This window comes from Oncorhynchus keta, chromosome 30 (genome assembly GCF_023373465.1).
Source record: "Oncorhynchus keta strain PuntledgeMale-10-30-2019 chromosome 30, Oket_V2, whole genome shotgun sequence".
Lineage (NCBI taxonomy): Eukaryota > Metazoa > Chordata > Actinopteri > Salmoniformes > Salmonidae > Oncorhynchus > Oncorhynchus keta.
The window spans coordinates 37,310,927-37,382,433 of NC_068450.1; the positions used below are offsets into that span (position 1 = coordinate 37,310,927).

A 71,507-nucleotide genomic window follows, 5' to 3' on the forward strand; every position below is an offset into this window, starting at 1 on the left:
GCAAACGTGAAATTCAATCAGACATTTTCCCTTCAAACCGAAAGACTGTAAGCGTCTCATCCAAACTCCAATGGAAGCACAGACAACCTATTTCCCCACCATCCCGTAGTAGACAGTTAAAGGGAATGAAGAACCAAGTGAACAGGAGAGAGCAGGGTCAGTGGGGAGTGTGTGTGTGCGTGTCAGTACAGGCCTGTTTGAGTGAATTAAAGAATGAGGGTGTGTGAGAGACTTACTTCAGTACCTTAAACCAGACTCTAGGTGCTGCTGTCATTGCCACTCGTTAACTACAGCAGGTACATTTATTCATGGTGATAGGTTTTCAGAGAAATGTGCACCTCCAGTCAATGATTCACTCACACTGAATGTGGGATAGTTTGACTGTAACCCATCATTCAGATGTGCCAAGTCTGTCAACTCAGTATTGCACAACGCAGCATGAACCACAACACCAGCAGTCTTAACCAAAATGTATTTTTAAAACATTTTATTCCATCATTAAAATCTCTGGCATCCACCATAATACTACAGTGAAGTTATATTACATTTAAAACGGTCTTGAAATATCCAGACCCTCAGGGATGACCTCAATTACATACTCCACGTGTCCTCCCTCCCTCCTCAAAACCCATTGGATGAGAAAGCCAGAAGTCCCTTCCCACGGACCTTCTCCTCCAATTGGTTTTGAGAAGGAGAGGGGACACGAGTACGTAACTGAGATCTTGTCTCAATTAAAGCCTTGCCATTGGCCACCGTGTCTGAGGTATGGAAATTAATTTAAAATTGGACAGACAGCAAAAAAAAAAAAAAAAAAAAAAAAAAGAGGCTTAGGCGCAAATCAGATGTTAGACTCATATCTCACCCAAATGCTTAGAGGTTAGGTGTGCTTTAGGAGTTTTAAAAACACTATTCAAGCGGCATCAAACATGCACATTGCTCAACATAGATTGAAGTGAAATTCACTGGTTTCCATCCTCAGTACAGATCATGTGATATGGTGAGGTCAACGTTCCTCTGTGGGCTGGAGGAGGCTGTGGCTGGCTGGCTACCTTTCAGCTTGGAGGGTCATCATGGCAAGACAATAAGGCACGGGTGGTGGCAGGGATACATTAAGTCAATGTTTTTTTTTGTAATGAGAGAGACGTGTCATGGATTCCCTTCAGTGTGGATCAAGATCAATCACATTACTGGATACATAGAAAGCAGTTCAGAGAATGTCATTGAAGTGTTGCATGGTGTCCATTTAGTTGTGTGAGGGTAAGGATATACATTACTTAAGATTCCCTTTTTATTGGCATTATCAGAGGTTCATAAACAGTCTCAGTTTTGGTCCTTTTGTTTCTCTCCCAGCTGATGCTCATCCTCTCAGCCACCTCAGGGAAGACACCAGCCAGTCCCATCAGCTGGGCCTTTTTCTATTGGTCAGACATACAGTAAGAGAGAGGGAGGATCCCAGGGCAATGGAAGTGATCGGTTGAGTCTACATCCCCCTCTTTGCTGTTACAGCTGGAGGTGGGCAAAATGGAGTGATTATGAAGATGGTTGGGTGGGGGGGCTGTGGTCCCTCTATTACCCTACTGTCTGTGATAGGATGATGGCGAGGATGAGGACAGCAAGCACAGTACAGACCACTGCTATAATGATTGTCTTCTACAGAGGGGGAGAAAAAACAAACATGGGAGAACAAATACATCAGTACTTACGGTAATAAATGTGGCGGTGATACACAGACAGAATTACCAAAGGCAATGAAGCTCTGAACATGGAAGGGAATATCATGCACTGTCAATCATCAGGCAATTCTGATCAACCGGGGGCTCTTTGATGCAGAGGTTCTATTGGCTGATACGAGTCAGCGATTGACAGCAAGTGACATTCCCGCCTATCATAACACAGTGAGTCATCACTTACAGTCAAACAGGCCACACTACAAATCCCAAAGACCCCAATGAGAAACATAGACCCACATATACTACCCCACACATTCACACAGAGCCCAAAGACACCATTGGGAGACTGACACACACAGTGCCAACCAGTGACACAGCCATAGAGATACATAATGCTATTTCTATGGACCATAACCCTTACCAAACGCAACAAGTGCACTTGTGAAATGCTTCGAAGGAAGTTAAGATAAGACATGCAGTACACCCAGAGATAGCGCCAATACACCTCATAAATAGGCCAAGGAGCATGAACGCCTAAACATTTAAATACCTTCACACCACGCACCCAGAGACAGTCGAAGGAAAATGGAAACAGCCAAAGTTCCAGATCCACCCGCACCCCATTGTGACACCCCAGAGTCCCCCCCCCCCTGCTTTACTCACCCTTTACACAACTCTTATTCAGACACCTTCCATCAATTCTTCTTACTCAATCCCACCGACAACCCAATAATCAGAGCCACTATGGCGAGCACGATAATCAGAATCACCAATATGATCACCCTTTTCTGTGGGAAACAATTAAGTGTCTGTTTTAACCACTTTTACAAAATGTTCTCGGTTGAGAAAAATCAGTGTTCACTATCGTGACCACTCCCGAACAGCAGTAACCAGTATTAACACATTTTTTTCCCCTGTAGGGTGGAAAAGATGATTATCAAGCCCTGACTACAATCAACACTTTATGTAGAGAAAGGGTCATGTCTACTTTTCACCACGTATTCCTGGACAAAGCGACAACATCTCTTTTCAAACAGCCTAAAAACACATGCATGACTCAAGAGCTAAATGTTGCATAAAGTGATCATAAATAACTGGACGAAATACATAAAACTGTAGTTACTGTTGAAAGAAGGAGATTATATACAGCTAGAAAGGAAGTGGAAAATACAAAAGAGCGAGATGGAGAACGACCAGAGAAGTGTACAGTGTATATATATATATATATATATATATCCATCTCCTCTTTCCTATTGGTCCAGATCTGGAGGAGGATGATTCAAGGTTTAGGATAGGGATCGTTGGGACCCAGGATGTCAGGCCAATAGAGGCTGGTCAACGGAGCAGGGGCCAGGGGGCGGGACAAGGGCGTTTCTATAGCCACTCACACGACGGGCATCCTGCTGAAACTTGGCGGCTTTCTTAGGGTCAGCTACCGCCCGCTCTACGAAGCCCACCGATTGGTCCATGTTGCTCTCAATTCTGTCAATTATTCCACCCTGGCAGAGGGCAGGACATTGCAGGAAAGAGACGTGCAGAGGAATGGAAAGAAGAGGGAGAGAGAGACAGACAGAAGACAGAGGGACTACCTGTCCTAATTAGCTATCTGGCATGCTCTGAAAACCTGTAACGGAGGAAGACTGCAAAAATACCGTTGGCTGCAACTGTGTTAAAGCAGGTTAAAACAGTAGTGTATATTTTGCATTGGTGAAATTATTTTTGGTGTGATATGAAAGTAAAGGGGTGTATGATTCTAGAACTGTGGCGCAATTAAGAAACGATACCTCTTTAGATGGAGTATTTGGCTGTTTTGGCTGCCAGAGCCAGTCTACCCTGGCAAATAACCTGTAAGGTACTTGGACCACAAGGAATAACGGTAGAGCACAGCTCAGGCTAACCGCATAGAAGCTTCTTAGAAACAGGCACACTAGCACAGTTGGTTAGGTTCAGGCAGATAGCGGTTCTAGCTGATGGACGGGGTGCAGTACCTTGCGTGCTTTGCTCTGGTACTGGATGGCTTTCTTGGTCTCAGTCTTAGCCACTACTATGTGGTCCACAGCTTTAGACACTTGCACCTCTATATTGTTCACTATGTCACCCTGAAACAAACACACACACACACACACACAGTGAGTATACAGATATAGAACAAATAAAAAACTTTGCACGCTAACTGAATACATCAGAGACAAAAACGTCACAAAGAGGATTATATTAGAAAGATGACGCTTACCTCGCACACGGCTTTCCCTCGGAAAGCATAGGACAACCAATGAGATACAGGTGTTACAGAGATTATATGTAGTTGTGTGGTGACTACCATATGGGGTTGGGTGGATTCCAACGTGGCTTTAGTGATTCACAGACCACTGTAGCCTACTAAGATGTTGAATCAAATGTGACTCTTACTGAGAATGTAGACTCCTACTGAAGATGAATGAGTGATGGGAGGGAGACAGATGGATGGATAGATAGACACACACACAAACAGGGAACTTCTGTCCCAAAGCATGGAGAGAGGGAAAAAAAGCACTGCGGAAGGAGAAAGGGAAGAGGGTACTGGAAAAGAGTAAGGAAAAACAGATGACAGACAGGGAACGAGGACGCAAACGAGACAGAAACAAAGACAGTAGGACAGTAGGGTTTAAAAATGCAGATATGAAACAGTGGATGGAGGAATCAATTAATGACTGAATAGACGGATCGGAGGACGAGACGTGTACCTGGCTCTCCACCAGCATGGCGATGTCTACGAACATGTCATGCAGCTCTTTGATGCTGCTTTCCAGACGCACAATGTCTTTGTGTCGCGCCTCGATCTCACTGAGAGCCTGCTTCGAGATCCCAGAGTCCATGATCTAAAGAGAGGAGGTGGTTAGTTCGTGCGTACTCACACACACACACACACTAAAACACTTTCTTACCCCTGAAGTGAAGACCGCAGCGTTTCCCCCCTCTAACATCTCTTCCAGCTCCTCATCTGTCGTGGCTTTTCCAGCTGAGAAACACAAGGATCATTTCACTATTATAACACACATAGGGTTTTGGTCCATTTGTGTGTATATAAAACTAAGACTGTAACTCACTGATCTCTAGCTGTCTCCGGATGCGTCCTTTACTCCTCTCTCTGAAGTCCACCTGGGCCTCATTGTACTTGGTCATAACTTCCACAAACTTCCTGGACAGCACTGCATGCTGGGAGGACAGGACAGGGTCACAAGCCGTAACAATCTAATGGTTCGATATTCATTTCTATGGTCACATTGATGGTTCGGCACACGGTCAGGTAAAGGGTTCGATGAGAACTTTCGGAGGCTGACCTGTGATTTGCGTATCCGCATGTCGGCTGAAATCCTCTCCTCTTCCTCAGACGCCAGATCCCTCTCGATGGCTGAGAACCAATCAACATCAGTACTCACCCATACCCGTATTAACCAATCAGCATTTAGTCTGTTTGTGCCGTATCATGTGTGAGGGACTCACTTTTGAGTTTGTTCCGGGCGTTGTTAGCCATCTTCTTGATGTTGTTGGTGACAGCCTCCAAGTCATCCTGTGTTTCTGAAGTAAAAAACGCAAATAATACAATTTTTCAAAAACACACACTGACAGTAACAGGCAACAAAGACAGAGGGAAGGGAGGGAGCCGAGGCAGTATGTTTTACTCTGGTCTGATGTGGGGGCAGACAGGATGACCGAGTAGAGCTTCTTGATTTCAGACACATTCTCATCAATCTTATCAATGCTGATCCTGATGTCGTCAATCTGAAACAGAGAGAAAAACAGTCACACACAGTCACAAACACACACAGTCACACACTTGGGAAAAATGAACTCACCTGAGAGAAAAAGTCATCCATAAAAGCTGCATTGTCAATAGCAATTTCCACTTCCTCATCGTCATTGTCACATGTCTAAGAGGAGAAGCAGAAGGCAATATCAGTACTGTATTCAAAACAGTGGATCCACAGTATATGCACACTACACACTGACGTCATGAGTACAGAGACCACAAGGCTTGGAGATATTGACACTGTGAAGGGCGAGGACAGCGCTGAGGAGTGAACAGAACCAGTTCTTAGCTGACCTCTCCTGCTTAAATAAACACGTAAACAGACTTACTACAAGGCTATATCATCAGCTGGGCCCAGAACAGGGTTAAAGCCCCCATCTTTTATTTTTAAATGCAATCAATTTAACTCCAAATCCATATATTTGATCATTTCTTTCTTGAGCTTCCTTTTGCCATTGATCTGCTCATTCTGATTGTGTGGGCGCATTGATACAAATGTAAAAATATTTACATACACAGCCCTGAATGGCAGATAGGATAGTCTAGACCAGGAATGGCCAATTTTGATTTACACTGGTCATGAGGCCTTAAGGTCAACGGCATCATGAACTACCACGTACCATGACATTATAGCCAAAAACCTGGTTGCCTCTGCCAGGAGGCTGACACTTGGCCTTCCAGCAAGACAATAACCCTAAGTACTAATAAAAAAAGAAAATGGTTAGTGGACCACAAAAAAAAAAAAATCTACATTTTGCAATGTCCATCTCAGTCTCTGGACTTGAACCTCATTGAAAAAAACATGGTTTGAATTGAAGGCAGCAGTCCATAAGCTCAGACAAAATGATATCAAAAGACCTGGAAATATTCTGTATGGAGGAATGGTCTAAGAAAGTATTTCCCAACCCTGGTCCTCGAGTACCTCCAACAGTACACATTTTTGTTGAAGCCCTGGACAAACACACTTCATTCAACTCATTGAGGGCTTTATGATTACTTGACAAGTTTAAACAGGTGTGCTTGTCCAGGGTTACAATTTAAAAAATGATGTACTGTTGGAGGTACTGAAGGACCAGGATTGGGAAACACTGGTCTAAGATCCTGCCGAAAGTGGTCTCCAATCTCAGAAAACATTTTATTAAAAGGCTCAGTGTCGCAAGGGGAGTGTTCCAAGTACTAAAAACCTGGCTCTTAGGAACAGTTGAAGTCAGAAGTTTACAAACACCTTAGCAAAATACATTTAAACTCAAGTTTCACAATTCCTGACATTTAATTAAAGTAAAAAAAATCACTGTCTTAAATCAATTAGGATCACCACTTTATTTTAAGAATGTAAAATGTCAGAATAATAGTAGAGAGAATAATTAATTTCAGCTTTTATACATTCCCAGTGGGTCAGAAGTTTACATACACTCAATTGTATTTGGTAGCATTGCCTTTAAATTGTTTAACTTGGGTCAAACGCTTCAGGTAGCCTTCCACAAGCGTCCCACAATAAGTTGAGTGAATTTTGGCCCATTTCCCCTGACAGAGCTGGTGTAACCGAGTCAGGTTTGTAAGGCCTCCTTGCTCGCACACACCTTTTCAGTTCTGCCCACAAATTTTCTATAGAATGGAGGTCAGGGCTTTGTAATGGCCACTCCAATACCTTGACTTTGTTGTCCTCAAGCCATTTTGCCACAACTTTGGAAGTATGCTTGGGGTCATTGTCCATTTGGAAGACCCATTTGCGACCAAGCTTTAACTTCCTGACTGATGTCTTGAGATGTTGCTTCAATATATCCACAATTTTCTTGCCTCATGATGCCATCTATTTTGTGGAGTGCACCAGTCCCTCCTGCAGCAAAGCACCCCCACAACATGATGACCCCAGTGCTTCACGGTTGGGATGTTGTTCTTCGGCTTGCAATCCTCCCTGTTTTTCCTCCAAACAATATGATGGTCATTATGGCCAAACAGTTCGATTGTTGCTTCATCAGACCAGAGGCATTTCTCCAAAAAGTACAATCTTTGTCCCCATGTGCAGTTGCAAACCATAGTCTGGCTTTTTTATGGCGGTTTTGGAACAGTGGCTTCTTCCTTGCTGAGCGGCCTTTCAGGTCGTCAATATAGGACTTGTTTAATAGACGCTTTTGTACCTGTTTCCTCCAGCATCTCCACAAGGTCCTTTGCTGTTGTTCTGGGATTGATTTGCACTTTTCAAACCAAAGTACGTTCATCTCTAGGAGACAGAACGCGTCTCCTTCCTGAGTGGTATGACGGCTGCGTGGACCCATGGTGTTTATACTTGCGTACTATTGTTTGTACAGATGAACGTGGTACCTTCAGGCGGTTGGAAATTGCTCCCAAGGATGAACCAGACTTAGAGGTTTGAGGTCTTGGCTGATTTCTTTGGATTTTCCCATGATGTCAAGCCTAAGGAGGTACTGAGTTTGAAGGTAGGCCTTGAAATACATCCACAGGTACACCTCCAATTGACACAAATCAATTAGCCTCAGAAGCTTCTAAAGCAGTGACATCATTTTCTGGAATTTTTCAAGCTGTTTAAAGTCAACTTAGTGCCTGTAAACTTCTGACCCAATGGAATTGTGATACAGTGAATTATAAGTGAAATAATATGTAAACAATTGTTGGAAACAAAGTATGTCCTAACAGATTTGAAAAACTATAATTTGTGGAGTGGTTGAAAAACTAGTTTTAATGACTCCAACCTAACTGTATGTAAACTTGCGACTTCAACTGTATGTATACAATGTCGTTCTCTGAGCAACTGTGTTAGTATAATATAATTTCCCCAAAAAATTAAGCATACAATAATAGCTCAGTTTTTCTATTATTTATTTTATACAGTCTTTCTTGCTCATATTTATCAAGGGTGTCAATAATTATGGACCCCAGGGTGGGTGGGTAGGTAAGTGGATAGACGAATAGAGATAGATGGCGAGTGGGAGATGGGGAGGAAAAGAGTGAGAGCAAGCACTCTAAAATAGTTGGGGCATTATATAACTGGGTTTTGGGAGAATAAAATAAGAACAAATGCTTCCCCATCCTTTTACAGGAAAGGAGAGCGCGAGCAGAGATTCACCCCCCTCTTCCTTCCTCTCCGTGGGGGCCGATCCGAAGGCCAAAGACGACAACCCAGATGTCATTTCTCTGCTTACAATTATAACATGCGTAAGCGCTCCAACAACTTAAGTTCGGAAGTATAGACCGAACACAGAGTTATAGGCCTCAGGAACTCGTGACAATCCAACCTTGAACTTTCTTAACTGCTGAATGTCAATCTCTGTACTATAAAAAACATTTGAATTCAGTGGCAGTGTTGGTCAAGATTTTTTTTATGAGCATGGATTTATTTCTATTACAGCATATTGGATGACTGTCATTCACATTCCATTCACCCAGTTCAATGTAACATCGATAGTTTTAGGCTCATCACTTTGCTGGTTGTATAATTCCATCTTGCATCTACAAGCTCTCCTCCTCTCACCTTTTGTATTTGCTTGTGGACTTGAATGCACAACACAACAGCTGTCTGTGACCAGGTGCAAACACCTCTCCAAGCCAAAGCTTCACACCATAACCTTCACAGCTGACATAGTTGTCACCATATTAAACGCATTAGTCAACAAATTAGAATTAACGCGTTAGTAAACCCACAAACCAAACCATTTGTACAATAACGTAGTACAGTATGCAGTTTAGCAGTTATACCGGCAGGCCATGGTGGCAATAAATTAATAAAACTGAAAGCTTCCCTAGACTTGGACGAGCTGCAGCAAAGATTTCCATAACTAAACAAAGATATAGACCACAGCACATCAATTCAAATTGGAAATAATGAGTCCTAGTGGGTAGAACAGGCAAGGTGGCGGGCAAAGCCACGAACGAGCTAGCGAGATCCTATTGGCGCATTCTAGTAAATATTTGCATATTTCCGTTATATTTCCCTAATATTTAGATATTTCGTAATTCCATTATTTAAATACTACTGCACTGTTGGAGCTAGGAACACAAGCATTTCACTACACCCGCAATAACATCTGCTAAATATGTGAATGTGGCCAAAAAGAAAATTGATCTGTGCTTGCGGTGTTGGATAGCCATAGCCAGCTAGCTAGCATTCCTCTCTGGTTGTTTAGTATACAAAATTAGCTGCATTAGTTAAGTAAGCGAAAGGTAAACTAAAAAAAGCCCCCCCTTCCTACCCCTCTGCTGCTTCTCCATTTTTTTTAAATTAACAAATTAGTTCAAAACTTTTCAACTATTTTCTCTGTCTCTCTTTGAGTCAACTACTTACCACACTTTATGCACTGCTGTGCTAACTGGCTGTAACGTATGCTTTCAGTACTAGATCACTTCTCTAATCCTTTGATTGGATGGGCAAGATATTAGATTGGAGGATGTCCTCCGGAAGTCGTCATAATTACTGTGTAAATCTATGGAAGGGCGGTAAGAACCATGAGCCTCAAAGCTTTTGTATTTAAGTCAATGTACCCAGAGGACAGAAAGTAACTGTCCTCCGGCTACACCAAAGTGATACACCAGAGGGTGCTGTTGAGGTTACTGTAGACCATTGCAAAACAATGTGTTTTAATCAGTTATTTGGTGTCATGTGAATATATTGAGTATAGAGTTTAGAGGTCGACCGATTATGATTTTTCAACACCGATACCGACACTCAAAAAAATCCGATACCGATTAATCGGACGATTTTTAAAATGTATTTGTAATAATGACAATTACAACAATACTGAATGGAAAAAAAGCCTGAAATTCACTGAGTAGGATGTTCTTCCCCTTCCTCCTATGAGGAGCCTCCACTTTTTGACATCATCCTTTTTGATTTAAACAAAAAACATTCCATACATGTTTGCCAATGAAGTGGTCAAGAAGTTACATTTTTTGACCCAAATGCCAAAACATTCAGGACACAACAGTGCTCAAAGTTGACCCATTTTGCATACTCCCACCATGTCCTTCTGTAGCTCAGTTGGTAGAGCATGGCGCTTGTAACGCCAGGGTAGTGGGTTCGATTCCCGGGACCACCCATACGTAGAATGTATGCACACATGACTGTAAGTCGCTTTGGATAAAAGCGTCTGCTAAATGGCATATATTAGATATTATATTAGATACCATTAGACATCAATTTCTTAAAATCACTGGAAAATATAGATATAATTTAAAACAATAAAACTATTTTATTATTATTATACTCTGGGATGCTGGCCTTCTAGGTAGAGTTGCAAAGAAAAAGCCATCTCAGACTGACCAATAAAAAGAAAAGATTAGCAAAAGAACAGACAGTGGACAGAGGAACTCTGCCTAGAAGGCCATAATCCCGGAGTCACCTCCTCACTGTTGACATTGAGACTGGTGTTTTGCGGGTACTATTTAATGAAGCTGCCAGTTGAGGACTTGAGGCGTCTGTTTCTCAAACTAGACACTAATGTACTTGTTCTCTTGCTTAGTTGTGCACCGGGGACTCCCACTCTTTCTATTCTGATTAGAGCTAGTTTGTGCTGTTCTGTGAAGGGAGTAGTACACAGTGTTGTATGTGATCTTCAGTTTCTTGGCAATTTCTTGCATGGAATACACTTAATTTCTCAGAACAAGAATATACTGACAAGTTTCAGAAGAAAGTTCTTTGTTTCTGGCCATTTTGAGCCTGTAATCGAACCCACAAATGCTGATTTCCAGATACTCAACTAGTCTGAAAGGTGGCCAGTTTCATTGCTTCTTTAAATCAGCACAACAGTTTTCAGCTGTGCTAACAATTGCAAAAGGGTTTTCTAATGATCAATTAGCCTTTTAAAATGATAAACTTGGATTAGCTAACAACGTGCCATTGGAACACAGGAGTGATGGTCGCTGATAATGGGCCTCTGTATGCCTATGTAGATATACCATTAAAAATTTGCCGTTTCCAGCTATAACAGTCATTTACAACATTAACAACGTCGACACTATTTTCCGATCAATTCAATGTTATTTTAAATAGACAAAAAAAAAAGTGATTTTCTTTAAAAAAATGACATTTCTTAGTGACCCTGAACTTTTGAATGGTAGTGTACATCAACCGTTTGTCTTTTCCAGTGATTAAAACATGGATGTCATGGTCAGTTGGGGTTTGCAAAATGGGTCAACTTCGAGCACCTTTATCTCTTGAATATTTTGGCATTCAGGTCAAAACGTAACTTTCTGAGCACTTCAACAATGGGCAAATGGGTATGGAAGGTTTCGTTCAATTCAAAAAGGGGCGCTGTCAAAAAGCGATTCCATTCAAATGTATGTACACCCATTATAAAAGTAGCAGAACTCAAGAAGTCTGTTTTTAGTGTTCAATTTAAAGTTGCATCAGTTTCATATCAACTAACGTCTAATAATGAACGTAATTTGACTATATAATCTTGTGATTCAGGAAGCATCACTTGCCATTGGCCTTGGCTCTACAGGCCTTTGCCTTTTAGCTGCAAGGCTTTTTGGTTGCCATTTGCTCTTTAGCCACTAAGGCTAACATTTGCTCTTTAGCCACTAAGGCTATTATAGGCTAACATCCTTTTAAGCCTCTATTATAGGCTAACATCCATTTAAGCCTCTTTGACATAACTACCCTGTACCTCGGAAGCACTTCATTAACTTTTACTTCGACCAGATCCTTTGACTTAAGTTTTACCTTTAGAGTCAACTTTGCTATTGCTTTTACAACTAACTGTTGTACTAGTAGAGTGAACGTCAGTTATGTCGCACAGTAGTACTTTATCACCGCGAGTTGAGCAAGGGACTTAACCATTATTTCTCCTGTAAGTCGCTCTGGATAGGAGCATCTGCTAAACAACAAGAAAATAAATTAAGTCTAAGTTAATCGTTAGAACCATCTTTGGGGCATTGTTAAATCTCTGAGCTGTTTCCCAAAACCATCATGATTAATGTTGCACTTGAAAAACACTCGTAACCTAACACCTGCCGCAGACCACTCGTAGAATAGCTAAGTGTGTCATTATGCTTTCTTGACATCAATTTATATACACAGAAGATCTCCGCTAAACCATGTGATTCTGTCTCTGTGACCACCGATATGACTGAGCGTCTACATTTAACCTTGCGTAACATCCTAGATGCAGTCGCACCACTTAAAAAAAACAATTTGGCACAAGAAATTAGCTTCCAGTATACAGAAAGAAACCTGAGCCCTGAAGCAAGCTTAAAGGGAATTGGAATGGAAATTACACTCCACCAAACTGGAAGTCTTCTGACTAGCTTGGAGACAGTAGCGTGCAATATCGAAAGAGCCATCACTGCTGCTCATTCAGTCTATTTTTCCAACCTAATTGATGAGAATAAGAACAATACAAAATGCATTTTTGATACTGTCTCAAAGCTAACTAAAAAGCAGCATTCCCCAAGACAGGAAGGCTTTAACTTCATCAGTGATGAATTCATGAAATCCTTAGATGAAAATATTATGATCATTAGAAAGCAAAATTACAGACTCCTCTTTGAATCTGCGTATTTCTCCAAAGCTCAATTTTCGAGTGTGCACAGAACTGCCAGGAACAATGGAGACACTCAAGTTTTTAAATCCTATATCTCTTGATACATTCACGAAAATAGTCATGGCCTCTAAGCATTCCAGCTGAACTCCAACTAAACTACTGGAAGAGCTACTTCCTGGCCTTCCTATGCTGAACATAATAAAACGGCTCCCTATCCTCTGGCTGTGTACCAAACTCACTAAAAAAGTGGCAGCAATAAAGCCTCTCCTGAAAAAGCCAAACCTTGACCTGGAAAATGTAAAAAAAACAAAAAAAATAAACAATTGGCCTATATCGCAAAAGGAAAATGTAAAAGCTGTTGCACATCAACTCACTGCCTTCCTGATGACAAAAAATGAATACAAAACACTTCAGTCTTGTTTTAGGCCCCATCATAGCACTGAGACTGCACTTGTGAAGGTGGTAAATTACGTCAGACCAAGGCTCTGCATCGGTCCACATTCTTTTGGAGAGATCTTTTGGAGAGATTGGAACCCTAATTGGTCTACATGGACTAGTTCTTGCCTGGTTTAGAAATCTGTCAGAAAGATATGTTTGTCTTTGTGGATGGTTTGTGCTTTGAGAAATCAATTGTAAGTGTCGGTGTTCATCAAGGTTCCGTTTTAGGACCACTATTGTTTTCACTATATATTATACATCTTGGTGATGTCATTCAGAAACACAATGTTACCTTTCACTGCTATGGGACGACACACAGCTGTACATTTCAATGAAACATGCTGAAGCCCCACAATTGCCTAACCTGGAAGCCAGACATAAGGAAGTGGATGGTGGAAAATGTTTGACTTTTAAACTCAGACTAAACAGAGATGCTAGTTCTAGGTCCCAAAGAAACAAAGGTATCTTCAGTTAGCGCTAAACACGGATGTTAGAATCTTTTACTAGAACCAAAAACATTTGATCATATTACTCCAGTGCTAGCCTCTCTAGACAGTCTTCCTGTTAAGGCTAGGGCTGATTTCAAGGTTTTACTGCTAACCTACAAACATTACATGGGCCTGCTCCTATCCATCTTTTCAATTTGGTCCTGCCGTACATACCTACACGTACGCTACGGTCACAAGACGCAGGCCTCCTTATTGTCCCTAGAATTTCTAAGCAAACAGCTGGAGGCAGGGCTTCCTCCTATAGAGCTCCATTTTTATGGAATGGTCTGCCTATCCATGTGAGAGATGCAGACTCAGTCTCGACCTTTAAGTCTTTATTGAAGACTCATCTCTTCAGTTGGTCCTATGATTGAGTGTAGTCTGGCCCAGGGGTGCGAAGGTGAATGACAAGGCACTGGAGCGACGAACCGTCCTTGCTGTCTGCCTGGCCGGCTCCCATCTCTCCACTGGGATTTCTTTGCCTCGGAGTCACAGGCTTACTAGTGCTCTTCCACACCGTCCCTAGGAGGGGTGTGTCACTTAAGTAGGTTGAGTCACTGACGTGATTTTCATGTCCGGTTTTGCGCCCCCTCAGACTCATGCGGTGGGAGGGCTATACTCAGCCTTGTCTCAGGGAAGTAAGTTGGTGGTATGTTGATAACCCTCTAGTGGTGTGGGGACTGTGCTTATATCCTGCCTGGTTGGCCCTGTCCTGGGGGTATCGTCAGACGGGCACAGTGTCCCCCAACCCCCCCCCCCGTCTCAGCTTCCGGTATCTATGCTGCAATAGTCGATGTCAGCCTTTCTTAAAGTATGGGTCGCAGACCTGTTAATGGTGGGTTGCAATGCGTTAGAGTAAATGTATCATTCTTTCTTTCATTACTGGAATTGATTTGGCCAAGTGCAACTGTGCTCTCATTGCACTCTCTGCTGAGCAGTGGTGTCAGTTTGGCAGCTGCACGAGTGAGAGGGAGATGCCCGTGTGTTTCGCCGGTTCACCAGATCAGTTTTCTTGAAGATCACTCCGCGCCCCACACGCTGCAACGCTGTCGTTCAGCGGCAGATGATGCGCTGTCTGCCAATGACTTGTCATTCCCACTCGCCATCAAATAAGTCAAGCCAGCCACAAGTTCTGGCTGAGCGCAATTGTCATGAAACGCGAATACGGTGAAACGCGATTGCATTTCTTCTCGTCTCTTGGTTTCATAACTTTGAGAAATAACAAGGAGCGCCCACAATGTCTTGTGTGCGGGGAAGTGCTTAGTAACGAGTCTCAAAACTAACAAATTAAAAAAAGACACATCCTGACCAAACATTCATAGCATGACGGTAAACCCAGGGAGTTATTTCAGAACAGGGAAGAATGCTTCAGGAAACAGTGCTTCAACACTGGAAAAGTCAGCTAGCTAACATTGTTGTCGTTTTATAACAGATGATATGCAGAAACAAGGGAGTACTCTCTCTCATAGTAGTAGACCTCAAACAGTCACACTCCAAACTCCACTATGGCCAAGACCAAAGAGCTGTCAAAGGACACCAGAAACAAAATTGTAGACCTGCACCAGGCTGGGAAGACTGAATCTGCAATAGGTAAGCAGCTTGGTTTGAAGAAATCAACTGTGGGAGCAATTATTAGGAAATGGAAGACATACAAGACCACTGATAATCTCCCTCGATCTGGGGCTCCATGCAAGTTCTCACCCCGTGGGGTCAAAATGATCACAAATCCCGGAACCACACGGGGGGACCTAGTGAATGACCTGCAGAGAGCTGGGACCAAAGTAACAAAGCCTACCATCAGCAAGGGCATTGAAGATGAAACATGGCTGGGTCTTTCAGCATGACAATGATCCCAAACACACCGCCCGGGCAACGAAGGAGTGGCTTCGTAAGAAGCATTTCAAGGTCCTGGAGTGGCCTATCCAGTCTCCAGATCTCAACCCCATAGAAAATCTTTGGAGGGAGTTGAAAGTCCGTGTTGCCCAGCAACAGCCCCAAAACATCACTGCTCTAGAGGAGATCTGCATGGAGGAATGGGCCAAAATACCAGCAACATTGTGTGAAAACCTTGTGAAGACTTACAGAAAACGTTTGACCTCTGTCATTGCCAACAAAGGGTATATAACAAAGTATTGAGATCAACTTTTGTTATTGACCAAATACTTATTTTCCACCATAATTTGCAAGTAAATTCATTAAAAATCCTACAATGTGATTTTCTGGATTTTTTTTCTCATTTTGTCTGTCATAGTTGTAGTGTACCTATGATGAAAATTACAGGCCTCTCTCATCTTTTTAAGTGGGAGAACTTGCACAATTGGTGGCTGACTAAATACTTTTCTGCCCCACTGTAGCTAGATAGCTAACGTTTATCAGTAGCTTGCTTTGGTTGTGTGCAACACTAAGTAACAGTACATATGAAGATGAAAAAGATTAGGCCTACTGTACATCTTACTGTAGAAATGATTGGTGAAAACAAGTGTAAGTTGGAACATTTGCTGTTAAAATTCAAGTAACAATTTTTATTCTGAACTAGAATAAACTAATTGAAGCGAGATGCTTTTTGAGGCAAACAGTTTGGCACCACATACCTATGCGAGTCATGGTTCTCAACTCTGGCATACAGACACAGACTCCATGCTGAGCAAGATCTCAGGGTTGCACAATCAAAAACTGGGCCCAGAATAGACATGCTGGTTGAAGCATCAACCACACACACACACACACACACACACACACACACACACACCGCTCATTAGGTTTGTGTGTGCGCGCATGTGTTTTCTGCTCTACATTTGTGTGATCAAAAATAAACATGAATAGCTATTTATATTATTATATTTGTTATTTGTCTATATTGCATTTGTTTTAGGCTTGCATAAGAGCAATGAAATGTTCCGATATTTACATATAGTTGCATGTTTTCATAAACGTGGGTCCCGGGAAAACAGACTTTCTAATTTGGGTCCCAGGCTTAAAAATGTTAAGAACCCCTGGTCTATATGCCGGGGGAGCTAGGGTCAGTATTAAGTCTGGTGTAATTCTCCTGCCTTATCTGGTATCCTGTATGAATTTAAGTATGCTCCCTCCCTAGGACCATGACTCAGGACTACCTGGCCTGATGACTCCTGGCTGTCCCCAATCCACCTGGTTGTGGTGCTACTCCAGTTCCAACTGTTCTTCCTGCGGCTATGGAGCCCTGACCAGTTCACCGGACGTGCTACCTTGACCCGGCCTTCTCTTTTTTAGACTCTCCCACACTTTCTCTCTACCACACCTGGTGTCTCGACCTCTGAATGCTCAGCTATGAAAAGCCTATTTACTACTGAGGTGACCTGTTGCACCCTCTACAATCACTGTGATTATTATTATTTGACCCTGCTGGTCATCTATGAACGTTTGAACATCTTGGCCATGTACTGTTATAATCTCCACCCAGCACAGCCAGAAGAGGACTGGCGACCCCTCATAGCCTGGTTCCTCTAGGTTTCTTCCTAGGTTACTGCCTTCTAGGGAGTTTTTCCTAACCACTGTGCTTCTACATCTGCATTGCTTGCTGTTTGGGTTTTTAGGCTGGGTTTCTGTATAAGTACTGTGACATCTGTTGATGTAAAAAGGGATGTATATTTACACATTTGATTGATCTTCAGAACAAAGTTGCCCACAAATACAAAGTTCACTACCAATCCAAAGTTGGCAATGTGTTTGCAATTGATACAAACTAACTCTAGAATCTCTGAATAAGCCACCTCAATATTTGCTACTGTAGGTGGTAATATCGCTCTTGTAACATAATTGTGATGTTAAGATATGGATGGAGGCGAAAGAAAAACGCACACCTGTTCAGGCGAGGTGCAATAGAGAACTTGAAAAAGAGATCCGCACAATCCAGAAACTTAAGACGCAATCAGTTTCTAACCATCTGAGCTGGAGAAAGCTGAGCCGAGAACAGCGCCCTTTCAATCCCATCAATAGACACATTCTCCAACAACGCACTTAGCAACCATTCTCTCTGCGCTGTGTTTTGAGAGAAAAAAAACGCACCGTTGTAGAAAAGATCCATCCTTAAAAACACTCGTAAGCCTAACACGGAACCCAAACCAGCTGCGTGCGTGCGCCATTGTGCATAAATGTATTTTGTCCCCCCACACCAAACGCGATCACGACACGCAGGTTAAAATACCAAAACAAACTCTGAACCAATTATATTAAATTTGGGGACAGGTCGAAAAGCATTAAATATTTACAGCAATTTAGCTAGCTAGGTCCTCTAATCCGCCAATTAATCCACACATAAAACGGTCAACCCGAATCTTTTCTAGTCATCTCTCCTCCTTCCAGACTTTTTCTCAACTTCACTTTATATGGCGATTGGCAACTTTCATAAATTAGGTGTATTACTGCCACTGACCTCGTTCGTCTTTCAGTCACCCACATGGGTATAACCAATGAGGAGATGGCACGTGGGTAGCTGCTTCTATAAACCAATGAGGAGATAGGAAAGGCAGGACTTGCAGTGCGATCTGTGTCAGAAATAGATCCGACTTCCATTTCAGCCCTTGGCAACGCAGACGATCATTGGCGCACGCGAGCAGTGTGGGTGCAATAATTGAATAACATAGATTTCTAAATGTATTTTGCAATGCTCGCACACGCGAGCGGTGTAGTCAGCCTGTAAGTTCAATCGCTATCGGGAAGCCGGGACCTGGTCTAAGTCAAGACAGGGCCACTTAAGTTCTCACAAGTCTCCGAGTCAGTTAATTTCCCTGTCAATCACATCCCATACATCCCATTATTTTATTTTTTAATATACTTTTTTACAACGAGAGAGCTGTATATCGACACACTTGTGATTTACACTGGCACTATACACGTAAAGACATGGCACACCCGCATGCCTTGTCAAAACACACACAAACAGTCTCTCTCTTTCACACAGTGGTAGTGCTGCGGCAGTGAGATAAGACTAAGCACTCGTTTCCTTCCTGTCTTCTCACTTAGTCGCTCTCATTCAGCATAAACAAGGAAGAGAGGGAATAAAATGTGTGAAAGAGAGAGAGGGTTGTGATGAGTATCTTGTGCATCAGTTTAACACAGAGACCACAAGGTTAAGAGGGAGTGTCTCTCTTTCTCCCCTTAGTCATCGGTTATAATAAACTTCCACAACCAGACTCATAAACAGCAAACTGGTCTTGTGATTTACAACTCCACCTGCCTTTGTGATTAGAGGCTTCAGATTCTGCATATGTAACTCGATGCATATGTAACTCGAGGTATGCCTAGTTGCATATTTCCCCTGTAACAGAGTAAATAACTAGACAGTCTTTACAACGGCACTGCTTCACTGATCATTCATCTATAGACATACGTTCGATTGGTCCTGGATCTATAGGGTCATCATAATGGAGCCGTTTCATTGGTCCTCACATTGTATTTCCGCTATGATGCTTAAACTCAACCATATGTTCTTCCTGGATCTAGTCTAGTACATTAATGCCGTGAAAGACTTTACAGACAAACAGATCATGTTTATGTTGTACAGGGGCTCCAATTAGATTACACTATCCCTAATAACTGTTTTGGGATCAGCATTTCCTCTCCGAGAGCTGAACCATTCCCAATGTGAATTTTACTACACCACAGAGAGAGAATGACAGGTTGTGGAGAGAGAGGGATAGACTGGAAAGAGATTGAAGTAAGAGAGGCAACCTTGCTGTCAAAGGCTACTGTGACTGAAGCCCGAGAGATAACTGTGACTGATCGAGGGCGACACTATGCACTAGTCTCACTCCAGTGCAAATGCCATACTACGGGAGACAAGACAACCACTTTGAGTGTCACTGTGTACCTGAAGGATGCATGTCTGAACATGTCTTTAGAGTACAGTCAGACTGCTGTACAGAGAAGGCAATCTATATGGAGATCTAGCTGTAGAGTTACTACAAAGACCAGACTGAATATAATATGTGTCCAGGGAAATTATCACCCTCATTTCCTGTTGTATTCGGTTCTGTCTACTGCACCCGTCAGCTGACGTTTTCATGCTTCGAGCACAACAATACAGCCACACCAAGTTAAACATTAAAAGGAAAACAGATGAGAGAACCCTACAGATGTTCAAGGCCTCCCGTCAGTCTTGTTTTTATGTAAATGACCATCCTAAAACTGCCACACCATTTTGACTTTACTTACCCTCCCAGTAGAAATCCATTGTACCTGGGAGATTACGACTCAGGGCACCATTTGACAAACTAAACATGGCACATATTTGCCCACCAATAAGGCCATGGTAACAGAATCTGACACGGCTGGAGTGGATCAGCAGCGCCTCACCCAAAGGCTAACCGGACATTCTTCAACTGGAAATTTACATCCTGGTTGTTTTGTGTTAGAAACTAGGCTACGGGCTTTCACATTGAGTGGGTTAATGTCTAAATAATCAATACAAGTTCTAGGCTAAGAGTGTGGAAAGGGATCTGAGATGTTGAACAATCACCAATCTCACCACTATAGGCCTTGCATTACACTACTGATTGTTAATTAGTATAGGTGTCAATTACAACTGCAGCTTAAGTACAGGAGATTATAAACAAATGGTGGGAATGAAAGCCTACAACTGTCAGCCCAAATTAGAAATCAATTGACCACGTGATGCCACATTCTCCAATACCCGAAGCACGCCAGGACACAGTGCACACTTGACACACCCGTGATCCCGTTACCTTGTCCTCAACCCCCCACTCGCTGACTGCCACACAAGACACCAACATCTCCCCAAGAGAGACACAGGCAATGACACTGAACAAGAACATCAATACTTTACATGTTGTGTTTGTTTCATGAGCTTAAATAAAAAAAGCCCAGAAATGTTCCATACGCTTCCCTGTTAGCGACCATTTCCCCTTAGACAAGATAATCCATTCAACGGACAGGTGTGGCATATCAAGAAGCTGATTAAGCAGCATGGTCACAAAGATGTACCTTGTGCTGGGGACAATAAAAGGTCACTCTAAAAGGTGCAGTTGTGTCACACAACACAATGCCACAAGATGTCTCAAGTTGAGGAAGTGTGCAATTGGCATGCTGACAGCAGGAATGTCCACCAGAGCTGTTGCCAGATAATTGAATGTTCACTTATCTACCATAAGCCTCCAACAGAATTTGGCAGTATGTCCAACCGACCTCACAACTGCAGAGTATTTCTGTCTAATAAAGCAATTTTGTGGGGGGAAATGTATTCTGATTGGCTGGTCCTGGCTGCCAAGTAGGTGGACCTATGCCCTTCCAGGCCCACCCATGGGTGCACCCCTGCCCAGTCATGTGAAATCCATAGATTAGGGACTAATTTATTTATTTTAAAATCAACTGATTTCCTTATATTAATTTTAACTCAGTAAAAATCTTTGAAATTGTTGCACGTTGCGTTTATATTTGAGTTCAGTATAAATATCCAAGTTGATGAAAAATAAAACCATACCAGAAACGATTCTCTTTTCCATCTCTCATGCATCTTTTCAATCGTAATTAAAGTAATTAATTACGTAGCCATGTAATCAATTCAAATAGCGGAAGTCCAACTACGGTTTCGAATAGGCTGATGAATATCTTGTAAACTGCCTAATAACACTAATAATAAGTTAAATAATTTTGTCGAATGATTCACTTCCTTGCATAGACCACTTATAATTTGCATGCTGGCCCACACAGGAGGTTCTAACATTTGTCTCACTCTGTGAAAAGGTGTCCCTGTCACACTTCCCAGACCTCACTTACTGCTTTAAGTTGTTCCAATCGGTCCTTCATCTTGACGACTGTTAATAAACAAGCTAAAAATAAATATAGTAATCTATATCTTAACACAATCCCCGATCTGTGAAATCCCTCAACCAGCTGGACAGCTAGCTGTTGAACTGAATCCCACCGCCAACCAAAGTCTTGGCAAGGTTCTTCTTAAAATGACTTTTGCTGCTGAAATACTGCTTTTTCCACCAATAGTCCATACAATATGGCCGCTAGGGGAGAAACTAAATCTCTTCCTCTTCCGTCTGGGGATTAAAACAAATTGTGTACACCCTGCATAATTTCTCGCACGCCACAAGTAATTGTTATACAACGCACATTCGAGCTCACGCATGCGCGAAAGGCTCCTTGCTTGTCCAGTTGTCGTGTATGGGGCCACGCCCAGACCAGCGTGATATCTACCTGTGCGTGTTGGCCAACCAATGTCCTATAAAGGGGAAGCATCTTCTCAGTGGAATTCATGTAACTTTAGTGTGTTTTCCCATATAGTCATCTTTAAAGTAATAATAATAATATTTGTACCATGTTGTGTCGCTGCCTTGCTATGTTGTTGTCTTGGGTCTCTCTTTATTTAGTGTATTTATTATTTATTTATTTGTCCCTCTTGTTGTGATGTGTGTTTTGTCCTATATTTATGTTGTGTTTATTTATTTTAATCCCAGGCCCCAGTCCCCGCAGGAGGCCTTTTGGTAGGTCGTCACTTTAAATAAGAATTTGTTCTTAACTGACTTGCCTAGTTAAATAAAAAATAAAATAGTGAATTCTGGGGTAAAAACAAAACAAAAAAACAGTGTTGCAGTAGTCTAGTGTGTGGTGCGGGAATAATGACAAGTGAACCTGGGGAGCTTTGTGTCCACATTGACCTTAAAAAGGATCCAGATCACGGAATCCAAGCGAAACTAACTCAGACCACCTTTTGAGATGGTTTCAGTTCGGTTTGCTTCGGGGACTCTTTTGAGGAGTTAGAAATGCTTGAGTGTTCACACTGGACCAAAAAAATATATAAGGAGCCTCACTGAGTTCACAAACATTGTCTGAAAGGGACCAAGAGTGAAAACACCCACATTGACAATATGATGTTCATTAGGATATTCTCGTAGAAAAAGCCTGCACGCATCGGAATGTGCACCACGTCTCTGCGTATTTACTCACGGGTATGTGCATGCATTTGTTTGGTAAATGGGCCTACACAGGGTCGATGTTTATAGCCTATTCTGCCCCACCTCTAGTGGGACATAACATTCACTCATTTACAGTTACACAGATATGTAATCTATCTCTGTTAAAATCGCAGTGGTATCTAACAGTTCACAACAATACACACTAATCGAAAAGTAAAATAAGGGAATTAAGAAAAATATAAATATTAGATTGAGCAATGTCGGAGTGATATTGACTAAAATATTGTAGAATATACTACTGTATATACATATGAGATGAGTAAAGCAGTATGTAAACATTATTAAAGTGGCCAATGATTCCAAATCTATGTATATAGGGCAGCAACCACGAAGGTGCGTTAGCGGGTGGAAGCCGGCTAGTGACGGCTGTTTAACAGCCTAATGGCCTTGAGATAGAAGCTATTTTTCAGTCTCTCGGTCTCAGCTTTGATTCACCTGTACTGACATCGCCGCAGGATGATAGCGGGGTGAACAGGCCGTGGCTCAGGTGGTTGATGTCCTTGATGATATTTTTGGTCTTCCTGTGACATCAGGCGATAAGGGTGTCCTGGAGGGCAGGTAGTTTGCCCCGGGTGATACGTTAGGTAGATCGCTTTTGAGCGGGTGGCGCGGATAAGGAAAGGGTTTATTATGGGTGGCCCGTGAGTGGTAGTTTTTGTATTGTTTTATTATGGCACCACCACGAATGAGAGTGGGAAAGTAGCCGTCTAGCCTCGCGCACAATACCATACTCTCTCCCTTCTCTCTCTCTCAAAATACACACAACTAAACAATTCACAGACATAACCAATAATCAACACAAATCCTATTAAAGTGAATTTGAGGACTGGAACGTTCGTGAATGCTGAGAATTGTTGAAATCCTGTATCGCGTCATTCTGATTGGACCACTGGCTGTTACGAGCCCACAATCAGTGAGGCTACAATCAGAGCCCTGCAGTACGGGGAATATTGATTTCTCTAAGACGCAACAAGGCTGACACCCGGTGGTCTTTCCGACAAACTGCAACCTAATAGAGTGTAGTGCGGGGAATAGGCCACAACAAATTATTTATGTAGACATTAGAGAATTGATTGGGGGCGCTGTGTTGAAGCCACCATCTTGGCACTCCTACAGTTGTAAAACATATTTAAGCTTTTGAAATGCATGTAATACTTTTATATGATATGTGAGCGCCAATATGTCCTACTGGTGGCTTCAAAGCCCATAGAATCAGCAATTAAAATAAAATGTTATTGCAGATGTTATCACAGGTGCAGCAAAATGCTTGTTTTTTGCTCCAACATTGCAGTTATACCTAACAAAAAAAATACAAAAGCAATGTTCGAGTCCAGAATATAAATATAATGGTGTATAGACAGTATATGAGCAAAAAAAAGTGTGGATAATTAGTTATATAGGACAGCAGGTAAGCATTAAAGTGACCAGTGTTCAATGACTATGTACATCGGGCAGTAGTCTCTAAAGTGAGTACTGAGAGTAGAGTACTGAAATCCAGGGTTAATATATTTTAGGTACTAATCTATGGATTTCACATGATTTAGCAGGGACGCAACCAAAGGTGGGCCTGGGAGAGCATAGGCCCACCCACTTGGCAACCAACTGTGTAATGATAACACTGCAATTAGCTGAGTTCATCCCCACACATCCCCACATGAAAAATGTGACCTTTCATTTCAGCGCATGAAACCAACACATTTACATGTTGCGTTTATATTTTTGTTCAGTACATAACATTAGCCTCAAACCTGTGACCATATTTAATAAGTAGTTGCACCTCTTAATTAAACCATGGTGTTTAAAGACTCACCAGGAGTCTGCAATGAAGTCCTGAGTAAACAGAATGGAATACATCTGCAGTGAGCTACATGTCCTCACATACTGGATAAGCAAAAATTAAAACATTTTGTTCACACACCCTTTAAAAAACAAATGTGTGTTATTCCCACCAGGACATTGGGAGATATATAATTTAAATATATTGTTAAGTCATATCAAAAAGGAACCTGGGTAGGTGGTTTCTTCAGAAGTTACACCACACAATACAGAGTATCAGCGTCAGAGCCCATTTCATTTCCACTCAATTATAGAAAATACAATAAATTTACCTCATAGGGAAATTTGAATTTCAGTTTTACTTCCTGAATTGAAATTCACCCCAACCCTGCGTAATAAATATGCCATTGGAAAGATTTGAGTCTACAATGCTCAACTTCTACCCCCCAACGACATGTCAGAACAACGAATCAAAGACAACTGCATGTTGTATTGAGAATGTTTTTATTCAAAGTTAATTCCCCCAAGTGCTTCCGGTCAGCCGGCCTTAGCCCAGCGTGTGCTTGATGATGGTGAGTTGCACATTACCATGCCAACACTAGGGTGGGTGTCTTACAATGAAACTAGAGAACCACACGACTTTACCAAGTTTGTATTTTTATCTGTTTTAAAACAGAAACGGAAAAAAGTTCCAAAATAAAAATAAATCTGCAACGGGATTTTACATTTAAAGGGGCCAAACTCCAACAACTTCCTGACACACACGGGGGGGTCATACATACATACATAACAGGTTAAAGGTCATCATCTTCATCTGGGAGCGCTGTTTCTGATGCAACCTGGAGAGGGGGAGACAGAAGTGAATAACGGTTAGTGTTACGACAATACACCATTTGCAAATCAACAACATTGATGCATGTTATTATCTAGCCATTCTGATCCAATTTCCTACAGTAAGACACTGATAAGATCAGATCCAATTTAAACCGATAACATTTGACTGTCTCGACGCAGTCCATCTACCTATGCTGAGCCACCGTGCGGTTCTACTCACTTTGAGGTCATGCTCGTACTGCGCTGCGAGGGAGGGGTCCATGAGGATCTCTGGTGGAGCGAGAGCGGGCATGGCCACGAACTCCAGGTTGGGGTCTCCAATCAGCTTCCGTGCTAGCCACAGGAAGGGCTTCTCAAAGTTGTAATTACTCTTGGCAGAGATGTCGTAGTACTAAGAGAGGGAGAAGAGGGTTACAACATAACTGTGGAGAACAAGGTATAAAATGTTTATTTACCCATTATTTCATCAGGGCTAGTCTCAGTTTGCACAGAAACCCAGATACACTGCTATACTTACTGACTTTATTGTCCCCATGGGGAAGTTTTGTTGCAGTGTCATGCACATGTTTAAAGTGGTGTTTAAATACAAAACTAAATTGACAATACAACGTTCATATGTAACATAATAATAATAATAAACATTCATAAATATATTTTAAAAATGGTTTTATTGGTAAGACTGGCTTGCTGCCCTAACTGAGTAGATAGGAACATTAGCCCAAACTATTTAGGAAGGATATCACACCTGGCACAAATTATTGCCTAGTTCTGTTTTTCTTGCTGAGGGGTGCCCTATACCTGTGCCCAGAGGGGAGTATTTCAAAGTCCGGGTACAGGGGGTGGCTTGGTACAACACCGCCAGTCAACAATATTAAAAAGTGTGTAATTAGTACCTGGAGGTTCTTCTTGCGATGGAATACGATGCTCTTGGCTTTGACTTTCCTGTCTTTGATGTCTACCTTGTTGCCGCAGAGGACTATGGGAATGTTCTCACAGACTCGCACCAGATCACGATGCCAGTTGGGTACATTCTTGTAGGTGACTCGGGACGTGACGTCAAACATGATGATTGCGCACTGGGCTGGAGAGCAGAAAGGAGGAGAGGAAAAAAGTACAGAAGGGGATTCAGAGAGTGAAGAGGCAAAGAAAGCAAGAGAAGGATGTAGAGAGGGAGTGTCACAACATGAATCTAGTCAACATAGCATCCTTACTGGAGGGGGCAGAGTTTACCCAGAATAGCGTTGTCATTCTTTTTATCACCCCCCCCCCCAAAAAAAAAGATCTGTCGGCAAGTATGTCAGTAGAGCAGGGAGTTATTTTTAGTAACTAGGGCCCAGAGTTTTTCCTCTTGACAAAACTTCCAGGTCAACCAAACAAGCACTTTTATACAATACCTTGGATGTAGTAGCCATCTCGGAGCCCTCCAAACTTCTCCTGCCCGGCTGTGTCCCACACATTATATTTGATGGCCCCTCTGTTGGTGTGGAATACCAGCGGGTGCACCTCCACTCCCAGCGTGGCTGGAAAAGGGGAAAGAAGAACAGAAACCCATCAGGACAGGCAAAAGAAGTGACAGATGAGAGGGAGACAAGGAGAGGTAGCGAGAAATAAGGAAGAGAAAAGAGGAAGTGGGCAGAAGAGAACGAGACCGTTTAGAAACAGGTGTTTACAAGGCTGGTGCTGGAACGGTGGCTGTTGGTTTAATTCCGAGTCGATCCCTTGCTGCACACTTATCTGGTGCCTCCATGTATCCTCTCTTTCTTATGACTAAAACTCCAACAAAACTCTACCACTACAGGCTGAGTGCAAAGACCTAAAACACGTGGATATGTTGGTGGGTTCGCGCTATAAATGGGTGTGTTGGTGTAAGTAATTACATGCTGATGGGGAATGACTTACCAACATATTTCTTCTCAAACTCTCCCGTCAAATGTCTTTTGACGAAAGTGGTCTTTCCCGTTCCTCCATCGCCAACCAACACAAGCTGAGAGGGTAAGAGCGGTAGAAGTTGAAACACATGGGGGCTAGTTATCCATGACCTGCTTCATGTTCTAAAACAAAATAAACAGTACATGTGTGAGATAGAAGGAAAAACCCTCACCTTGAACTGGACCTGCGGTTCTCCCTCTGCCATTGTGGAATGTGTCGTGGGTTTTTTATGTTCTCCTAAAACACAGACCGGATGGTATGGTTAGCGAGCTAGTATAGTTTGCTGGCTACCCTGGCTAGCTGGATCAACTAACTAGTAGTGGCTAATGAGATTGTAGTTTTGCAAAGGGGGTTCCCAAACATTTTCAGCACTGTCCATTTCTGTTGACACCCCTGATTGGAGAGAATTTTGCTGGTTTAAATCTTGTTTTCTGCAATTCTACACATTTGCTCGTGTTTAATGTGACATTGAGTGACAAATTATAATATACATGGGCTAAAAAAAACGAAATAAAGAAACCTTAGCTGACATGGGCTAGTTGATCTGGACATTTCTGACAAGTTATAAATAGCTCTCTAAAGTGTGCAATGACGAAAATGACAAGATTAACTGACAATGCACTAACCAATTTCGAAACTGCACTATTACAACTTTCAAAAGCATTTTTAAAGCCTGACAGAGTTCCTTTATACAAATGTTTTCTTATTTAGGTCCCCCGCCCCACAGCGGTTTGTGAACCACTGAACTACAACAACCAAACAACCTTTCGACATAGCAGCACGCGTCCAAGCTAACCAACAAGAAACCTTGGTAACTGCGCGTTTTATTAAACTAGCAACTTATTCCTAAACCTTTGCATATTTCCGGACATCTGACAGATCAGGACACTACAACGTGTAAACAATCCGATCGATAACCTAAATTCAGGCCTGTAGTTATGACTTCAAAATATAATATTAATCAGTTCATGTGATGTCACGTTAGTTAGCTAGCCAGCACAGCATGTAGTCTAAACGCCGAGGACGGGTAGCTAGCACAGCATGCAGTCTAAACGCCGAGGATGGCTAGCTAGCACAGCATGCAGTCTAAACGCCGAGGATGGCTAGCTAGCACAGCATGCAGTCTAAACGCCGAGGACGGCTAGCTAGCGCGCACGTTAGCTAGTTAGCGTTTGAGTGCGCCATTCAGCAGGCTGCCGCACTTTTCTAGTTTCGCCTGGAACAATGTCTGTGCAACACAATCTGTTCTCTGGCTAGTTCACAGTCTAAGTAATGGTTATGTTATGTAACAAATTAACCCTGCACAAAACTGCTACAATCTGATATTTGTGTGGACAATAACAATTACGAAACATCCTCAATCAAATATATAAACGAAACAATAAATTAAAGTTGCCATCTAACGTTAGCTAGCTAGCATTTCGCTACTCGCAAAGCTAACGTGGTCTTAGAAATCAATAAAACTGTCGAACAACTTCGCTTATTGCCAAAATAATTACTAAACTGAAGGTATAAATACACCAAAAACGCACTTTGGTGTCTCTGATTGTCCCAATTTTGATTCACAATGATTAGAAATTGAATTTAGACTAGCGTCACATCAGGAAAAATGTTCAGACTCACCCGGCGTTGAAACGAAGCGGAAAAGAGTAAATGGCTGCGTCCGCGGGAGATTCAGCGACGACCTGAGTCCGTTTCCGCTCATATCACGTGATCAACGCCAGCGATAAACTGTTTTTGTTGAAACAATTGAGATATTAAAAACGTTGCGACTCTCGGTGATATACACGTAGGTAGTAAAGCTTTATGGTGGTTTAAAAACAAATTATGAACGTTTTGTAAAATGTAACATGCATGTTTTTTTTGTTGTTGCCATGGTTGCTTTTTTCCCCAGTAATTTCTTCCGCAATTTGGCCATATGATTTCTAGACAATGGAAGAGTGCAAGCTATAATATTTGTATTCAAGCTATGCCAAACCAGCTCTTTCTAATCTTCATTCAATCACAAATCTACTTCATACCCAAATCAGTATGAAAAAGTACAAACAGGAGACCTTCAGAACACAATTTATTTTCTTCTTACAAATAAGCTACAATTAAATCGACAGTTATTATAATGCTTATTCAAAATCTCATATGACAACATTTGCATGAGGTATACACTTAAATCAAATAGTGATTAATGCAAATGTGTGCGCTTTTGCTTTTACACTTGTGCGTGTTTATTTGACTTTGCCAATATGCCTACTGGCTCTATGTTAAAAGTATGATCTATTGCGTAGTTGGTGTATTATTAATTGACATAGGATTGTCTTAGTGTTTACAGTATGCATAGTATATGTAGTTAGCCAGTATGATGGTGGTTGGTGTGCCAGTATGATGGTCTATCTATAGAGGTAGTCTGCCTGTATGTTGGCAGCAATCTCCGACTCCCACTGATCTCCATTGTTCAGCAGCTTCTCTTTGTTGTACAGCAACTCCTCGTGGGTCTCCGTAGCAAACTCAAAGTTTGGACCCTGAAGGACATGAAAAAGTGAAATAAGTCCAGAAACCCTTAACTCTAGAATGCACCAGAAGTTGGAGAATATGCAACTGAAAGTTCTGTTCTCTTATGACCAAAGCCACTAGAATTTGACAAGCGGTGAGTGTGTGAGATTTCCAGCTGTTCACCTCCACAATAGCATCAACAGGGCAGGCCTCCTGGCAGAAGCCACAGTAGATGCACTTGGTCATGTCAATGTCGTAGCGAGTGGTTCTTCTGCTGCCGTCTGCACGAGTCTCAGCCTCAATGGTAATGGCCTGGGGCAGACACGGGGGCAGCAGAGAGAGGACAGAATGAGCAGGCAGAGAGGGAAATAAACTATGTCAGTGTCCGAATACCAATACCGTCGTACTAAATAATATGAAAACAGAAAGTGTAATAATATGTGAAATATCCAAAACAGTACTCAAGATTGCGTCATCTAATGCGCGATTACGTTGACTCCCGCCATCCGTTCATTGTAAAACAGCGCGTCAATTTATCTGATTATCAGCTGTTGTCAAACATCGATCGAACGTGAAAATGAGTATTCAGTTTAAGTATGTAGTAAGCTGCTATGGGTAATTCGGACACAACCAGTGTGTACCCCAGGCAGTTAACCCACTGTTCCCAGGCCGTCATTGAAAATAAGAATATGTTCTTAACTGACTTGCCTGGTTAAATAAAGGTAAAATTTAAAAAAAATATATATATATATATATTTTTTTTTTTTAATTAAAAAAATTAAATGTGCTGTGCAGGGGGTATTTGATTACTGGTGGAGGTAACTGGACTTTGTAGGGGTTACCTGGTTGGTGTACCATTGCATTGCCCTGGATCGTGTTATGGACTGCAGGTACACTACATGACCAAAAGTATGTGGACACCTGCTCTTCAAACATCTCATTACAAAATCATGGGCATTAATATGGAGTTGGTCCCCCCTTTGCTGCTTTAACATCCCCCACTCTTCTGGGAAGGCTTTCCACTAGCTGTTGGAACATTGCTGCGGGGACTTGCTTCTATTCAGCCACATGTGCATTGGTGAAGTCGGGCATTGATTTTGGGTGATTACGCCTGGCTCACAGTAGGCGTTCCAATTCCTCCCAAAGGTGTTCGATGGGATTGAGGTCAGGGCTCTGTGCAGGCCAGTCAAGTTCTTCCACACCAATCTCGACAAACCATTTCTGTATGGACCTCACTTTTTCCACTGGGGTATTGTCATGCTGAAACAGGGAGGAGCCTTCCCAAAACTGTTGCCACAAAACTGGAAGTACAGGATCATCTTTAATGTCATTGCATGCTGTAGTGTTAAGATTTCCCTTCACTGGAACTAAGGGGCCTAGCCCGAACCATGAAAAACAGCCCCAGACCATTATTCCTCCTCCACCAAACTTTACAGTTGGCACTATGCATTGATGCAGGTGACGTTCTCCTGGCATCCGCCAAACCCAGATTTGTCTGTCGGACTGCCAGATGGTGAAGCGTGATTCATCACTCCTGAGAACGCGTTTCCACTGATCCAGAATCCAATGGCGGCAAGCTTTACACCACTCTAGCCAATGCTTGGCATTGCACATGGTGATCTTAGGCTTGTGTGCAGCTGCTCGGTCATGGAAACCCATTTCATCGAGCTGCGGATAAACAATTATTGTGTGTTTTTATCAACGATAAACCAAGTTCATACATGTAGATAGATAACTAAAGAAAGATATGGCCGGAAGAACCAAAACGTGCACCCTGAACTGAGTTTGGGAAATGGTGGAACGGAGATGGCGGACACTGAGGTTTTGTTTGAAACGGCTAGTGAGTCGAGTGAAGCTAATAGTACAGAAAGTGAGAATGAGTGGGTTACGGTGACAAATAAAAAAAGGGACACAAAAGAAGTAAAGCTGTTGGAAAATAGGAAACCATTTTTTGGGGTCGGAGTCAGGGTTTTGGATCAATGATACTTGGGAAATCCATTTAACGTCTCCAGGAAAACCTGGAATGTGTTGGAAGAAAGTGTGAAGTCAGTGAGAGTCACAAGAAGTGGTCTTATTTAGATTTTTTTGTGTGTCTGCGGAGCAGAACAAGCGTGTTTTAAGACTCATAATGATATCGGAGTGGAATGTTTCCTGTATGGATTTTCGTAGCAGGGAGCCTATCAAGGGGGATATTTCTGGGGTGGCTCAAGAAAAAAAAGGCAGAGGATATAACTGAAGACATCGAAGGAGTGGTTGGTGCTCGTCGATTGAGGTGAGGTGGACGGAGAAAAGAAGTTCATTTCATCCATGCTACTGTTTTTTGATGAATAGTTTCTCCCTTCACATCTAAAGTTAGGATTCGTGGTATACCCTGTAAGAGCTTCTGTGCACAAGCCCCTTCAGTGTCATACACGTAAAATATTTGGTCATGTGTCAAGAAGGGAAAAAATATTGTATGCCAGATGAAGGGAAATGCTGCAACTGTGGAGGTGAATGTGCGCCTGAATTCTTGGAATGCCATGTTAGGGTGAAGGAGAATGAGGTGGCACAGGTAAGGCGTGTCCAGCACGTCTCCTATCTGGCGGCGGTGAGAAAATTGGAAGGAACAAGTGGCAGGGAAGAAGCAATGGTAGTGGAGCCACCAAGACCAGTGAAGGTTTCTCATCAACCGAGGGGTAGTGAAATGCCACATGTTAAAAAAGGTGGACTTTGTGTTATTTATTGCAAGGATCATAAACTGTACAGCACAAGCGGAGAAATCGAAGAAAATTGGAATCATTGTGAATGCCGCTGAATGTTTTTTGGGTCTTCGCCATTTCATAGCCGAGGCCGTGCAAGAAATCCCGTCGGTGAATGTAACCCCATCACAGTCCCCTGAGGCTGTGTAGGGATGTATTTTGAAGTGGACTGTGAATGAAGAAGTATGATGGTTTTTGTATGTCGTCGTTTTCCCCTTTCCCGGAATGTTTTTTGTTAGTTTCTTATTCAATACCCTGTCCAGCTGGTGGAGGTAATGCACCATTAACATTGGATGCCAACCGCTGTTAAACCCCATCGAATAAGAAGAACAATTCTTGTGCTGATGTTGCTTCCAGAGTCAGTTGGAACTCGGTAGTGAGTGTTGCAACCGCTTCAGCACACGGCGATCCTGTTCTGTGAGCTTGTGTGGTCTACCACTTCGCGGCTAAGTCGTTGTTGCTCCTTGACGTTTCCACATCTTACAATAACAGGACTTACAGTTGACCGGGGCAGCTCTAGCAGGGCAGAAATTTGACGAACTGACTTGTTGGAAAGGTGGCATCCTATGACGGTGCCACATTGAAAGTCACTGAGCTCATCAGTAAGGCCACTCTATTGCCAACGTTTGTCTATGGAGAATGCATGTGTTCTCGATTTTCTACACCTGTCAGAAACGGGTGTGGCTGAAATAGCCGAATACACTAATTTGAAGGGTTGTCCGCATACTTTTGTATATACAGTGCCTTCGGAAAGTATTCAGACCCCTTGACTTTTTCCACTTTTTGTTACATTACAGCCTGGTTCTAAAATGGATGAACAAAAATAGAAAATCCTCAATCTACACATAATACCCCATAATGACATAGTAAAAACAGGTGTTTAGACATAAATACCTCATTTACATATGACACACGAAATTAAGCTCAGGTGCATCCTATTCCCATTGATCATCCTTGAGATGTTTCTACAACTTGATTGCTGTCCACCTGTGGTAAATTCAATTGATTTCATAAGGTCCCACAGTTGACAGTGCATGTCAGAGCAAAACCCAAGCCATGAGGTCAAAGGAATTGTCCGTAGAACTCAGAGACAGGATTGCGTCGAGGAAGGTTACTAAAAAATGTCTGCAGCATTGAAGAGTCCCAAGAACACAGTGGCCTCCATCATTCTTAAATGGAAGAAGTTTGGAACCACCAAGACTATTCCTAGAGCTGGCCACCCGGCCAAACTGAGCAATTGGGGTTGAAGAGCCTTGGTCAGGGAGGTAACCAAGAACCCGATGGTCACTCTGACAGAACTCTAGAGTTCCTCTGTGGACATGGGAGAACCTTCCAGAAGGACAACCATCTCTGCAACACTCCACCAATCAGGCCTTTATGGTAGAGTTGCCAGACGGAAGCCACTCCTCAGTAAAAGGCAGATGACAGCCAGCTTGGAGTTTGCCAAAAGGAACCTAAAGACTTTCAGACCATGAGAAACACGATTCTCTGGTCTGATGAAACCAAGATTGAAGTATTTGGCCTGAATGTCAAGCATCACATCTGGAGGAAACCTGGCACCATCCCTACAGTGAAGCATGGTAGTGGCAGCATCATGCTGTGGGGATGTCAGGTGAGGTTCGAGGCACAGATGAACGGAGCAAAGTACAGAAAGATCGATGAAAACGTGCTTCAGAGCACTCAGGAGTTCAGATTGGGGCGAAGTTTCACTTTCCAACAGGACAACGACCCTAAGCACACAGCCAAGACAACACAGGAGTAGCTTCGGGACAAGTCTCTGAATTTCCTTGAGTGGCCCAGCCAGAGCCCGGACTTGAACCCGATCGAACATCTCTGGAGGGAACTGAAAATAGCTGTGCAGCGACGCTCCCCATCCAACCAGACAGAGCTTGAGAGGATCTGCAGAGGAGAATGGGAGAAACTCCCCAAATACAGGTGTGCCAAGCTTGTACCAAGCATACCCAAGAAGACTTGAGGCTGTAATCGCTGCCAAAGGTGCTTCAACAAAGTACTGAGTAAAGGGTCTTAATACTTATGTAAATGTGATATTTAAGTACATTTTTATAAATGAGCAAAAATGTATAAAAATCTGTTTTTGCTTTGTCATTATGGGGTATTGTGTGTCAATTGATGGATGGAAAAAAAACTATGTAATCAATTTTAGAATAAGGCTGTAACCTATTGCAATGTGGAAAAAGTCAAGGGGTCTGAATACTTTACGAAGGCAAGCAGGTATTAATGATGCATATGCCTACATACAGTAGTTTGTAGTACTAGTGAGTATAGTGGCCAGGGCATTGAGGGCAGTGTAGTGCTTTACCAGTGTGTTTATGTGGGTGTATATGGGTCACCTGGGCAGGGCAGACAGCCTCACACAGCTTGCAGGCGATACAGCGCTCCTCTCCGTTGGGGTACCGGCGCAGAGCGTGTTCACCACGGAAACGAGGAGACAGGGGACCCTTCTCAAACGGGTAGTTGATGGTAGCGGGCTCGCGGAATAGGTAACTCATAGTCATCCCCAATCCTGGAGGAGTGTTTGGGAAAGACAGGTAAAGAAATGTTACTTAGGGTGTGTGTGTGTGCATCACTGGAGTACCGCAAGGCCCACGAGCTCTGGGGTCCCATTCGTCTGTCATCGATGTCCATTTGATTTGACTTAATACATCATTTTGACAGTAACCCTCCCCTACTCAGGTAGTTCTTTGTGGTTTTTAGTTTAGAAAACAAAAATCTCTGCAGAAGCGACAGTTACAGGGATGGTAAAAACATCTGTATTTATGTAGCGACGTCAGGAAAACTGTGAAGGGAGTTTTGTGCTTCAAAATTAGCAAGTTTGTAACATCTTCAATTGAGCCTCTCGTTCTTAATTGCCAGCCTCAACGCGTTAAGGAAAGAGATTAACTGTCGCCTACAGGAAGCTCTGGGGACAGGTCATTTGGATACTGGACAGACGATAAATTGCCAGATGCAAACAGATTATCGTCTTTAACAGACAACAGTTCTTGAGGGCTTGAACAAAAGATAGCAGTTTACATGGTGAACCAGCGTTTGAGTTGTGTGGTTGCAATATCAACTGTCTCTTATCTCTGGTCTATCTTGGCATGCATCATTCAAGACTGCATTTAAATTGTGTGCAGCACAATGGACATGTAACGCACAATGTCTCAGGAAAGACTGTCTGGGTTGGTAATACTCACTATAGAAAACAGTCAGGCTCCCAACCTGGACCTACAACCCTTGGCGAAAACATTTGCACACAAAAAAAGGAAGCCTTCAGGACACCAGGGGAGTCTCCTAAATTGGATTTAATTTAATTCACCTTGAATTTTGCAGTCCATTCGTGTAGGCTACTAGCCAAACAAAATCTGCCGAGTTCAACAATAAATAGTGGCTGAATGTATCCTCAAGACAACTTACTTTTTCCTCATTGTTAGGCTATTTGATGTGAATTTTTATAAAAAGCTAAATACGGTATATAGCTATAGATAGTACACTGCATAATGAAACAAACCCAAATAAGCTATAGTGTTTTGAGAGTGGACTGACTATTATTTGGTATTAATAGACTGGTTATACGCACAACTTTTTATCCAAGCTGGGTGAGAGAGTGAGGATGGCTCATCTCATGCAGGCTCAGGTAACCTATACAGGACAGTTGTATATTCCCCCCCCCAAAAATTAATTGGTAGCTGATTAGTATGCTGTTGCATCAAACATTTATTTTACAATCTGCAATGTTTGAATGTCCAACTTTAATTGCATTATTGCTGCCAGCCAGCAGTCTAAAAATAGCAGCATTGCGACACTGTGTATAGCTTTGTGAAATGTTAGGCTTAACATGAGAGAATGCCGACCAAATAGGACTACCAATACACATGAATCCATTAGCTAAAGCTAAGCTAAACCCTGGCACCCCAGAAAACCTATCAATGTTTGCAGCCGCATAGACATGTCGCAATTTCAGCACCATGGACAGTGGTCGGTAGAGTCTGTACTTTGATTTGTATTTTTATTTTAGGGGGACTCCAGAGAAACTGTGTTATGCAAGTGGTGTGTGTCACCTCTGAAGAGCTCGGTCCACAGGAGAGTCTGAGCAGCTCGGTCTGTGATGGACCTCATATCAAGAGGAAGTTCCTTGGCATTCACATACTCTACACACACACACACACACACACACACACACACACACACACACACACACACACACACACACACACACACACACACACACACACACACACACACACAGAGAGAGAGGAGAACAAGATGAGAGAGAGAGGAGAACAAGAGAACAAGAGATGAGAGAGGCAGCTATGAAGCCAAATCAACTTCGTTGTCATGGGTACTACTGAATATCAACATTTGTGTTACTTACTGTACATCCCTCTCTGCACACTGAGGTTGAAGTGTCGAACCAAACCGGGGCCGATAACTCCAAGGGTGCCTACCAAAGAAACAGAGTAGACAGTGACACATGTAGCCCCCCCCAATGAATACAATTTGATTTACAGGTGTCTAGTCTTACCTGGCCTGGGGCAGTAAAGCAAACGCACTGCAGTAGACATCGAAGCAAGAAGAAACTGGAGAGAGATATGGACCATTTGTTGAATAGTTGGTCAATGAGGCAAATAGGCAGAATTGTGGATTCCTGACCCCACATGTCCAACAGCAGAAACAACCTTTCTCTCTGCCCCTACGTGACCTCCAGTGAGCACATCCTAAACACAAACCTCTTCGTGAGTGTCTGTAAGGTGGTGAACAGATTGTCAGGCAGCTGCTTTACCTTGCACTTTCCTAATCTCCCATACCCAATCTGGCCTTTCGGCGACGTCACAGGTCACACAAAGGCGCCATGCATAAGCACTTTCACAGCCAATCACACTGACCTTACAAATAAATGCTGCAGGCTACCGTACAATTGTAGCCCCCCAAAATGTACAATGTATAGGCTACAACTGTAGGAAGACGTTGTCACTAGCAAAGAAAGTTGAAAGACAAAGCGTGCAGTTTCTCGTAAATCCCGAATAGTTTATAACTTTAATTTGGCTGTTTTGATGAATAAACCTTGAGGAAAAACGGTTCTATTTAAAACTCGGAATAATAACTCACTATGGACAGTAGGCTATCTGATCTGTCTGGACCATATGATGGTGAAGCTGTTCAGGCAACTATAATTACATGCTGCGCACTTAAATACCGATGTCCAGACCGGACCGTTTACTTCGCAAGTATTCTAAGCACTGTAATTGAAAATGCAGGAATACCGATTCAAAAACAAAATAAACATTGTCAAATTACATATTTGTTTAAAAAAACAGCATCAAACATTGTGAAACATACCTGCTCCCACAACCTGTGATAACAGACGCAAGGGACAACCGTCTATGCACTTGCACTGTTGCTCCGAGAGGAGGGGAACTCAGACGAGGCTTGTGAAACAGCAGTGTACTGTAGACCTGGGTAGACATAGTCGCCATTTTGAATGTGGCAAAGTTCTATGCACTTACTATCCAGTGCATATCAAAATATGGTATTATTCATCACACCACCCTCATATTTTACAATGCTATTATACACAGTCATTTAGACACAGACATGCACACCAGTGGAGACTGGTGGGAGCAGCTATAGGAGGAAGGGCTCATTGTAATGGCTTGAAAGGAATTCATGTGTGGTTTCTATATGTCTGATCTGTTTGATACCATTCCATAATTCCATTCCAGCCTTTACCATGAGCCCTTCCTCCTATAGCTCCTCCCACCAGCCACCACTGACACACACACACATATATATATATATATATACATACACACACACACAATAATGACTTCCCAATATTAGTTCGTGAGAGTGCAAGAGTGAATAGCAGAAGTTTCTCTCTTTCTTTCCAATCTCGTTCTAACCAAACACTTCCCTCTAGCAAGCATTCCACCCAGTGATCAAAGAGGAGAGAGATAACTCAAAGGTATTTGATTTTACACCATTGCTACTTTATAACTACCGGGTGTGGTAACAGTCACAGTTAGTGTCGAGGCAGGAAGCAGATTTGGCTTCACCTCTACTTCAAATTGAACAACTTAATCTGTTGATGCTGTGGATAGATTCTGTAGCACCACACTGTATGTATGAAGCCTAGATTGTGTTAAAGTACTTTATTTATGTAACAATAGGCTTTAGGTTTGATCTAACTGTTTTAATATTCAGGATAAGTATTCTTATAAGTATACTTGCTTTAGCTCTAACACACATAAAGTACAGACACACACAACGGACACACTCTGGTCCATCAATACAGAAGTGATGAGTATTTTTGAAACTGGGACCTCTCTTCTCTCAGTAGAGTAAGATGCTGAGTGTGTCCACTCCGACTCAGATGCCCCCCAGCGGAGAGGACATTTCTGGTTCTGACAGGGGGTCAGAGGTCAGTGTTCCAACTCCAGCCACAGAGACAGACCGCTTCGGCTTCATCCTGGTGAATGGATCCACTGCCGGGTCAGTACGAAGCAGTCTCTGGCTTAGCAGCACTGAAAACCAGTTTCTGTTCTCTCTCTCACTCTTCACTGTAAAGGTTTACATTTTCTCTCTCTCTCTCTCTCTTTTTTAAAGCTCTTGTAGTCTTTCTCATTTTATTTTTAAATCACCACTGTATGTCTAATAAATCACTGTGTGTTTATTTAGCAAAAATAACTCAAAAATATTCGTAATAATTTATTTCCCTTGACTTAAAAAATGTAACATTAACCTAACAAAGACAGTCGTGTAGGAATGAGGTTTGTACAGTAAATGTAAATACATTTAAATAATGAGCTTTTTTATTATAATGGACTGATGGTACCTGCATCTGATGGTCATGGTGCTTTCAGGACAACTGGGAACTCGGAAAGAAACTAGGTCAAATCATGACGTCAGTGATCTTCAGGTCAGAAAGTCAGTGCTCAAGAAAGATGCCCGAGTTTCCGACTTCCCAGTTGTCTTGAACACACTGAAGTTGGAAGTCGGAGATTTCCAAGTTCCCAGATGTTTTAAGCACGGCATTAGTCGCAGCTCAGGGAAGGATGGAGAGAGCAGCAAATAGTCCACCTCTCACAGTCCCTGCTCTCTCCTTCCTTTCCTCCGGTGAGACTGACCAGAGAGAGGGCCCACCGTCTTCCACCTGATGGCGAAACTCGAGTGGCACTGCCTCATGCACAAATTCATGTTGTTCCTATGACCAGAGAAAGTGAAATATTCCTCGATATTAAAAAAGACACGACGAGCTGCAGATAATAATAAAAACGCAGGGCTATCAAGACACTTGGATACTCATTCATTTCCGCTGCAGCTCAAGTGGAAGTAGGGAGAAGCACGTTTTCTGTTTTGTAATAGTGTTGAATAAAACAGTGTTGAGAGGGCTGAATAAAAACTTAGGCATGAACTCACTCATCAAAAAGCATCTCTTTGCTGTATTCTTTGACAGTCTCTCTCTGGTCATGGTTTTAAAAGTAGTGAAATCTCACGTAGGCTAGTATCAAACTTTACTGTGGCCGGGGGTCGTGGAAGCTGTAGTAACTGTGATTGGAGCTATCCGATTGGCCAGCGCAGTAGGCACACTCTATTTAGCCACAGATCTCCCGGTCCTCAGGCAAATTAAATAGTTTAAAATGGGAACACTTTACCTTTGCCAGGGCTTCTGAATCAAGTGTACCTACCATCAACAGTGCAACCCGGAAAAAAAGAATAATAAAAGGAGTGCAAGACTTTATTGTTGGCTTTTCTACAGAAATGTTTGGTGATCGACTAGGAATGCCTTGAAGATTGACCAGTTGAACGCGATCGACCGGTTGGTGACCACAGATGTAGGCTTTAGGAAACAAATGTGAAGATATTTACATACACAGCCATGCTTGGCGGATAGGATGGTCTAGAGCCCACCCCCTTACCCAGATGAACAGTCATTGGTCTATTATAATCAGATCACATTGTGACATCACGATATGGCCAAAAGTTCCATCCCACCTGAACAGGCTGAAATTATAGTTGTTGTTTTTTTAAAGCTCTTACACAAATAAGAGGGGGTGCTTTGCTGCAAGAGGGACTGGTGAACTTCACAAAATAGAAGGCATCATGAGGAAGAAAAATTATGTGGATTGATTAAAGCAACATCTCAAGACATTGCAAATGGGTCTTTAAAATGGATAATGACCCCAAGCATACTTCCAAAGTTGTGGCAAAATGGCTTAAGGACAACAAAGTCAAGGTATTGGAGTGGCCATCACAAAGCCCTGACCTCAATCCTATAGAAAATTTGTGAGCAGAACTGAAAAAGCATATGCGAGCAAGGAGGCCTACAAGACTCATCCTATAACTTGCAACTTCATGCAAAGAAACAGTTGTAGCACGAAAGATCACAGTTCAGCGTCACAGTACTTTTTTAAATATATAGATACAAATGTAAGTCATTCTTTATTTAGTTCATAGAATAAACCCAGCTAATAACCCAACACAAATATAACATACATCCTCTTAACAGTCATCTCCTACACTCTCTCACTCTGTGTCCTTGAACATCCTGACCCGTTGCTATGGAGATAGTCATACCCCCACCATGCGGTTTTCCTGTTTCCTGTGTATCTTTACAGTGTTCTCTTTCTCTGTGACGAGACATGAAGGTGCAGTTGACTCAACTCAGTACATTTTGGTAAATTAGCTGCCTTAGAGAGGACTTTGGTCCTCAGAAACAGGAAAGAGTAAAAGTGAGGAGTTAGTTCCCTGCCCTAGAAAGATATGGACATGAAAATGTTATTATGACAGCTATGTCTTAAAGTGATCACCTTATTTTGCTTATGATATGTTGGTGTCAGGAGTGAAGGCCCTGCTCCTGAGCTCGTTAGACAGAGAGAGACTAAGTGGATCAACATCATCAGCCAATGGGATCGTGTCTTACTAAAGAAGTCCAGCAAGGTGTGTACTTGGCGTTTTTGATATAACCTGGGACACCAGACCCAGGCATTTACTCTCCACCGGTCTCTCAGGTCAAAGAGCAGTGTCAGAAAGGCATCCCAGCATCCCTCAGGGCTAAATGTTGGCCACTGCTGTGTGGCGCCACAGACAGAATGCACCGCAACAAGGACCTCTACCAGGTAAGACAGAGTAAACAACTCAACTATATAGATAAGTTCTAACAAACAATTCTTACTGGGCCTTTATGGTATTCTTACCGTAAATATACAAATATTGCAGAGCAAAGTTCTCAGGTAAATCTCTCTCCCTCTGTCAGACTCTGGACTCCAGGCCTGCCCTACAGAGCTGTGTGGACGTTATCGAGAGAGACTTAGACCGCCAGTTCCCCTTCCATGAGATGTTCCTCTCCAGAGATGGCCATGGGTTAAACAGCCTCATGATACTCCGTTCAATTTATGGAACGATGATGACCTACAACACATCTTTCTCCATCTCTCGTTCTTTTGTGTAGTGTTGTATAAATATTGTCTGGTGTTATCCCGTCAGTGTTCTGGTTGATCTGAGTGTTGTGTTGTGTGTGTGTGTGGGTAGGCAGCGTGGTCTGTTCCGCGTGCTGAAGGCCTTTACTCAGCTGAAGCCTGACGAGGGATACTGTCAGGCCCAGGGACCTGTAGCAGCTGTACTGCTGATGAACATGCCTACTGAGGTACTGTTACAATCAGGGGCTCAACTTTGGTATTAGAAGTGGGGGGTGGGGGGACTCCAAACAGCCTACCTGACCGCTCGAAGGCGTCCCATGGTTCCTAAAGCACACGTTGCATCGTTTCGTATCACTTTTCAATGATAGTCCCCAGTGAAATTGCGCCCCTGGTTACGATCACCATCCATCCACCTGAACAACATGAAAGGACTGGATAGGTGGCAAGCTTGAGATTTCTCTCTGTCACAGCCTGTAATAACCTTCTGTCTCTACCTTTGCTTTCCCCTCCTATAGGAGGCATTCTGGTGCCTGGTACAGATTAGTGAACAGTACCTCCCTGACTACTACAGCCCCCTTCTGGTAAGATAATGTTACTTACTGCTCATGGTCAATTAGTGATCCAAAGAGTACTCACAGAGTGAAAACTGCATATGTACAGTGCCAGGCAAACGTTTGGACACACCTACTCATTCCAGGGATTTAATTTATTTTTACTATTTTCTACATTGTAGAACAATTAGCGAAGACATCAAAACTATGAAATAACCAAAAAAGTGTTCAGCAAATCAAAATACATTTGATATTTGAGATTCTTCAAAGTAGCCACCATTCGCCTTGATGACAGCTTTGCACACTCTTGACATTCTCTCAACCAGCTTCATGAGGTAGTCACCTGGAATGCATTTCAATGAACAGTTGTGCCCTGTTAAAAGTTAATCTGTGAAATGTCTTTCCTTGTTAATGCGTTTGAGCCAGTTGTGTTGTGACAAGGTAGTGGTGGTATACAGAATATAGCCCTATTTGGTAAAATACCAAGTCCATATTATGGCAGAAACAGCTCAATTAAGGAAAGAGAAACAACAGTCCATCATTACTTTAAGACATGAAGGTCAGTCAATCCTGAAAATTTCAAGAACTTTGAAAGTTTCTTCAAGTACAGTCGCAAAAACCTTCAAGTGCTCTGATGAAGCTGCCTCTCATGAGGACCGCCACAGGAATGGAAGACCCAGAGTTACCTCTGCTGCAGAGGATACGTTCATTAGAGTTACCAGCCTCAGAAATTGTAGCCCAAATAAATTCTTCACAGAGTTCAAGTAATAGACACATCTAAACATCAATTGTTCAGAGGAGACTGTGTGAATCAGACCTTCATGGTTGAATTGCTGCAAAGAAACACCTACTAAAGGACACCAATAAGAAGAAGAGACTGGCTTGGGCCAAGAAATATGAGCAATGGACATTAGACCGGTGGAAATCGGTCCTTTGGCCTGATGAGTCCAAATTTGAGATTTTTTGTTCCAACCCAAGTGTCTTTGTGAGACGCAGAGTAGGTGAATGGATGATCCCGCGTGTGTAGTTCCCACCGTGAAGCATGAAGGAGGAGGTGTGATGGTGTGGGGGTGCTTTGCTGGTGACACTGTCTCTGATTTATTTAGAATTCAAGGCACACGTAACCAGCATGGTTTGCACCTGGTAGGACTATCATTTGTTTTTCAACAGGACAATGACCCAACTCACCTCCAGGCTGTGTAAGGGCTATTTGACCATAAAGGAGAGTGATGGAGTGCTGTATCAGATGACCTGGCCTCCACAGTCACCCAACCTGAACCCAATAGAGATGGTTTGGGATGAGTTGGACCGCAGAGTGAAGGAAAAGCCGCCAACAAGTGCTCAGCATATGTGGGAACTCCTTCAAGACGGTTGGAAAAGCATTCCAGGTGAAGCTACTTGAGAGAATGCCGAGAGTAGGCAAAGCTGTCATCAAGGCAAAGGGTGGCTACTTTGAAGAATCTAAAATCTTAAATATATTAGAGAGACACTTGCCTCTCTAATGTTGTCTCTAATGTCTCTAATGTTGTCTGTAGGAGGGGGTTCTCTTTGATGCGGCCATGCTGACCTGGGTGCTGAAGAAGACATGTCCCGCAACCCACAAGCATCTGCAGAGACACGGCGTGGAGCCTCTGATGTTCGCCACCGATTGGCTGATGTGCCTGTTCACACGCCACCTGCCATTCAACACCCTCCTCCGAGTCTGGGACCTGTTCTTCTGCTACGGTCTGTTAATGAAGGACGGAATTAATTAATCTATCCATCTATCTATTCATTCATATATGTTATCCAGTATATCTATACTAATATTATGACCATTCACCTGCTCTTCTGTCCCTATCTTGTCTGTCTGAATGACAGAGTACATACAGAGACTCTCTTCCCCTGTCTGTCTCTGTCTGTCTCTGTCTGTCTGTCTGTCTGTCTGTCTGTCTGTCTGTCTGTCTGTCTGTCTGTATGTAGAGACTCTCTTCCCCTGTCTGTCTCTGTCTGTCTCTGTCTGTCTGTCTGTCTGTCTGTCTGTCTGTCTGTCTGTCTGTCTGTCTGTCTGTCTATAGTGAACCCTAAAGAAAGTATCTTTCTAACAAAGGGTTTGGATAATCTCACCTCTCACTCCCCACATATCCTGTGTGTCGTTCTCACCCTCTCCATCCCCCTCCATCAGGAGTGCGTGTGTTGTTCCAGGTGGCGGTTGTGTTGGTGCGCAGGGCTCTGGGTCGGGTGGAGCAGAGGGAGGAGTGTGAGGGCCAGATGGAGACTCTGGAGAGGCTGAGGGGTGTGAGGGAGCAGGTGCAGCAGGAGGACGATACCTTCATCGGAGAGGTCAGACACCTGGCCTCATGTACACCGGTTATTCTTGAACTATCCTACCATGCATGTACAATACACACCTGTGTTACCCCACTTTTACCAACTCTCCATCTCCCTTTCACCCCCACACAGGTGTGTTCTGTCCCTCTTTCGGGTAAGGATCTGGAGAGGCAGACGGAGAAAGAGCTGGAGAAGTGGAGGAAGGAGCGGCCTGCCTCCACTTTTGATCCCCGGGGTCGTTGCCACGGATATCGGATGGCGTGGGCGAGGGCCCGAGAGAGGGAGGAGGAGAGGAACAGGAAGGAGAGGGCGAAAGGAAACCTGTCCATCCCACCGATTCGCTCGCCCTCCCTCCTCTCTCTGTCTCCCTCGCTCCTCCGCAAGAGGTGGAAGAGAGGGAGCAAAACAGACACAGGGGAGTGGGAGGGGGGAGGCAGAGAGGTGAGGAAGGTTTCAGAAGAGGCGTGGGAGGAGAGAAGCGAGGGAGGGGATCTGAGGAGAGGAAGTGAGAAGGATGGTCCAGTGAGGGCTCAGGGTGTTCCACCTCCTGCTACAGAGGACAGGGAACCAGTGGAACTGAGAGAACCGTTAGAACACAAAGAACCATCAGAACAGGACAGAACCCAAAAGACCCAGATGACCCCAGATTCAGCCGGAGTAGCGTCCCAGCAGCGTGAGCTCACCTCTGACCCTCGCGTCACCTCACAGGGCCAGGAGGAGGAGCAGGGTGGTTTCAGCGAGACACAGGCCTCTGAGCAGCACAGCGACAGCCAGTCACAGGAAACTAACCACAGTAAAGGCTCCATGGAAACACAGGAAGTACTGAGCAAACAGTCAACAGAGAGTGCACGTGTCGTCACAGAGCACATAGTGACAGAGACAAAGGGTGAGGCAGAGGAACGCAAGGAGACAGAGACACATGCAGAAGCCAAGACAGAGGAGGAAACAGTGACAGAGATCCAGATTCACACAGAAGCCAAGACAGAGGAGGAAGCAGTGACCGAGATCCAGATTCACACAGAAGCCAAGACAGAGGAGGAAGCAGTGACCGAGATCCAGATTCACACAGAAGCCAAGACAGAGGAGGAAGCAGTGACCGAGATCCAGATTCACACAGAAGCCAAGACAGAGGAGGAAATGGAGGCCGAGGTACAGAAAGGACAACGCACAGATAAAAGTGTAGGAACAGAGACAGATATGGGGTCAAAAACAGAGACTCAAACATATGTTAATGCAGACACTGAGACAGACACTGAGGCCGACACGCAACAAGAGGCAGATACAAACTTAGAGGCAGAAATAGACATTGGGTCACTGAGAGAGAGAGACAAAGAGACGAACACAGAGACTGATACCAACAAGGAGATAGAGGCACGTACAGAGACACAGTCACACAAAGGGGCAGCAATGGAGACACACACGGACAAAAAATCTGAGGCAGAGAGACAAACAGAGGTAGAAACTGAGGTAGAGGCACATACAGAAACAGAGACACAGGGAGAAAATGAGTCAGCGATGCACATAGAGGCAGACATAAGAGTAGAGGCAGACTTGGGCTGTCCATCACTGATGGAGGCTGATACACACATAGAGACAGAGAAAGAGTCAGAGATAGAGGTAGGGACAGAGACGCGCACAGAGGAAACTACTGACACAGGGACAGAGGAAATTACTGACACAGGGATAGATGAAACCACTGACACAGGGATAGAGAAAGCCACTGACACAGGTACAGAGGAAGCCACTGACACAGGGACAGAGGAAACCACTGACACAGGTACAGAGGAAACCACTGACACAGGGATAGAGAAAGCCACTGACACAGGTACAGAGGAAACCACTGACACAGGTACAGAGGAAGCCACTGACACAGGGACAGAGGAAACCACTGACACAGGGATAGAGAAAGCCACTGACACAGGTACAGAGGAAGCCACTGACACAGGGACAGAGGAAACCACTGACACAGGGACAGAGGAAGCCACTGACACAGGGACAGAGGAAACCACTGACACAGGGATAGAGGAAACCACTGACACAGGGATAGAGGAAACCACTGACACAGGGATAGAGGAAGCCACTGACACAGGGATAGAGGAAGCAACTGACACAGGGACAGAGGAAACCACTGACACAGGGATAGAGGAAACTACTGACACAGGGACCGAGGAAACTACTGACACAGGGACAGAGGAAATCACTGACACAGGGATAGAGGAAACCACTGACACAGGAACAGAGGAAACCACTGACACAGGGACAGAGGAAACCACTGACACAGGGATAGAGGAAACCACTGACACAAACACAGGGACAGAGGAAGCCACTGACACAAACACAGGGATAGAGGATATCACTGACACAAGCACAGGGATAGAGGCGGTCATAGCGTCCCCAAATGAAATTTGGACACACACAGAGACAGCATCAAAGATAGAGGTACAATACACAGAGCCCTCTAGGATAACACCAGCCAATCAGAGCCAGGTTTCTCCAGAGTTGACCTCAGGCCAAGACCAAACAGGCCAAGACCAGAAGATTCCTGAAGAACCCCAGGGTCCAGTCACCATCCATCCAGAGGAGAATCAGGAGACCCAGAACGTCAGAGAGAGTGAAGGAAAGAAAGAAGAGGAAGCATTAACATTTCCCTCTCAGGAAGCCTCAACTGACATCCTTCCACCATCACATCAGGGGGAATCACTGAAAGCTGACCTCCCTCTCATACCTGGCAACCCAAAGTCCCAAAGTAAGAGTGAAAAGAGCGAGTCTCCACCTCCTGCAGACTCAAAGGCTGGATCTGACAACCCAGTATCCACACACGCGGACGTCTCCTCCCAAAGGACTCAGGCCCGTGATGGACCCTTGGCAACCACTTCCGGAGACTTCCGGCACTGCAAGTCCTGCAGCTCACGGAAGCTCACTCGGAGGCTCTCTGAGGATCTCTTCACCGACCCCAACCAATCACAAGCCACTTTCACACACTCTAACCAATCAAATGCAGGCCTCATTCAGTTCGACCAACCACAACCTAACACCACAGCTCCAATTCAGGTACCAAAACACTCAGAATCACCACAACATGTCACAGGGAGCATCCCAGGCACTGTCCCACCTCAGACTGTGTCCAAACCAGGCAGAAGACCAACCGACACCCCCAGGCGATTTGGTCTCTTCCGCAGGCTCAAAGGGGAGCAGCCCAAACAGGGCAGGGAGAAAGGGGAACCTAAAGTCCCTGTCCCCAAAATCCTGATCCAGGACTTTAGTGACGGGACAGGTGAGGGGCGCACGGTCAGGGGGGAGGAAGAGGAGGAGCTGAGCTCCAGAGAGAGGAGGAGGAGACGGAGGGAACAGGAGAGGAGGGAGAAAGAGGAGGAGAAGTTACGGAAGAAGAGGGAGAAGGAGATGGAAAAAGAGGAGAAAGAGAGAAAGAGGGAGAGGAGGAAGCCTCAGACGAGAGGGAAGAGTTTTCAGGTGCAACACAGCAATGTCCCCCTCCCCGGAAACAGCGGCTCACAGATATTTGGTTCCAAAAGAAACTCTACTCCGTCTATGGAGACATACTTTTAACAAGATAGGAAAGAAATCGACGTCTAAAAATATTTTACAAACCACAAAAATGACCCATAAAACATTTCCTTCAATTGTAGACTTTTCTGGAATGTAAATAAAGCAATTAGTTTTTCTAACTCAGGAAAATAGTGTTTGTTTTATTCTAGGGCTTGTGTACATTGATCATTGACATGCCAACATAAACAGGAAGTGCTTGTTGTTCAATTCCTCATAACTCCGGAGTCCCCGGGGTGATGTCATCATCATGGTCCAATAAAAAGGCTGAATCTCTTTAAGTATTTGTCCTCAAAGGGATTCCATAAGTGGTGTGAAATGGATTTACACACAGTCTCACAAACACACAGTGCTCCTGTTCCAACACCCCAATGCCACAGCGATGCTGCTGGGGTATCATCCTCGCTGTCGCTGGCCAGCACTTCCTGGCTCTTGATCCTTTGATTGGTCAGTTGAGAATCAGTGGGACAGACTGACCCGAAAAACAGGGGGCGGAACAGAGCAGGGATAGAGAGGGAGAGATTTGATTCGATTTGAGTGGGAGAGCGAGAGAGGGGTTGGTCTTACATTTTGAACCCAGCAGTTGTGCCACTCAGCCCTTCGACAACAAAGCTCACCTCTTTACTGGGAGGTCTTTCAGTGTCCTCTGTCTCTTCCTCCTCTTCCTTGCACTATGATAAGCTACATGTGGCTGGGTTGTGATTGGGCGAGGGGGTCCGACCGAGCTGCGGGTGTACCGGAGGGACCCGCTAATTCACTGGTCTCCATGGCGATGAGGTAGGAGTCGATGTTGTCACTCGTCGAGTCGTCAGGAGCTGGCGGCAAGCGAGCACTGGGGAGAGAGGAGGGGATTCTGGGTAAAGAGCAGGGTCCTGTACAAAGAGGTATGACTGCTCTGAATGTTTCACAGTTAATGTTCATTTACCTCCACATTGACTCTGTACCGGTACACCCTGTATATAGCCTCCACATTGACTACTGGTACACCCTGTATATAGCCTCCACATTGACTCTGTACTGGTACCCCCCGTATATAGCCTCCACATTGACTCTGTACTGGTACCCCCCGTATATAGCCTCCACATTGACTCTGTACCGGTACCCCCCGTATATAGCCTCCACATTGACTCTGTACTGGTACCCCCTGTATATAGCCTCCACATTGACTCTACTGGTACCCCTGTATATAGCCTCCACATTGACTCTACTGGTACCCCCTGTATATAGCCTCCACATTGACTCTACTGGTACCCCGTATATAGCCTCCACATTGACTCTACTGGTACCCCGTATATAGCCTCCACATTGACTCTGTACTGGTACCCCCGTATATAGCCTCCCATTGACATTGAGCCTCCACATTGACTCTGTACTGGTACCCCTGTATATAGCCTCCACATTGACTCTGTACTGGTACCCCCCGTATATAGCCTCCACATTGACTCTGTACTGGTACCCCACCGTATATAGCCTCCACATTGACTCTGTACTGGTACCCCCTGTATATAGTGACTCTGTACTGGTACCCCACCGTATATAGCCTCCACATTGACTCTGTACTGGTACATTGACTCCCCCCTGTATATAGCCTCCACATTGACTCTGTACTGGTACCCCACCGTATATAGCCTCCACATTGACTCTGTACTGGTACCCCCCGTATATAGCCTCCACATTGACTCTGTACTGGTGTATATAGCCTCCACATTGACTCTGTACTGGTACCCCCTGTATATAGCCTCCCATTGACTCTACTGGTACCCACCGTATATAGCCTCCACATTGACTCTCTGTATATAGCCTCCACATTGACTCTGTACCCCCGTATATAGCCTCCACATTGACTCTGTACTGGTACCCCTGTATATAGCCTCCACATTGACTCTGTACTGGTACCCCGTATATAGCCTCCACATTGACTCTGTACTGGTACCCCACCGTATATAGCCTCCCCCTGTACTGGTACCCCACCGTATAGCCTCCACATTGACTCTGTACTGGTACCCCCCGTATATAGCCTCCACATTGACTCTGTACTGGTACCCCTGTATATAGCCTCCACATTGACTCTGTACTGGTACCCCCGTATATAGCCTCCACATTGACTCTGTACTGGTACCCCCGTATATAGCCTCCACATTGACTCTGTACTGGTACCCACCGTATATAGCCTCCACATTGACTCTGTACTGGTACCCCCGTATATAGCCTCCACATTGACTCTGTACTGGTACCCCCGTATATAGCCTCCACATTGACTCTGTACTGGTACCCCACATAGCCTCCACATTTGACTCTGTACTGGTACCCCACCGTATATAGCCTCCACATTGACTCTGTACTGGTACCCCACCGTATATAGCCTCCACATTGACTCTGTACTGGTGTATATAGCCTCCACATTGACTCTGTACCGGTACCGTATATAGCCTCCACATTGACTCTGTACTGGTACCCCGTATATAGCCTCCACATTGACTCTGTACTGGTACCCACCGTATATAGCCTCCACATTGACTCTGTACTGGTACCCCACCGTATATAGCCTCCACATTGACTCTGTACTGGTACCCCGTATATAGCCTCCACATTGACTCTGTACTGGTACCCCACCGTATATAGCCTCCACATTGACTCTGTACTGGTACCCCACCGTATATAGCCTCCACATTGACTCTGTACTGGTACCCCACCGTATATAGCCTCCACATTGACTCTGTACTGGTACCCCACCGTATATAGCCTCCACATTTACTCTGTACTGGTACCCCACCGTATATAGCCTCCACATTGACTCTGTACTGGTACCCCACCGTATATAGCCTCCACATTGACTCTGTACTGGTACCCCACCGTATATAGCCTCCACATTGACTCTGTACTGGTACCCCCGTATATAGCCTCCACATTGACTCTGTACTGGTACCCCGTATATAGCCTCCACATTTACTCTGTACTGGTACCCCACCGTATATAGCCTCCACATTGACTCTGTACTGGTACCCCACCGTATATAGCCTCCACATTGACTCTGTACTGGTACCCCACCGTATATAGCCTCCACATTTACTCTGTACTGGTACCCCACCGTATATAGCCTCCACATTGACTCTGTACTGGTACCCCCTGTATATAGCCTCCACATTGACTCTGTACTGGTACCCCTGTATATAGCCTCCACATTGACTCTGTACTGGTACCCCACCGTATATAGCCTCCACATTGACTCTGTACTGGTACCCCACCGTATATAGCCTCCACATTGACTCTGTACTGGTACCCCACCGTATATAGCCTCCACATTTACTCTGTACTGGTACCCCACCGTATATAGCCTCCACATTGACTCTGTACTGGTACCCCACCGTATATAGCCTCCACATTGACTCTGTACTGGTACCCCACCGTATATAGCCTCCACATTGACTCTGTACTGGTACCCCCGTATATAGCCTCCACATTGACTCTGTACTGGTACCCCGTATATAGCCTCCACATTTACTCTGTACTGGTACCCCACCGTATATAGCCTCCACATTGACTCTGTACTGGTACCCCACCGTATATAGCCTCCACATTGACTCTGTACTGGTACCCCACCGTATATAGCCTCCACATTGACTCTGTACCGGTACCCCCGTATATAGCCCACTCTGTATGGTGTATATAGCCTCCACATTGACTCTGTACTGGTACCCACCGTATATAGCCTCCACATTGACTCTGTACTGGTACCCCACCGTATATAGCCTCCACATTGACTCTGTACTGGTACCCCCGTATATAGCCTCCACATTGACTCTGTACTGGTACCCCACCGTATATAGCCTCCACATTTACTCTGTACTGGTACCCCACCGTATATAGCCTCCACATTGACTCTGTACTGGTACCCCACCGTATATAGCCTCCACATTGACTCTGTACTGGTACCCCCGTATATAGCCTCCACATTGACTCTGTACCGGTACCCCGTATATAGCCTCCACATTGACTCTGTACTGGTACCCCGTATATAGCCTCCACATTGACTCTGTACTGGTACCCACCGTATATAGCCTCCACATTGACTCTGTACTGGTACCCCACCGTATATAGCCTCCACATTGACTCTGTACTGGTACCCCGTATATAGCCTCCACATTGACTCTGTACTGGTACCCCACCGTATATAGCCTCCACATTTACTCTGTACTGGTACCCCACCGTATATAGCCTCCACATTGACTCTGTACTGGTACCCCACCGTATATAGCCTCCACATTGACTCTGTACTGGTACCCCACCGTATATAGCCTCCACATTTACTCTGTACTGGTACCCACCGTATATAGCCTCCACATTGACTCTGTACTGGTACCCCTGTATATAGCCTCCACATTGACTCTGTACTGGTACCCCTGTATATAGCCTCCACATTGACTCTGTACTGGTACCCCACCGTATATAGCCTCCACATTGACTCTGTACTGGTACCCCACCGTATATAGCCTCCACATTTACTCTGTACTGGTACCCCACCGTATATAGCCTCCACATTGACTCTGTACTGGTACCCCACCGTATATAGCCTCCACATTGACTCTGTACTGGTACCCCCCGTATATAGCCTCCACATTGACTCTGTACTGGTACCCCCCCGTATATAGCCTCCACATTTACTCTGTACTGGTACCCCACCGTATATAGCCTCCACATTGACTCTGTACTGGTACCCCACCGTATATAGCCTCCACATTGACTCTGTACTGGTACCCCCCGTATATAGCCTCCACATTGACTCTGTACCGGTACCCCCCGTATATAGCCTCCACATTGACTCTGTACTGGTACCCCCCGTATATAGCCTCCACATTGACTCTGTACTGGTACCCCCGTATATAGCCTCCACATTGACTCTGTACTGGTACCCCGTATATAGCCTCCACATTGACTCTGTACTGGTACCCCGTATATAGCCTCCACATTGACTCTGTACTGGTACCCCACCGTATATAGCCTCCACATTGACTCTGTACTGGTACCCCACCGTATATAGCCTCCACATTGACTCTGTACTGGTACCCCCGTATATAGCCTCCACATTGACTCTGTACTGGTACCCCTGTATATAGCCTCCACATTGACTCTGTACTGGTACCCCCGTATATAGCCTCCACATTGACTCTGTACTGGTACCCACCGTATATAGCCTCCACATTGACTCTGTACTGGTACCCCCGTATATAGCCTCCACATTGACTCTGTACTGGTACCCCACCGTATATAGCCTCCACATTGACTCTGTACTGGTACCCCACCGTATATAGTCTCCACATTGACTCTGTACTGGTACCCCCGTATATAGCCTCCACATTGACTCTGTACTGGTACCCCTGTATATAGCCTCCACATTGACTCTGTACTGGTACCCCCCGTATATAGCCTCCACATTGACTCTGGTACTGTATATAGCCTCCACATTGACTCTGTACTGGTACCCCACCGTATATAGCCTCCACATTGACTCTGTACTGGTACCCCTGTATATAGCCTCCACATTGACTCTGTACTGGTACCCCCCCTGTATATAGCCTCCACATTGACTCTACTGGTACCCCCCGTATATAGCCTACACATTGACTCTACTGGTACCCCCCGTATATAGCCTCCACATTGACTCTGTACTGGTACCCCCCGTATATAGCCTCCACATTGACTCTGTACCGGTACCCCCTGTATATAGCCTCCACATTGACTACTGGTACACCCTGTATATAGCCTCCACATTGACTCTGTACTGGTACCCCCCGTATATAGCCTCCACATTGACTCTGTACTGGTACCCCCCGTATATAGCCTCCACATTGACTCTGTACTGGTACCCCCTGTATATAGCCTCCACATTGACTCTGTACTGGTACCCCACCGTATATAGCCTCCACATTGACTCTGTACTGGTACCCCACCGTATATAGCCTCCACATTGACTCTGTACTGGTACCCCCCGTATATAGCCTCCACATTGACTCTGTACTGGTACCCCACCGTATATAGCCTCCACATTGACTCTGTACTGGTACCCCCTGTATATAGCCTCCACATTGACTCTGTACTGGTACCCCCTGTATATAGCCTCCACATTGACTCTGTACTGGTACCCCACCGTATATAGCCTCCACATTGACTCTGTACTGGTACCCCCTGTATATAGCCTCCACATTGACTCTGTACTGGTACCCCCCGTATATAGCCTCCACATTGACTCTGTACTGGTACCCCCTGTATATAGCCTCCACATTGACTCTACTGGTACCCACCGTATATAGCCTCCACATTGACTCTGTACTGGTACCCCCCGTATATAGCCTCCACATTGACTCTGTACTGGTACCCCCCGTATATAGCCTCCACATTGACTCTGTACTGGTACCCCCTGTATATAGCCTCCACATTGACTCTGTACTGGTACCCCCCGTATATAGCCTCCACATTGACTCTGTACTGGTACCCCACCGTATATAGCCTCCACATTTACTCTGTACTGGTACCCCACCGTATATAGCCTCCACATTGACTCTGTACTGGTACCCCACCGTATATAGCCTCCACATTGACTCTGTACTGGTACCCCCCGTATATAGCCTCCACATTGACTCTGTACTGGTACCCCCCGTATATAGCCTCCACATTGACTCTGTACTGGTACCCCCGTATATAGCCTCCACATTGACTCTGTACTGGTACCCCCCGTATATAGCCTCCACATTGACTCTGTACTGGTACCCCACCGTATATAGCCTCCACATTGACTCTGTACTGGTACCCCCGTATATAGCCTCCACATTGACTCTGTACTGGTACCCCACCGTATATAGCCTCCACATTTACTCTGTACTGGTACCCCACCGTATATAGCCTCCACATTGACTCTGTACTGGTACCCCACCGTATATAGCCTCCACATTGACTCTGTACTGGTACCCCCCGTATATAGCCTCCACATTGACTCTGTACTGGTACCCCCCCGTATATAGCCTCCACATTGACTCTGTACTGGTACCCCCCGTATATAGCCTCCACATTGACTCTGTACTGGTACCCACCGTATATAGCCTCCACATTGACTCTGTACTGGTACCCCACCGTATATAGCCTCCACATTGACTCTGTACTGGTACCCCCCGTATATAGCCTCCACATTGACTCTGTACTGGTACCCCACCGTATATAGCCTCCACATTTACTCTGTACTGGTACCCCACCGTATATAGCCTCCACATTGACTCTGTACTGGTACCCCACCGTATATAGCCTCCACATTGACTCTGTACTGGTACCCCACCGTATATAGCCTCCACATTTACTCTGTACTGGTACCCCACCGTATATAGCCTCCACATTGACTCTGTACTGGTACCCCCTGTATATAGCCTCCACATTGACTCTGTACTGGTACCCCCTGTATATAGCCTCCACATTGACTCTGTACTGGTACCCCACCGTATATAGCCTCCACATTGACTCTGTACTGGTACCCCACCGTATATAGCCTCCACATTTACTCTGTACTGGTACCCCACCGTATATAGCCTCCACATTGACTCTGTACTGGTACCCCACCGTATATAGCCTCCACATTGACTCTGTACTGGTACCCCGTATATAGCCTCCACATTGACTCTGTACTGGTACCCCCGTATATAGCCTCCACATTTACTCTGTACTGGTACCCCACCGTATATAGCCTCCACATTGACTCTGTACTGGTACCCCACCGTATATAGCCTCCACATTGACTCTGTACTGGTACCCCCCCGTATATAGCCTCCACATTGACTCTGTACTGGTACCCCCGTATATAGCCTCCACATTGACTCTGTACTGGTACCCCGTATATAGCCTCCACATTGACTCTGTACTGGTACCCCGTATATAGCCTCCACATTGACTCTGTACTGGTACCCCCGTATATAGCCTCCACATTGACTCTGTACTGGTACCCCGTATATAGCCTCCACATTGACTCTGTACTGGTACCCCACCGTATATAGCCTTCACATTGACTCTGTACTGGTACCCCACCGTATATAGCCTCCACATTGACTCTGTACTGGTACCCCCCGTATATAGCCTCCACATTGACTCTGTACTGGTACCCCTGTATATAGCCTCCACATTGACTCTGTACTGGTACCCCCCCGTATATAGCCTCCACATTGACTCTGTACTGGTACCCACCGTATATAGCCTCCACATTGACTCTGTACTGGTGCCCCCCGTATATAGCCTCCACATTGACTCTGTACTGGTACCCCACCGTATATAGCCTCCACATTGACTCTGTACTGGTACCCCACCGTATATAGTCTCCACATTGACTCTGTACTGGTACCCCCGTATATAGCCTCCACATTGACTCTGTACTGGTACCCCCTGTATATAGCCTCCACATTGACTCTGTACTGGTACCCCGTATATAGCCTCCACATTGACTCTGTACTGGTACCCCCGTATATAGCCTCCACATTGACTCTGTACTGGTACCCCACCGTATATAGCCTCCACATTGACTCTGTACTGGTACCCACCGTATATAGCCTCCACATTGACTCTGTACTGGTACCCCACCGTATATAGCCTCCACATTGACTCTGTACTGGTACCCCCCGTATATAGCCTCCACATTGACTCAGTACTGGTACCCCCTGTATATAGCCTCCACATTGACTCTGTACTGGTACCCCCTGTATATAGCCTCCACATTGACTCTGTACTGGTACCCCCCGTATATAGCCTCCACATTGACTCTGTACTGGTACCCCACCGTATATAGCCTCCACATTGACTCTGTACTGGTACCCCACCGTATATAGCCTCCACATTGACTCTGTACTGGTACCCCCCGTATATAGCCTCCACATTGACTCTGTACTGGTACCCCCGTATATAGCCTCCACATTGACTCTGTACTGGTACCCCACCGTATATAGCCTCCACATTGACTCTGTACTGGTACCCCCTGTATATAGCCTCCACATTGACTCTGTACTGGTACCCCCCGTATATAGCCTCCACATTGACTCTGTACTGGTACCCCCGTATATAGCCTCCACATTGACTCTGTACTGGTACCCCCGTATATAGCCTCCACATTGACTCTGTACTGGTACCCCCCGTATATAGCCTCCACATTGACTCTGTACTGGTACCCCACCGTATATAGCCTCCACATTGACTCTGTACTGGTACCCCCCGTATATAGCCTCCACATTGACTCTGTACTGGTACCCCACCGTATATAGCCTCCACATTGACTCTGTACTGGTACCCACCGTATATAGCCTCCACATTGACTCTGTACTGGTACCCCACCGTATATAGCCTCCACATTGACTCTGTACTGGTACCCCACCGTATATAGCCTCCACATTTACTCTGTACTGGTACCCCACCGTATATAGCCTCCACATTGACTCTGTACTGGTACCCCCTGTATATAGCCTCCACATTGACTCTGTACTGGTACCCCCTGTATATAGCCTCCACATTGACTCTGTACTGGTACCCCACCGTATATAGCCTCCACATTGACTCTGTACTGGTACCCCACCGTATATAGCCTCCACATTTACTCTGTACTGGTACCCCACCGTATATAGCCTCCACATTGACTCTGTACTGGTACCCCACCGTATATAGCCTCCACATTGACTCTGTACTGGTACCCCCCGTATATAGCCTCCACATTGACTCTGTACTGGTACCCCCCGTATATAGCCTCCACATTTACTCTGTACTGGTACCCCACCGTATATAGCCTCCACATTGACTCTGTACTGGTACCCCACCGTATATAGCCTCCACATTGACTCTGTACTGGTACCCCCGTATATAGCCTCCACATTGACTCTGTACTGGTACCCCGTATATAGCCTCCACATTGACTCTGTACTGGTACCCCGTATATAGCCTCCACATTGACTCTGTACTGGTACCCCGTATATAGCCTCCACATTGACTCTGTACTGGTACCCCCCGTATATAGCCTCCACATTGACTCTGTACTGGTACCCCGTATATAGCCTCCACATTGACTCTGTACTGGTACCCCACCGTATATAGCCTTCACATTGACTCTGTACTGGTACCCCACCGTATATAGCCTCCACATTGACTCTGTACTGGTACCCCCCGTATATAGCCTCCACATTGACTCTGTACTGGTACCCCCTGTATATAGCCTCCACATTGACTCTGTACTGGTACCCCCCGTATATAGCCTCCACATTGACTCTGTACTGGTACCCACCGTATATAGCCTCCACATTGACTCTGTACTGGTACCCCCGTATATAGCCTCCACATTGACTCTGTACTGGTACCCCACCGTATATAGCCTCCACATTGACTCTGTACTGGTACCCCACCGTATATAGTCTCCACATTGACTCTGTACTGGTACCCCCGTATATAGCCTCCACATTGACTCTGTACTGGTACCCCCTGTATATAGCCTCCACATTGACTCTGTACTGGTACCCCCCGTATATAGCCTCCACATTGACTCTGTACTGGTACCCCCCGTATATAGCCTCCACATTGACTCTGTACTGGTACCCCACCGTATATAGCCTCCACATTGACTCTGTACTGGTACCCACCGTATATAGCCTCCACATTGACTCTGTACTGGTACCCCACCGTATATAGCCTCCACATTGACTCTGTACTGGTACCCCCCGTATATAGCCTCCACATTGACTCAGTACTGGTACCCCCTGTATATAGCCTCCACATTGACTCTGTACTGGTACCCCTGTATATAGCCTCCACATTGACTCTGTACTGGTACCCCCCGTATATAGCCTCCACATTGACTCTGTACTGGTACCCCACCGTATATAGCCTCCACATTGACTCTGTACTGGTACCCCACCGTATATAGCCTCCACATTGACTCTGTACTGGTACCCCCCGTATATAGCCTCCACATTGACTCTGTACTGGTACCCCGTATATAGCCTCCACATTGACTCTGTACTGGTACCCCACCGTATATAGCCTCCACATTGACTCTGTACTGGTACCCCTGTATATAGCCTCCACATTGACTCTGTACTGGTACCCCTGTATATAGCCTCCACATTGACTCTGTACTGGTACCCCCGTATATAGCCTCCACATTGACTCTGTGCTGGTACCCCCGTATATAGCCTCCACATTGACTCTGTACTGGTACCCCACCGTATATAGCCTCCACATTGACTCTGTACTGGTACCCCCGTATATAGCCTCCACATTGACTCTGTACTGGTACCCCGTATATAGCTCCACATTGACTCTGTACTGGTACCCCGTACACAGCCTCCACATTGACTCTGTACTGGTACCCCCCCCGTATATAGCCTCCACATTGACTCTGTATTGGTACCCCCGTATATAGCCTCCACATTGACTCTGTACTGGTACCCCCATATAGCCTCCACATTGACTCTGTACTGGTACCCCCGTATATAGCCTCCACATTGACTCTGTACTGGTACCCCACCGTATATAGCCTCCACATTGACTCTGTACTGGTACCCCCGTATATAGCCTCCACATTGACTCTGTACTGGTACCCCCGTATATAGCCTCCACATTGACTCTGTACTGGTACCCCCGTATATAGCCTCCACATTGACTCTGTACTGGTACCCCACCGTATATAGCCTCCACATTGACTCTGTACTGGTACCCCCGTATATAGCCTCCACATTGACTCTGTACTGGTACCCCACCGTATATAGCCTCCACAATGACTCTGTACTGGTACCCCGTATATAGCCTCCACATTGACTCTGTACTGGTACCCCCGTATATAGCCTCCACATTGACTCTGTACTGGTACCCCACCGTATATAGCCTCCACATTGACTCTGTACTGGTACCCCCGTATATAGCCTCCACATTGACTCTGTACTGGTACCCCCGTACACAGCCTCCACATTGACTCTGTACTGGTACCCCCCGTATATAGCCTCCACATTGACTCTGTACTGGTACCCCACCGTATATAGCCTCCACATTGACTCTGTACTGGTACCCCCCGTATATAGCCTCCACATTGACTCTGTACTGGTACCCCCGTACACAGCCTCCACATTGACTCTGTACTGGTACCCCCCGTACACAGCCTCCACATTGACTCTGTACTGGTACCCCCCGTATATAGCCTCCACATTGACTCTGTACTGGTACCCCCGTACACAGCCTCCACATTGACTCTGTACTGGTACCCCCCGTATATAGCCTCCACATTGACTCTGTACTGGTACCCACCGTATATAGCCTCCACATTGACTCTGTACTGGTACCCCCGTACACAGCCTCCACATTGACTCTGTACTGGTACCCCCCGTATATAGCCTCCACATTGACTCTGTACTGGTACCCCACCGTATATAGCCTCCACATTGACTCTGTACTGGTACCCCCGTACACAGCCTCCACATTGACTCTGTACTGGTACCCCGTATATAGCCTCCACATTGACTCTGTACTGGTACCCCACCGTATATAGCCTCCACATTGACTCTGTACTGGTACCCCCGTATATAGCCTCCACATTGACTCTGTACTGGTACCCCTGTATATAGCCTCCACATTGACTCTGTACTGGTACCCCTGTATATAGCCTCCACATTGACTCTGTACTGGTACCCCCGTATATAGCCTCCACATTGACTCTGTACTGGTACCCCTGTATATAGCCTCCACATTGACTCTGTACTGGTACCCCACCGTATATAGCCTCCACATTGACTCTGTACTGGTACCCCCGTATATAGCCTCCACATTGACTCTGTACTGGTACCCCTGTATATAGCCTCCACATTGACTCTGTACTGGTACCCCCTGTATATAGCCTCCACATTGACTCTGTACTGGTACCCCCCCGTATATAGCCTCCACATTGACTCTGTACTGGTACCCCACCGTATATAGCCTCCACATTGACTCTGTACTGGTACCCCCGTATATAGCCTCCACATTGACTTTGTACTGGTACCCCTGTATATAGCCTCCACATTGACTCTGTACTGGTACCCCCCGTATATAGCCTCCACATTGACTCTGTACTGGTACCCCTGTATATAGCCTCCACATTGACTCTGTACTGGTACCCCGTACACAGCCTCCACATTGACTCTGTACTGGTACCCCCGTATATAGCCTCCACATTGACTCTGTACTGGTACCCCTGTATATAGCCTCCACATTGACTCTGTACTGGTACCCCTGTATATAGCCTCCACATTGACTCTGTACTGGTACCCCGTATATAGCCTCCACATTGACTCTGTACTGGTACCCCACCGTATATAGCCTCCACATTGACTCTGTACTGGTACCCCCGTATATAGCCTCCACATTGACTCTGTACTGGTACCCCCTGTATATAGCCTCCACATTGACTCTGTACTGGTACCCCCCGTATATAGCCTCCACATTGACTCTGTACTGGTACCCCCTGTATATAGCCTCCACATTGACTCTGTACTGGTACCCCCGTACACAGCCTCCACATTGACTCTGTACTGGTACCCCCCGTATATAGCCTCTCTACTATTATTTTATTGTTGTTCTTTAATGATCTATTTTCTTCTTTTTTATTTATTCATTTTTTATTCAGCTTAAATACTTTCTAAACAGTTATTTTTCTTGTTGGATTGTTGGTTGGAGTCACGTTGGTAAATGATTCGGGAGACAGACGCAGGAATGCGTAACAGGAGTCTTTATTGTACCCAAATTGCGGCATGCCATGTAAAGGCACAGGACGAAGACCAAGCAAACACTATAACAAAACGCAGGGTTGAAACCCAAACCAAAGAGCGAGGAGTACCTCGAATAATTAACACACGCGCACAATGATTAACACACGGGACGAGACCCGTAATCATCTGCGCAATCCACAACAGCACGAAAGCCAAAAACGCACAGTACAGGTACTCACACACACCAACGGACAGTGGAACAAAAAACAACAGCCCAATGGAAACCAAATGGCACACTTATACAAGTACAATCAGTGGGAATAAGGGCCAGGTGTGTGCAATGAAAGTTCCAGAGGGATCCGTGACAGTTAGGGGCTTGTAAGTAAGCATTTCACTGTAAGGTTTACACCTGTTGTATTCGGCACATGTGACAAATAACATTTTATTTGAGAGAGAGGGAGAGAAAGTGAGAGAGGGAGAGGCAGCATGAGAGCGAGGGAGAAGTAGAGAGAGAAATGTGCTGACCAGGGCTGGGGGCGCGAAGCACGTTGGCATGGCTCTCTTTATCAAACACAGCCTGCAGACTCTCACTGTCCTGGAATGACAGGTCCTGTGTCTTCAGCCACCCTACGGCACACACACACACACACACACACACACACACACACACACACACACACACACACACACACACACACACACACACACACACACACACACACACACACACACACACACACACACACACACACACACACACACACACACACACACACTATGCCATAGTTAGGGGAAAGCTAATGGTGCGAGGAGGTTTAAAGGGGTTGACTCTCTTCATATCAAACTGCTCTATGGTTTTACTGCACGTTACCATGTTTGCACTGCAGGGTGAAGGTGAGACTCTTCCAATGTGACAGACGACAGGGACCTGAACACAGCCTACACACACTGGGAGAGAGGGAGGTTAAGTACAAATCATATGTCAGAACACTTAAAAAAAGAAAGAAATTTAAACCAGGCAAGTCAGTTAAGAACATATTCTTATTTTCAATAATGGCCAGGTTAACTGCCTGTTCAAGGGCAGAACGACAGATTTGTACCTTGTCAGCTCGGGGATTTGAACTCGCAACCTTCCGGTTGCTAGTCCAACGCTCTAACCACTAGGCTACGCTGCCGCCCCTATGATACAATCAATGTGTCTTTGTCCCTTGATGGCCATCTTGTAGCGAAAAGCATGTCCACAGGGAATGGTGTACCTGAATGGGCAAGAGAAAAGATGCTTTTGAACGGGGTATGGTAGTAGGTGCCAGGCACACCGGTTTGAGTGTCAAGAACTCAAATCAAATCAAATGTTATTCGTCACATGCGCCAAATACAGTGAAATGCTTACTTACGTGCCCCTAACCAACAATGCAGTTTAAAAAATAAGAATAAAAATAAAAGTAACAAGTAGTTACAGAGCAGCAGTAAAATAACAATACAGAGAATATATACAGGCGGTACAGGAGTTCTTAAAGTGACTCTGCATAGATAATAAACAGAGAGTAGCAGTGGCATAAAAGAGGGAGGGTCAATGCAAATAGTCTGTGAACCTACACAGACAATTTTTAGGGCCTTCCTCTGACACCGCCTGGTATAGAGGTCCTGGATGGCAGGAAGCTTGGCCCCAGTGATGTACTGGGCCGTACGTACTGCCCTCTGTAGTGCCTTGCGGTTGGAGGCCGAGCAGTTGCCATACCAGGCAGTGATGCAACCATGCTCTCGATAGTGCATCTGTAGAACCTTTTGAGGATCTGAGGACCCATGCCAAATCTCCTATTAGGGAATAGGTTTTGTCGTGCCCTCTTCACAACTGTCTTGGTGTGCTTGGACCATTCTAGTTTGTTGGCGATGTGGACACCAAGAAACTGAAAACTCTCAAGCTGCTCCACTACAGCCCCATCGATGAGAATGGGGGCATGCTCAGTCCTCCTTTTCCTGTAGTCCTCAATCATCTCCTTTGTCCTGATCACGTTGAGGGAGAGATTGTTGTCCTGGCAACACACGGCCAGGTCTCTGACCTCCTCCCTATAGGCTGTCTAGTCGTTGTCGGTGATCAGGCCTACCACTGTTGTGTCATCGGCAAACTTAATGATGGTGTTGGAGTTGTGCCTGGCCGTGCAGTCATGTCGTCCTCTTTTGCCATAGTTTGTACATCTCAATTGTCAGTAGAAACCAGATTTGTTGAAGCAAGTCAGCCATATCAGCTATATTTTTTTTAAAGGCAGTAAATGAGACTGAATGAATGGTTTCGCTGCCAGACAAGGCTCTGCTGATAGCCAGATGTAGCGGTGGTAAGATGTTGGGACTGCTGTTGGGACTCTGCTGTTGGGACAGATTTATGTAGGCCCTAACAGTTTGTGGGCACCGTTTGTCACCATTACAGTGCAAACAATGTATTGTTTAGTGTTCTGTTGTGTAGTGGCTTTGCTGGCACCACCCCCCCCACCCCTCGAAAATGGTTTGCCCCACCAAGATTTACATGCTAAAATTGCCACTGGAAAGGAGTCATCAGGCCAGGTAGTCCTGAGGCATGGTCCTAGGGTTCAGGAGGGGAGGGAGAAAGAGAGGGAGAAAGAGATAATTAGAGGGAGCATACTTAAATTCACACAGGACCACAGATCAGACAGGATAATTAAACCGGATATAACAGACTGACCCTAGCCCTCCAGCACATAGACAACTGCAGCATAGATCAACCTGGTCTCAGAGGAAAATGTATTATATGTCACTAAAATCTGTGCAACTCCATTTAGTTTGATATGTAAAATTAGGTTACATTACATAATATGATATGTAGGACGTGTAGTATGTTACAAATTCCAATAGGTATGATGTGTTACAAATTCCAATTTGTTGTTTCTAATGGTGGCTAAGTGGCTAATGCTAATATTAGCTAGGTTAGGGTTAAGGTTAGAGTTAATGTTAGGAGTAAGGTTAAATGGTTACGTTTAAGGTTAGGGGAAGGGTTCGGTAACATGCTAAGTTGTAACAAGTCTACTGAACAAAAATATTAAGGCAACATGCTATAATGTCAACGATTTTACTGAATTACAGTTCATATAAGGAAATCAGTCAATTGAAATAAATTCATTACTCCCCAATCTATGGATTTCACATGACTGGGCAGCGGCTCAGCCATGGACGGGCCTGGGAGGGCATAGGCCCACCCACTGGGGAGCGGCTCAGCCATGGACGGGCCTGGGAGGGCATAGGCCCACCCACTGGGCAGCGGCTCAGCCATGGACGGGCCTGGGAGGGCATAGGCCCACCCACTGGGCAGCGGCTCAGCCATGGACGGGCCTGGGAGGGCATAGGCCCACCCACTGGGCAGCGGCTCAGCCATGGACGGGCCTGGGAGGGCATAGGCCCACCCACTGGGCAGCGGCTCAGCCATGGACGGGCCTGGGAGGGCATAGGCCCACCCACTGGGCAGCGGCTCAGCCATGGACGGGCCTGGGAGGGCATAGGCCCACCCACTGGGCAGCGGCTCAGCCATGGACGGGCCTGGGAGGGCATAGGCCCACCCACTGGGGAGCGGCTCAGCCATGGACGGGCCTGGGAGGGCATAGGCCCACCCACTGGGGAGCGTCTCAGCCATGGACGGGCCTGGGAGGGCATAGGCCCACCCACTGGGGAGCCAGGCCCAACCAATCAAAATGAGTTTTTCCCCACAAAAGGGCTTTATTACATTATTACACTATTTCGTCAGCTGTCCGGGGTGACTGTTCTCAGACGATCCCACAGGTTAAGAAGCTGGATGTGGAGGTCCTGGTCTGGCGTGGTTACACATGGTCTGCTGTTGTGAGGCCGGTTGGACGTATTAACAAATTCTCTAAAACTACGTTGGCTTATGGCAGAGAAGTTAACATTCAATTCTCTGGTAACAGCTCTGGTGGACATTCCTGCAGCCAGCATTCCAATTGCACATCCCGTCAAAACTTGAGACATCTGTGGCATTGTGTTGTGTGACAAAACTGCACATTTTAGAGTGACCTTTAATTGTCCCCAGCACAAGGTGCACCTGTGTAACAAATTATAGCAAAACATTTGAGAGAAATAAGCTTTTTGTGCGTATGGAAAAGTTCTGGGATCTTTTATTTCAGCTCATGAAACATGGGACCAACACTTGTTGCGTGTTTATATTTTTGTTCGGTATAGAATCGATGATACCTTTCTGTGGTGCCAGGGCATGTATAGTGTTGCTGTAGCTAATGGTTTATTGGTAGGCCTATTTGGTCATCATTTTCTCATGTTAAGCCTAACGTTTCACGAAGCTATACATGGTGTCACAACTGCTGGCTGGTGGCAATAATTTAATAACTTTTTCAGTGATTAAAGTTAGAAATGTACACGATTGCAAATTGTAAAATAAATGTTCAATGCAACAGCAATTCTAATCAACCTGCAGGACATAAGCCGTCCTCACGTCTCCCAGCTTGGATAGAAGGTTGTTGTGTGTAAAACCAGTCTATTAATGCCAAATAACACAGTCAGTCCACCCTGAAAACACGAGCTTACTAGGGACTGTTTTATTATGCAGTGTACGATCTATAGTTAATGTATAATATACCTGCTATTAAGGAACTTTTTATAAAAATTACACATCAAATAGCCGTGAAAAATTCCTCCACAATTTATTGTTGAACTCAGCTGGTTTTGTCTGGCTAGTAACCCAGACAGTCTTTACTGAGACAATGTGAGTTATGTCCATTGTCAAACACTAAAAAACTGCTTAAATATGATCAATATTCAGCTAGAAGAACAAGAAGGATTTTGTCATTTGCCACATATATATTTGTGCGGAACAATAGAAGTAATGTCTTTCCTAACGTGAGGCAAACTTACTTTGCTCAGATATGTAAAAACCACACTGGGCAGAGAAAGCAGAAGCTTGCCAGTGTGCACCTGTGACAGAGGCACACAGAGTGAGAGTGATTGAGATAAAGAAAGAAAAGGAGAGAGTCTGAGTCACTGTCACTTGTGGATGACAGGGCAAGGGCTATAGAGTAGTTAGGCTATCCAGCCTCACTGGGCTTTCTCATTGGTCTGGATGTGTCTGCCTGTCTGCCTGTCTGCCTGTCTGTCTGTCTGTAAAGGCCTGTAAAAACGCTTATTCCTCCACTCTCCTCCCAGTGATGACATGATCCCTCTAGGAGCAAAAAAGAAAGAACAACTTCACCACGAAAATAGACAAAATGTGCCTTTTATAGAGACAGGCTACAGGGAAACAAGCGAGAGAGAATTTGATCGTGAGCAAGACAAAGAGAGACCTAATGAGTTTGAGCTGTTTTTTGACACTGCTGAGTCAACAGAGTGATGTTTCAACCTCTCTGACAACATATGGACAACTGGAGGGAGCATGCAACAGACAGGAAAGAAGGGGAAAGAATATGTCAAAAATCCACCCGGAAAAAAGTGTGACATTGGAGAAAGACTAACAAGAGAAGAGAGGCCAAGGAACATGCCTGAAACTGAACTAAGACTGTGGACAATCAAGGCATATTCCAGATTGTTCTCTGTATGTAAATCTCAATAGCCGCTGGTCTGTGTTGTGACAAGGTATGGGGGGGTGTATATAGCTAGAAAGCACTATTTGATAAAAGACCAAGTCCATATTAGGGCAGGAACAGCTCAAATAAGCAAAGAGAAACAACAGTCCATCATTACTTTAAGACATGAAGGTCAGTTAATCCGAAACATTTCAAGAACTTTGTAAGTTTCTTCAAGTGCAGTCACAAAAACCATCAAGCGCTATGATGAAACTGGCTCTGATGAGGACCGCCACAGGAATGGAAGACCCAGAGTTACCTCTGGGATAAGTTCATTAGAGTTAACTGCACCTCAGATTGCAGCCCAAATAAATAACACCATGGAACACGCAGCCGTCATACTACTCAGGAAGGAGACGCATTCTGTCTCCTAGAGATGAACGTACTTTGTTGCGAAAAGTGCAAATCAATCCCAGGAAAACAGAAAAGGACCCCGTGAAGATGCTGGAGGAAACGGGTACAAAAGTATCTATATCCACAGTAAAACGAGTCCTATAATCGACATAACCTGAATGGCCACTTAGTAAGGAAGAATACTGCTCCAAAACCGTCATAAAAAAGCCAGACTCCGGTTTGCATCTGCACATGGGGGCAAAGATCATACTTTTTGGAGAAATGTCCTCTGGTCTGATGAAACAAAAATAGAACTGTTTGGCCATAATGACCATCATTATGTTTGGAGGAAAAAAAGGAACGCTTGCAAGCCGAAGAACACCATCCCAACCGTGAAGCACTGGGGTCATCATGTTGTGGGGGTGCTTTGCTGCAAGAGGGACTGGTGCACTTCACAAAATAGATGGCATCATGAGGTAGGAAAATAATGTGGATATATTGAAGCAACATCTCAAGACATCAGTCAGGAAGTTAAAGCTTGGTTGCAAATGGGTCTTCCAAATGGATAATGACCCCAAGCATACTTCCAAAGTCGTGGCAAAATGGCTTAAGGACAACAAAGTCAAGGTATTGGAGTGGCCATCACAAAGCCCTGACCTCAATCCTATAGAAAATTTGTGGGCAGAAGTGAAAAAGCATGTGCGAGCAAGGAGGCCTACAAACCTGACTCAGTTACATTAGCTTTGTCAGGAGGAATGGGCTTACATTCACACAATTTATTGTGGGAAGCTTGTGGAAGGCTACCCAAAGCGTTTGACCCAAGTTAAACAATTTAAAAGCAATGCTATTAAGTACTAATTGAGTGTAGGAAAACTTCTGACCCACTGGGAATACGATGAAAGAAATAAAGCTGAAATAAATAATTTTCTCTACTACTCTTCTGACATTTCACATTCTTAAAATAAAGTGGTGATCCTAACTGACCCAAGACAGGGAATTTTTACTAGGATTTAATGTCAGGAATTGTGAAATACTGAGTTTAAATGTATTTGGCTAAGGTGTATGTAAACTTCCAACTTCAACTGTATATGATATTATTTAAAATATATACAGTTGAAGTCGGAAGTTTACACACACTTAGGTTGGAGTCATTAAAACTCGTTTTTCAACCACTCCACAAATGTTTTGTTAACAAACTATAGTTTTGGCAAGTCAGTTCGGATATCTACTTTATGCATGACACAAGTAATTTTTCCAACAATTGTTTACAGACAGATTATTTCACTTATAATTCACTGTATCTCATTGAGGTATTTAAAACCTTATTAATATCTCCCATAATAATAATAGAGTCTTGTTTTGCTTGTAGGTTAAATTAATTATTACAGTTGACGTCGGAAGTTTACATACACCTTAGCCAAATACATTTAAACTCAGTTTTTCACAATTCCTGACATTTAATCCTAATAAAATTCCCTGTCTTAGGTCACTAATAACGATATTAATTAACAATAATTTTGATCGAATGTGCAAATTGTGCCAAACAGACAATTGGCACATTCGGATCAAAATGATTGTTAATTAATATCGTCACCCCTTTTGAGTTTATTTTCCCATAGAAGTATAACTTCATCTAATATTGTTGAATGAGATTCCTGTAAACAATAGATATTATATTCCTTCTCTTTTAGCCAGGTAAATACTGATCATCTTTTCTTATTATCTGCTAAGCCATTACAAATATAACTGGCTATACTTATTTCATCACTTACCATAATGAGACAAGTTTCAATTCAATTTATCATAATATATGTTTGTAAACTTACCATTAAAAGTACCATGATGATTGAGTGTCCATATAGCTGTACCATGATATTTTAAATTGTTTTCCACTATTCCACCCGCTGAAACCTGGGTTGTCGTCCATGTAACTGGCAGACCAGCCCTGTCCACCTGGTCCACCTAGACTTCCAGTCATTGCACTAACGCTAGTTAGCATTGGTTCACAAAATGACCTCTAACTTCCTTCATACTGGACACAGAGAAATTAAAATGGTATCCAGTAGTTCATCTGACACACAAGTACGTAGATAAAGGCCAAAATCCTGAAGTGTCCTATTTAAGATGCTCTTACGCTGATCTATTGGTGCTGAGATGGGTCCGTGGTGGGAGGTGTGTTTTTATGTGTGCATGTGTGTGTGTATATCGGGTGTGTATTGCAATAGAATCAGATACAGACACACACAAAATTCAGCAGGCGCGACTCAGTCAATTCCCACCAATTTATTTACTGGTTACTGTTGTTTTTTGAGGGTCCAAGATGATTATAGAACCACGTCATCTCTTCACCCCTTTAAACCCCCCATCGTTATAGAACATCACAAATGGAGGTTATGAGAGCAAGACAGAGATGAAGAAAGGTATGAGGCCAGGTAAATGTAACATATGAACTACATAGTATATGTACAAAAGCAATGGGACCAGGGCAGAGCGTTTATGTATATTGATGTAACTGTTTATAATGTTATTTTAAGCTACAGTAGAGTTCAGAAATAGTTTGCCCCAAAACAACATTTTAAAAGTTCCTCAGACGTAAAATCGTTACCTTCCCTCACATGAACATAGGACTTATCAACAGCTGCTAGTAAAATAAGGAAGTAGTGGAGGATCCTCTCTGCCGATTGGTTGAAGTGGACTGTCACTCAAAGCTGCTGGTCCAGGTAAAGGGAGACAGCTCCCGAGTCATCTGAAATCTTCTCCTCTGCTTTGTTTGACAGCTGGCTGCAACTTTCTCGGGAGAGTAATATCTGTATCTGTGACTCAGAAACCTAGGGAGAGGAAGCGAGGGAGAGAGAGAGAGAGAGAATAAGACTGTCTCGAGATGCTCTTCACCGCTCTCTCCCAACACACAAATTACTTACAATATAACACAAAAAAATATGCTTTTATCTGAGTAATTTAAAAAAAAACCTCTTCAAATTTCTTGGCCTTGTATTGGTCCGCCCCCTTCAGGAAGTTCAGGAGGATGATATCACAGAGGACCGTACCCTGCAGCATATCAGAACAAAGACAGTTACACAAGTTGACCTAAAAAAAATCCTGAAATACTTGCCTCGATTCTAGGGTTGATGGAGGTAACATTCTAAACGTATTGCATGACCTACAGTCTGAGTTCAGAAGCCTTACCAGTCCCACAGAGGTAAAGGCTGCCACTAGGTTGATCAGAGTAGGAACTGTGTTGAACTTCCCAGCCTGAAAGGACAAAGACAGATGAATCCCGTATAATACACAGATAACAGGTACACGCACACACACCCTAATCCACACTCACAAGCCCAGTGACCAGGATGTCAAAGCGGATGGCGTAGGC

The 71,507-nt window shown here is 44.6% G+C and overlaps 5 protein-coding genes across 29 annotated transcripts in view; 1 reads left to right on the forward strand and 4 right to left on the reverse strand.

Annotated features, from left to right (window-relative positions):
* Positions 1-472: 472 nt before the first annotated feature.
* Positions 473-23,328, reverse strand: LOC118363498 (syntaxin-3-like). 3 transcript variants are annotated; one of them, XM_052488360.1, is made up of 11 exons: positions 23,302-23,328; positions 5,507-5,581; positions 5,333-5,432; positions 5,154-5,228; positions 4,991-5,061; positions 4,757-4,865; positions 4,595-4,668; positions 4,394-4,528; positions 3,659-3,769; positions 2,334-2,458; positions 473-1,650 (listed from the first exon to the last, which is right to left on the reverse strand). In XM_052488360.1, the coding sequence occupies exons 1-10, from the start codon at positions 23,311-23,313 to the stop codon at positions 2,366-2,368; spliced, it is 855 nt and encodes a 284-aa protein (XP_052344320.1). In that variant the 5' UTR covers positions 23,314-23,328; the 3' UTR covers positions 473-1,650; positions 2,334-2,365. The 3 variants fall into 3 exon arrangements, with proteins under 3 accessions (XP_052344320.1, XP_035600303.1, XP_035600304.1); XM_035744410.2 differs by lacking the exon at positions 23,302-23,328 and adding an exon at positions 21,659-22,004; XM_035744411.2 differs by lacking the exons at positions 2,334-2,458; positions 23,302-23,328 and adding an exon at positions 21,659-22,005.
* A 1,801-nt stretch (positions 23,329-25,129) lies between these two features.
* LOC118363499 (GTP-binding nuclear protein Ran) lies at positions 25,130-29,125 on the reverse strand. 2 transcript variants are annotated; one of them, XM_052488361.1, is made up of 7 exons: positions 29,029-29,125; positions 27,578-27,642; positions 27,376-27,460; positions 26,871-26,996; positions 26,370-26,557; positions 25,697-25,867; positions 25,130-25,481 (listed from the first exon to the last, which is right to left on the reverse strand). In XM_052488361.1, the coding sequence occupies exons 1-7, from the start codon at positions 29,108-29,110 to the stop codon at positions 25,437-25,439; spliced, it is 762 nt and encodes a 253-aa protein (XP_052344321.1). In that variant the 5' UTR covers positions 29,111-29,125; the 3' UTR covers positions 25,130-25,436. The 2 variants fall into 2 exon arrangements, with proteins under 2 accessions (XP_052344321.1, XP_052344322.1); XM_052488362.1 differs by lacking the exon at positions 29,029-29,125 and adding an exon at positions 28,938-29,000.
* A 331-nt stretch (positions 29,126-29,456) lies between these two features.
* LOC118363500 (NADH-ubiquinone oxidoreductase subunit 8-like) lies at positions 29,457-38,111 on the reverse strand. Its single transcript, XM_052488363.1, has 7 exons — positions 37,971-38,111; positions 37,156-37,210; positions 37,006-37,074; positions 36,692-36,781; positions 34,982-35,154; positions 30,076-30,204; positions 29,457-29,921 (listed from the first exon to the last, which is right to left on the reverse strand). Exons 2-7 carry the CDS (start codon positions 37,193-37,195, stop codon positions 29,790-29,792), a joined length of 633 nt encoding a protein of 210 aa, XP_052344323.1. The 5' UTR covers positions 37,196-37,210; positions 37,971-38,111; the 3' UTR covers positions 29,457-29,789.
* A 317-nt stretch (positions 38,112-38,428) lies between these two features.
* Positions 38,429-48,596, forward strand: LOC118363501 (mucin-22-like). Of its 19 annotated transcripts, none has more exons than XM_052488366.1 (11): positions 38,429-38,595; positions 38,968-39,122; positions 41,471-41,570; positions 41,642-41,749; positions 41,887-41,993; positions 42,162-42,276; positions 42,565-42,630; positions 44,136-44,325; positions 44,765-44,922; positions 45,043-46,831; positions 46,880-48,596. In XM_052488366.1, the coding sequence occupies exons 2-11, from the start codon at positions 38,977-38,979 to the stop codon at positions 48,475-48,477; spliced, it is 4,377 nt and encodes a 1,458-aa protein (XP_052344326.1). In that variant the 5' UTR covers positions 38,429-38,595; positions 38,968-38,976; the 3' UTR covers positions 48,478-48,596. The 19 variants fall into 19 exon arrangements, with proteins under 19 accessions (XP_052344326.1, XP_052344328.1, XP_052344329.1 ...); XM_052488368.1 differs by having other exon boundaries at positions 46,904-48,596; XM_052488369.1 differs by having other exon boundaries at positions 45,043-46,759; positions 46,832-48,596.
* Positions 48,597-70,400: 21,804 nt separating this feature from the next.
* The window catches only part of LOC118363502 (P2X purinoceptor 3-like), a 17,516-nt gene continuing 16,409 nt past the window's right edge, over positions 70,401-71,507 (reverse strand). For all 4 annotated transcript variants that reach the window (XM_052488387.1, XM_052488386.1, XM_052488389.1 and 1 more), the window contains 4 exons: positions 71,469-71,507; positions 71,324-71,389; positions 71,108-71,185; positions 70,401-70,965 (listed from right to left, as the gene is read on the reverse strand). The exon at positions 71,469-71,507 is cut by the window's right edge and continues 67 nt beyond it. In XM_052488387.1, the coding sequence (XP_052344347.1) occupies positions 70,840-70,965; positions 71,108-71,185; positions 71,324-71,389; positions 71,469-71,507 (309 nt within the window). In that variant the 3' untranslated portion in view covers positions 70,401-70,839. The remainder of the gene's footprint in view (positions 70,966-71,107; positions 71,186-71,323; positions 71,390-71,468) is intronic.

Bases quoted from the DNA above. Each gene is read 5' to 3' on its own strand.
- LOC118363500 (XM_052488363.1), bottom strand. From the start codon at position 37,195: ATGTCTACTGCAGTGCGTTTGCTTTACTGCCCCAGGCCAG. The intron at 37,075-37,155 runs GTAAGACTAGAC...TTTCTTTGGTAG, and splicing joins GCTTTACTGCCCCAGGCCAG to GCACCCTTGGAGTTATCGGC. The intron at 29,922-30,075 runs GTGAACAGCTGG...CATGTCCTTCAG, and splicing joins CTGTTGATGCTATTGTGGAG to GGTCCAAACTTTGAGTTTGC.
- LOC118363498 (XM_035744410.2), bottom strand. From the start codon at position 21,688: ATGAAGGACCGATTGGAACAACTTAAAGCA. The intron at 5,062-5,153 runs GTGAGTCCCTCA...ATTGGTTCTCAG, and splicing joins CGCCCGGAACAAACTCAAAA to CCATCGAGAGGGATCTGGCG. The intron at 4,866-4,990 runs GTCAGCCTCCGA...CTGTCCTCCCAG, and splicing joins TGCGGATACGCAAATCACAG to CATGCAGTGCTGTCCAGGAA.
- LOC118363501 (XM_052488364.1), top strand. From the start codon at position 38,977: ATGCTGAGTGTGTCCACTCCGACTCAGATGCCCCCCAGCGGAGAGGAC. The intron at 39,123-41,470 runs GTCAGTACGAAG...TGTTGGTGTCAG, and splicing joins GTGAATGGATCCACTGCCGG to GAGTGAAGGCCCTGCTCCTG. The intron at 42,631-44,135 runs GTAAGATAATGT...TGTTGTCTGTAG, and splicing joins ACTACTACAGCCCCCTTCTG to GAGGGGGTTCTCTTTGATGC.
- LOC118363499 (XM_052488361.1), bottom strand. From the start codon at position 29,110: ATGAGCGGAAACGGACTCAGGTCGTCGCTGAATCTCCCGCGGACGCAG. The intron at 26,997-27,375 runs GTAAGTCATTCC...CCCCTTTTCCAG, and splicing joins GTTTGAGAAGAAATATGTTG to CCACGCTGGGAGTGGAGGTG. The intron at 25,482-25,696 runs GTGAGTAGAACC...CCCCCTCTCCAG, and splicing joins AGTACGAGCATGACCTCAAA to GTTGCATCAGAAACAGCGCT.